Below are 71,584 nucleotides of genomic sequence, written 5' to 3'. Positions count from 1 at the left end.
CCCTCGGACTTCCATTCCCTTATCATGTGAAATCGCCTTATGACATGTTTGACTTTCTGATGCTCCCTTGGCTCCTTGGCCTGACCAATAGCCCCACTATTATCACAGTAGAGGTCTATTGGTCCCTTTATTGAGGGGACAACACAAAGTTCACCAACGAACTTACGAATCCAAACTACCTCTTTAGCTAATTCCGAAGCTGCCCAGTATTCAGCTTAAGTTGTAGAGTTTGCAGTTGTGCTTTACTTAACACTCTTCCAACTAAACGCTCCTCCATTAAGACATAACACATATCCTGATTGTGACTTGAAGTCGTCTCTGTCAGTTTGGAAGCTTGCGTTGGTATAACTTTCAACAACCAAATCATTATTCCCACCATAAACTAGAAATTTATCCTTGTTCCTTTTCAGGTACTTTAGGATATTCTTGGCCGTAGTCCAATGCACCTCTCCTGGGTCTGATTGGTATCGACTAGTAGCACTCAAGGCATACATATGATACATCCGGCCTAATACATATCATGGCATACATGATTGATCCAATAAGCGAAGCATATGGAATCAAACTCATCCTCTCTCGCTCATCAGGTGTCTTCGGACACTGTTTCTTGCTGAGAGTTATGCCATGTGACATAGGTAGGTGGCCTCACTTGGCTTCCTCCATGTTGAATTGTGCCAGTACCTTATCAATATAAGTACTTTGGCTCAATCCAATCATCCTTTTAGATCTATCCCGATAGATCTTGATGCCCAATATGTATTGTGCCTCTCCCAAGTCCTTCATTGAAAAACACTTTCTAAGCCAAGTCTTTATAGACTCCAACATTGGAATGTTGTTTCCAATGAGCAATATGTCATCGACATATAAGACAAGGAATGCGATGTCACTCCCACTGACTTTCTTGTAAACACAAGACTCATTTAGATTCTTGATAAAACCAAACTTACTAATGGCTTCATCGAATCACAGATTCCAACATTTGCTTTCCTGCTTTAATCCATAAATGGAATTCTTAAGCTTTCATACCTTCCCAGCATTGTTTGGATCAATAAAACCTTCCGGTTGTGTTATGTACACAGTTTCTTCCAAAATCCCATTAAGGAAGGCGGTTTTGAAGTCCATTTTCCATATTTCATAATCATAATATGCGACAATTGCTAGGATAATCTGGACGGACTTAAGCATGGAGACTGGCGAAAAGATTTCATCAAAATCAACGCCGTGAATTTGCTTGTAACCTTTTGCCACAAATCTAGCTTTGTATACATATACATTTCCATCTTTGTCGGTTTTCAATTTGAAAATCCATTTGCAACCGATAGGTGTGTAACCTTCGGGCAAATCAACCAAGTCCCAAACTTGATTTTCAAACATGGAGTCCATCTCGGATTGCATGGCTTCTTGCCATTTTGCAGAGTCGGGGCTCGTCATAGCTTGCTTGTACGTCGCTGGCTCATCTCCATCCATAATTAGGATGTCTTGATCTTTGGTTAAGGACAACACCGAGGTATCTGTTTGGTTGAGATGTTGTCCTTTGCGACTTACGCAAGGTAATAGATTGAGCATTTGCATTGTCATTTTGACTTTGCACATTGTTGGTTTAACTCTGACCCATGTCAACAGCTGCTTCTAAAGCACTTTGATTTTCAGTTTTGTCAAATTGACTTTGTTGCTCACCTTCTCAAACTTCATCAAGTTCGATTTTCCTCCCACTTGTCATTTTGGAAAGATACTCCTTTTCCAAGAAGACACCGTCTAGAGCAACAAATATTTTGTTCTCACACTAGTTGTAGAAGTAATACCCACTGTTTTCTTTTGGATAGCCCACAAAGAAACACTTATCAGATTTTGGTGTAAGCTTATCAGATATGAGTCTTTTGACATATGGTTCGCAACCCTAAATCCTAAGAAAAGACAAGCTCAGAGGTTTCTTCATCCATAATTCATGTAAAGTCTTTTCGACAGCTTTTGACGGAGCTCGGTTCAGTGTTAGTGCCGCGGTTAAGAGTGCATTGAGATAATACCATGTTCTTTCAGATGATCGTCGAATTCGTGGCTCAAATAATACTCGCCACCTCGATCCATCGAAGCGCTTTGATTTTCTTGCCAATCTGATTTTCCACTTCACTCTGAAACTCTTTGAACTTCTCGAAAGATTCAGATTTAATTTGTGCAACATAAGGTAGACATAGCCATATCTACTAAAGTCGTCCGTGAAGGTGATAAAATAGCTATAACCATTTCTTGTGGTTATGCTCATTGGTCCACATACATCCGTGTGTATAAGACCTAATAAGTCACTAGCCCTTTCTCCCAACTTGGAGAATGGTTGCTTTATCACCTTGCTTAGTAAGCATCTTTCACAGTTTTCAAACAACTCTAAGTCAAATGAACCAAGAATCCCTTCATGAAGAAGTTTCTTGATGCGTTTGAAATTAATGTGGCCAAGACAACAATGCCATAAGTAGGTATGATTTGACTCAATGGTCTTAGCTCTTTTGGTGGTATAATTAAAATTTGTGTAATCACATATAAAATGTGTGATCTTATAAAACATATAAACAAGACATTCAAAAACAACCATTGTTATAATCTTGTGATCAAACAACCCGGCGTCCAACGCCCTAGATCAAAATATGCTCAACATAATAAAACAAGAATTAGTTCTACTACAAGCCACAAACAAATAATGTGCCTACAAGCACGACGGTAGGACCATCACTAGTAGAAATTTTGAAATAGGCACCCCCCCCCTTTAGCACCGGTTCTTGAAAACCGGTGCCAAAGGAAATGGGCGGGATTGGAAAATTTAGAGTTGGCACCGGTTCCAACCAAAACCGGTGCCAAATAATCTAATTAGCGCCGGTTCAAACCGATGCCAACCAAAAAAAAATAAAAAAACTCGAAGAAAGCAATAGAGTTGGCACCGGTTCGTCTTAAACCGGTGCCAACTATAGTAGTTAGCACCGGTTTGAACCGGTGCCATTAAAAAAAAAACCAAGCTTCTCGTATTTCTTCTTCTTCTTTCCTCCTGATTTTTCTACTTGTTTTTCCCTCGTTCTCACCTTCTCTTCCAAGCCACCACCTCCGAATTCCCACCTTTTCCATTGAAGCCGTTTTTGAGCTCTCTCACTCCATTGAAGCAACTGCATGCACCTCCTTCTCTGACCATATCTCTCCTCCATTGAACTCGTGCTCTCTATTCTCCATTGAAGCACTATCTGAGTTTTCTCACCTCCATTGAAGTAGCTTCGAGGTAAGATTTGGGCCATTGTGGTCTTCTTAATCTACCGAATTTCTTCGCAACCTAGGGTTTGTCGTGATTTGGTTTTCAATTTTGTAATTTTAGGGTTCTGGTTTTTCCTTTTTTTTCGTTTTAAAAAAAACATTGCTAACCCTAACCCTTAATTCCAAGGTGTGTTTTGGGGATGAAACTATAGTATTCCATAGAAGTTCATTATAACATCACATCTCGGTCAAAAAAAGTTTGTTATTTGGTTGTTATTTTGATTCCCTGTATTAGCTGTTGCTTGAGTTTGTTAGGCTTAATTGCCGTATTAAATAGTGCTAATGGGATAGGGGGAGAGTATCCAGAATTTTTTGTTGAAGTGAGTTGTGGAGAGAACCTTCCTCTCGAAAGAAGGCCCCTGTATTGTGATTACTCTGGTTGCAATACACTTATCCCTTAGCTGCTATCTTCAATTTCTTTGTTTTTGCTTGCATATCCTGTTTTCATATCCAAATCTAGCATATTGCATGCTGTATGCTTGTTTTGATGCCCTTTGACGTTAAAGTGTTGAATAATCCTGCCGCTTTTGAGTGAAAAGGTTGTAGGGTGTAATGGATTAGATTTTCTGGGTTTCTAATTCTGATTTAGTAATGCAAGTAAATAAAGATTACAGCTCGAATTTTGATCGATAACAGCTAAAAGGTTACAAAAGGATAGGTTAATAGCTTTAGGCTATCACTCTCAAAATAGTGGCCTAGGCCATGACTCTCTAAGGTTTCCCTTCAACAATCCTCTCATGAGGGATTGAGGATGATGTAATGATTCAAACTCGGATACTGATTTGTTAAGGTGGGGGTTTTAGATGACTGAAAAACTTAATATTATTGATGAATTTAGGCCTTTAAATAGGTTACAACTTTGTGAGAAAAACGTATAAAACAAAGCTAAGAAATTGCATAAAACTTCAAGGAAAACAGCCCTTGCTAGCAGAACATGCTTATCAGATTTTCCAGCTGTACCACTTGACAAAAATTGACTTAAAACCCTGTAAATTATTTTTAGTCAATTTTTCTGATATTTTTCCTTAACACTAGATATCCTATTCTAACTACTACAACTAGAATCGCCTCAAAATTCGTATTCAATTGGTGCAGTTTATTCTTGCAATCTGACCCACCCTTGAACTCAAAAACTGACTTTTACATATATCCTTGTATATGAAGCCCTTGGAATTTACGGCTTATATTTTGTTGTCTGGTATAATTTTATAGAACTCCTAAAAAGTGAACCTTATAGGGACCTAAGCAATATAATCTACTTCTAAGCTACACAATCTTACTAACTTCACTTATATATCTCATATGCAGCTACATTTTTTTATGTATGTAGTTTCCTGTGGTCTGAAATTTTGTTCTCTGATTTGGTAAAACATATTGATTTGTAGCAATCTAGCATAGTTTTGTTCTTAGTATCCCTGCTAATGATTTTTGATATGTGAGTTGTAATATTACACCCTAATAAGCGTAGGCGGTTTGTTTAGGTTGTTTGAAAATAATGTGAAGATAAAGTATGGATTTTGATCTAAAATAAGGCTAGTCATAATGGCCTACAGCATAATACAAGTATTAAAGCAAGACAACAAGGGGTAGGAAGCTTTGATTCTCGCTCATTGATCATCACTCACTAAAGAGCTTTATTTTGAAATTATAACACTCTTCTAGCAAACACAAGCCTAGAAAACACAAGCCTCATTCTAGCTTATTACAAACTCTTTCCCTTGTCAAATTATTGCCTATAAGCTCATCAAAAACTCTCTTCCCTACCCTAACCCTTTCCTTTTTGCCTTTTTCGCCTAGTAGACCAACCTTAACAGTGGCTGAAAGTACAGGACGAGCAATAGTCGATGTGCAAGACCCAAATGCCAACTGAGTGTACCCGTTTTCCAGGGCAACCTGCACAACAGCCATCAGATAGCCATCAAAGTGGAAAGTTCAACTAGAGCAATGTACTTTCTGTACATATACACTCTCTCATCAAATATCTGTCAAACCTGTTTCTGAAGGGATATTGGATTGTAGACACCTGTAGATCATTAAAGTTGTCATCAACTAAGCTCTAGCTCCATTTTTACATATTCACTGTCCTAATGCTGTTGGAATATGTATAATTTCTGTAGAAGGGTTTGCACCTGTTGATTTATTATTCACTGTCCTAATATTTAGGTTTGCACCTTTTAACCTGTCTTAAGAAGGGTTTGCACCTGTCCTAATGCTCCATTTTTTCTTTTTTTTTTGTCTTTGTTTCCTTTCACTTTCGATTTTACTTCGCGCTTCTTTCATGTTATTTATTAGTTTAATGATCAAATTTAGGGTGCATCAAAAACCACCTCTAATAGAACCTCTTAACATATTATGTTTATGAAATTTTGTCTACCGTTTACCCAATTGTAGATAGTAGATATAGTCTCATAAGAGGAATCGCGGTGATGTTGTATTATGATATTATATGCATATATGGCTTTCTGTTGAGGTTGAGCATATGATATTAGGATCACTGTTCTAATGCTTTAGGTGATTCTAGTTGCTATGTTAATCATGCAGAAAAGTATACGCAACTTGTTGCTAAGCATTTTTAAGTTTATGTTATGTTGTTATTGATTGACTGCTGTCTTATTTATGCGCCCTCTGCCATTGCTTGAGGCTCTTGGGAGAATAAGTTAAGTGGCCTAATAATGTAATGTCAGGTTCTTGCTGAAAAAGCTTATCTTGTGGGTGTGGAGCGAAAAGGTATTAAAGTGGATTCTTTTGGAATAGAAGAATCTCTGAAAGAATTGGCTCAACTAGCTGACACAGCAGGTCTTCAGGTTGTTGGCTCTACTTATCAAAAGTGAGTATGTCATGGGGTTTTTCTATTGCATAATGTGGTTACGCTATAAGTTGCAATGTGCATATACTTAAGACAGTACAATTAGCTAATTGGAGATTTATATTATCTGTGCATGCCCTAAATCTTCTAGTTAACATGTTATATATCTCTGTCACTCTGTGTGTGACGGTGAAAGTTGGGGAAGGGTTGGAGAATTGAATGGGAGAGTGTCGCTTAAAACGATAATGTAACTCTTTTAATTAGAGCTTAAGGGGTTTCAGTGAGTTGATTTTGTATCTGTTGTAATTCTTTGCAAGTGAAAAGCACTTGTAACTTAAGGCATGTTATGTGTCATCTGGGAACATGGCCTCCAAAGCAGCTACAATTCAATTAAAAGCTTTAGTACCTCTGTTTTAACTTGTTAAGATAGAGATTGTTAAACAAAACTCAGATTACTTTACCAAGTGTGTATTGACTTATGAGTTTTTGTCATATAGTTTACATATGTCTTCTATCAAATACATTTCTCCTTTATTTTTGCTTTGTGAGAACTGCTGGTCTGCATGGTAAATAACTTCAACACCTGCTGTATGAATTAGGCTTGCTGCTCCAAATCCAAGAACATATATTGGCTCAGGCAAGGTTTCTGAGATCAAGAGTGCAATTCATGCATTTGATGTTGAAACAGTGATATTTGATGATGACCTCTCACCAGGGTAAGAATGAAACACTTTTTTTATTCAGAAACTGACAGTTGGTGTACATGCATTGTCTAGCTATCAACATTTCACTAGTAGAAAAATTGAAATAGCCCCCCCCCCCCCCTTTAGCACCGGTTCGTATCTGGTTATGAATCTAAATGTCGTATGATATACACATTGAGACTCATAAGTAAAGTTCATTGAAAAAACATATTATTTAGTTACATGAATATACAAAAAAATATGGGAGACCATGTATGAATTCTATATCCTTTGAAAATGGGGTTGGGCAGAGTATCCACCAGTCTGAGATGGCATAGAAGATTGAAATTGCTTATAACCTGGCAACAAGGAACATTATGTGATATAACAATTGGCATTGCTAATTTTAACTATTGATTGAATTAGCTCTGTAGGGTAAGTTGTTTATGTTAGTTTAGAATTTCTCTTGATATTAAACATATGTCTTGCCTGCATCAATCATTTATTTCAGGTCCAAGCGGTTCTGACAGCGAGTCACTAGTAAATAACCGCTTACAGTCTTGGGATTGCTCCAGCCCTTCGTGTATAGCACACACTCTTTTTGGAATGGATATATTTGAACAAATAAATTGCTATAGTTGTCATTTGGAGTCTAGGCATATGAAGTACACTTCTTTTTTTCATCACATTAATGCCAGTGCCCTGCGAACAATGAAGGTATGACTTTTAGAGTGATATATTAGACACTATCAATCATCTTCTCGTCTTATGCTTCATAAGTTCAATAGGGCTTAAACAAATTTTATCGTCCTTAGGCATATCTTTGGCTTACTACTTGACTCCCTGTTATTTTCAGATAATCTTTTTTTAATTCACCTTCATTAAACAATGTCTTGACTTTTGAGGTTAATATACATGGCTTGATATTAATTAAACATCTGACTTTGAAATAGGTCTTTCTGCTACAATGGAAGTCCGCATAGTCTACTTTGATATCATGAGACCAGCAGAACAGCAGTAGCAGTGCAGAACCAGGACAACAGTACCAGTGCAGACAGAAGACACACAGCAGCCAGAAACCTTGGACACTTTAAATTATTTTTTGGACGAAAATTGTAATATTTTAGCCTTTTTAATGAAATAATGTAACTTTATATATATGTTAATGTTTCTATATCAATTAAGTGAAAAAAATGCAAAAAAAAAAAAAAAAAAAAATTATTTTTTTGGGGTATTTTTGGCACCGGTTTTGACCAGAACCGGTGCCAAAAGTTCTTGATTTGAACCGGTGCCAATAGTATTGAAAATAAAAAAAAACGCGCCATATTAGTTGGCACCGGTTAATCGGTGCCAAAGCATGTAGTTGGCACCGGTTTTGAACCGGTGCCAAAGGGGGGTTTGAACCGGTGCCTTTTTATCTTTTTCGTCTAGTGCATCTTCATTGTCCGCTCGTAGTTGCACATCCACTTGTGAATCCCTTCTCACTTGGTCCCTGAAAGTGGAAGCATAAAGTGAGTCATACATGGTATCCAATACCTATGAATAGCTTATACACAAGTGTTAATAAGGATACCTGAGGTAGATGAAACACTCCTCTTCTCCTCATCCCTTTGGAAGATCTTTCATTCCCTCTTGTAGTGGCCTTTCCCATCACAATAGAAGCATCACATCTTCGCTTTGTTCTTGAACTCCTTCTTCTTTGCTCTCAAGGGCATTTTGGTTGCTCTATAGGAGTTGGCTTTGCGAAGTAGTTGCACCACATCTTTTAAAGAGTGTGACCCCTTTCCAGCAACTATATGCATCCTAAGTGCACCATAGCCCGAGTATAGTGAGGCAAGCAAGATATGACCCACCATCTCATCCTCCAATGAGATTCCGAGAAGCTCCATGTGCTTGAAGAGCCTAGTCATTCTAAGCACATGAGGTTGGAGGGGCATACCGGGTCTCAATTTGGTATTGTAGACCCTTGACCAAAGCCGGTACCTTTCCTTAGCAAGGCAACCCTCTTTCGATGACTTTATCTTCATGTTTGAGAGTGACCTAGTCACATCAAACACAAGTCCATCATAGTTTCCATTGAGACTCTTGGTGACTCTCACATTGACAATGTCCTCAAGTGCTTTGAGGAACATGTCCCGGAAATAGGAGGAGAACTTTTCCTTCCATTCTTCAGGGATGGAATTAGCCATTAATCGTGAGACTTTCTTGCAATCGGAAGACCATGCATCATGAGCTTCATCACTCATGACTCCCTTAGAAAAGAAGCTTGGAATGGGAGTATCAAGAATGTACTCCATGGAACAATTCCAAAGAGTTTTCCGAAGTTCCTCTTCCCATTCCTTGAAGTTTACCAAGTTTCGACTAAAAGCCAACTTGTCGGGGAGTTCCCGGCACAATAAGTTGTTGTTGTTATTAGTTGCAGACATGATTCTACAATTGAAAGAATTTGCAATGAAAAACCATTCATAAACCAATAAGTTTGAAATTTAAAGCATTCATGCAAATTTTCAATCTTATTGAGCGTCTTATCCACGCATTAAAATTGTCTCATTTAGGCGAGAATAAAACGATTCCAAGATCCCAAAAATCAAAAAATGGTTAAGCATGATTTGGCTTGTCTTAACACTTAATATTTTAAGGTAAGCAATCCAATTACTAATAGCTCTAAGCTACTCTTGGTTCGATAAAACGTCTCATCTAATGCTTTCTTGACATTTTATCTCCATTGCCACGACATCCAAGGACTCCTTACTAATATCGTTGAGTCTAACCAAAACTAACGTGTATGTGATGCCTTGCTTTGGCAAGCCCACCAACATACCTTACTTCCCTAGGAAAGTAGTAATGATGTACTTTGGCACAACCCATTATTATTCTCATTAGTTCCGTAAGTGTCATTTTGGAATGGAAAATTTAACTTAATTTTCTTTGGGACTTAGCGTTTCTATGTTGGTTGATTTAAGTGAACTAAACTAATCATCACAACATTCGAAATCCTAAACATCGCAATTATATAGGCAAAATGTAAAGCATAATTCAAGATGCATTTGGTAACTAGCATGACCCCTTGAGTCTTCAAGTCTTCAAGGTCTTCATCACATCATCTTGGCCTCGTCTTCTAAGAATCGCCATCTTCGAGACATCGCCATTTATAATGCAACTACTAGTAATTATGACTAGGACTGATCTAAATATTAAGGAACAAGAATACGCAATGGTACGCAGACCGTATTTAGATTTACAAAATTACATAACGGAACGCAGTCCGTATTTACTATCCTAATCGGGCCCCACTAGTTGCCATTTTCACAAAACCTGTGATATAATATACATTCCATTCATCCATTCACTATGTGTGAATGAACCATGCATTTTACAACGTAAAACAAGTAACAATGCATACTAGTAACTAACTTAGGTGGTTAATCCAATTAACGCGCCTAATTAAAACTAGTCAAAGTTGTTAACCGATTATGTGATTAAACGCAATAATATCAGCTCAAGTAATTAATGAAGATCCTACTAAATTCCGCATCCAACTTAATTAAAATTAATACAAGTAATTTAATTAAGCCAGTTTACCCAAATCTTGCCAAATTATTTTGCAAGTGCCGGAAAAACCGAGGCCTAGCCTCGTTTTAATTAAAATAATTAAATAAATAATTAAAACCGCAAAGTCGCAAAATTGTATAGCCAAGGCGCCTAGCACCAAGGCCGAGCCAAGGGGCTGCTAGCATCGTCGCATGGCCCTAGCAGCGCACCAAGGCAGGTGCAGGGCTTGGGGTCGCCTTGCCTTAGACGCGCGCTAGGTGTTGGCACCAAGGCGCTGCTACGTAGCCCTTGGTCCAGGTGCTTGCACCCACAACCAGCACACCATCGCCGCACCAAGCAGTGCACAAATGCTCTCGCACACATGCACTAGCAACGCATCAACGATGCACCACCCCGCATCCTCGGCAGCCACATGTGGGCTGCGCAAGCAGCCCGGCTGGCCGAGAGAGATGCTTGGGGTTTCATGCCTCGTTTTGTGCGCTTGTGCCTCGGGACTTTGTCCCGATTTTTTGTGTGACATAAATAATTAATTCTAAATTAATTTTAGAACCAATATTGAGAAAACATGAAAATAAAATAAGTCTAACTTAAATAAATTTAATCTTTAGTGCACAAAACAAAATTAATTCAAGAACCATTCTTTAAATTATTTTTGGCTCAACTTGATGCTACAAAAATTGAGGGCTATACTCACAATTAATTTAACCAAACATAAATTAATAATGAGATTTGACAAAATTAAAGGGGTTGGAAAAATAAACACAATCATCCGATGAAAAATTTCAAACACTAACTTGTGTAAACTTGAAAATTCACATCTTCCAATATGAAGATTAATTAAATTTCAATCACAAGTTTTGAACTTTTAAGACTTTAATCAACTCAAAATGATTAAATCAAAATTAGTTCAACATGGAATCTAAAAAGTTAAGTTCCAACTAAATAAACAATTAAAGATTGGATCTTTAACATTTTTAGGGACTTCAAATTACAAATTCACCATAAACATTCACACTTGAAGCAATTAATTTGCAAAAATGTGAAATTGCAAGTTTATGTGAAAAATGAACTCACCAAATTAAGCACCAAATATGACTTCATAAACATGCTTACTAAGGGTTATTATTGCAGCAGATTAATGGTGTAACCATACACATAATCTAACATTAACATGCCATAATTAATCAAGGTTTAAAGATTTAAAATTTTTCGTCAAAAAAGAAAAATCCCTCGAAAAATATGTTCCTAAGTGGATTTTGGCTTCTGGACAGTCCTTAAAAAGAGATAAAACTGATTTAGAACATCAATTATATTCCATCCAAAATTCACTACTTTTGGGTCGAAATTTGGGTTCTTGAGCCAAAATTAGCTTAAATACGATATTAAAACTAATTAAAACGAGTTTATAATCAAATTAGAAAGCAAAACAAGAAATTTAAATCCATTTAAATCACCTTAATTAATTAATAGTTACAATAATTAAATGAGCGCTACTCCGATACCGTTGTTTGGTTTCGTAGTGTCCAACACTACGCGGAATGAAACCCTCCCAAAATCCGCACACAAATTAAAGTAGCTAAACATGCATATTACTTAACAATCACATAATTAATTACCAAAGAGAGAGAAAAAGACTATCATACCCTTGATGCGTGCTTCGCTCCTTTTAGAGCTCGAACTTGAAAGCGTAAAGCTCCGCAAATGCGCAAGCCTCCAACGGCTCTCACCCTCGAGACCCGACCTGAACGGCCCCTATCCCGAAGCTTAGTCGGGGTTAGACCAAAAGAACTTAGAGTATTAGAGCTAAGGTTTTCTCTTCTTGGAGATCCCATAAAGTTCACAACTCAAGTGTCCCTTCCCAATGCCAAATGATTGGTATTTATAAGGAAGGGAACCCTTGAATTCCAATCTCCCATCAATGTGGGAAAGTTGGTAAAATGCATTTTATTCAATTTAATTTAATTCAAAAATCAAATTGAAATGCAAATGAATCAACAAACGACAAGTGTCAAGTGGTGAGGAAGGGGTTAGGTCAGGACCACAGGGGGGGACCACCCTCTCCTTTCTCCCCAAGCAAACCCACACACACAAGCTCCCACACGCACAAGCTCCTACACGCAAGTGCTGTGGCTGGGCATTGGCGGAAGGCTTGGTTGGCTGCCAGCCTTGTTGTGCGGTACAGCCAGCACACGCACAAGCTAGCTTGCGTGTTAGGCCTTGTGTTGTGCAGCACTGCCAGCAAACGCACAGGCCAGCTTGCGTGTTGGGCCTCGTGATGTGCGGCATTGTTGTTCGCATGGTCTGGCATGCTTGCTAGGCCCTCGCTGCCCCACAAGGAACCTGCTGCCAGGCCCCTTGCTAGCCCGGCGATGCGTGTTGGTGCTAGCTTGTGTGCGACTAGGCGCACCAACCCCGCAAGCATGCTCGGCCTGCAAGCCTAGCATGCGCATGCATGCTTGACTTGTGGCAAACCCATGCTTTGCGGTTGGTGCCCTATGCTAGCCTAGCCTTCGCATGGCTAGGCTAATGTGAAGCTACGACTTAGCTTAAACTTGTTGTTTGCTTGATTTTTCGTCTCGCCGAATCCTAAACTCGACTCGACTTACGACGCTCGGTTTCGACGCTCTAAGCTCGATATCCGACGTCTTTGTTCATAATACTCTAATGACTCATTAATCCTTTGGATTAATTCGTCGTTTCGGTTCGATTATTCGATTGGGTGTGACTCGAAGGGTTCAGTCAAGATTAAGCTGTATTAATTTTGCATTAATATTACTAATCGAAAGCGACCTCCAGCTAGGCATTCTGATCACTTGACCTTACTGAATAATTAGCTTTCTAATAATTCTGAACCTTCTATCAGAATAATACACTTGTTCGAAGGACACCATTCCTTTCATTAGTAAGATCCTAGGCATGATACTAAACGGATTAATAACAAACCCTAGCATGTCACTAAATAATAAAGATTAGAGCTTTATCCTAAACATGATACTAGGAAAGCATAATCAACATCCTAATATGATACTAGGAATCATAATGAACATACTAACATGATTTCTATATTAAAAGCAAGGAATAAAGATAATAGATCTACTCACTTGATGTCTCGTATCTCTTTCTATCAAAACAATACACACATTAGTATCTTCAAGAAAGATTAAATCAAATAAATAAATCAAATAGGAATAATTGAAATATAGATTAGGGACCAAACCCTCAGAATTATCGACCTTTCACGTCGAGGGCGAAGGCAACTTCGAGCTTGGCTAGGTGTATTAGAGTCTCGTAAAGGACGTATGGTGTGTGTTTGTGGTGTATTTAGGCTAAGGTTAAGAAAATCAAGAGAGATAGAGTAAGAATAAGCTTTAGCTTAGAGAAAGAGAAGGATGATGATTGTTTGTGAATGAAAACGGTGGATATCGTCCCATATTTATAGAGAAAAACGACCGAAAAGATCATAAAACGATCTGAATTCCATCCAGAATAAAACAAGTTTCATCGTGGCGATGGATTCCTCGCGTCGCGATGAGGATATCGCTGCATGATACTTTCATCGATGCGCGATGCTTTATAGAAGATAAGACTCGTATGGAATCCAACTTCCAATTAAATTGGGTTAGTCGAATATCCGTACTTATCCTTTTTATCAAAATTAAATCTATTAAAAACACTCGTTTTATTCGAAATAAAATTCCTAATCATTATCTTTTCAAAACAGGATAATTAAAATCTAAAACAGGATAATTAAAATCTAAAACAACCTTCTAGATAATGGACCCTCCACATGATCATTGGGTCCGCATATAAAGCTCGATTTGGGCCCAGTTTAGTATTTTGGCCATAACTTCCTCATTATAACTGGGTTTTGGGCTTATAATATATCGTTGGAAAACTCTTTTCAAACCCCATCCAACTACACTATTATTGGACCTAGACTATGGACCAAACTAAACTGGATTGGAATTTTTCATAAAAAGGACACGAAAAGAATGATTTTAGAAATACGAAATGAATTAAAACATTTTAGAAAAGAGATTAGAAAAGGAGAAATTCACGAGACTCTTCAACATTTCACCTTACTCGATAATCAAAGACGCGAAAGATACTCGTCACTGAGTTTGTTTTTTGGGGAGATACAATCAAGTGTCTACAGATACCCAAGTAACCTCCATATAATGAACAAGAACAACAAAAACTATAATAGGGAAAAGTACTTCATATATGCATATATGTAACTTACTCCTCTTCAACATTGACGACTTCAACAACTTCTTCTTTAGGATTGGATGCTCTTATTCTTCTCACAACAGGTTCCACATCAACTTCTTGAACACCTTGAGATGCTAAAGGTTTAAATTTTTTTGACTTTCTAACAGTTGGTTTTACATCATCATCTTTTTAAACAACGTCCCTACGTCGCTTCTTAACTATAGGCTTTACTTCTATATCGTCATTTCTCTTCTTTTCTATCAACTGTAGATCTTTCAAAAGTAAGGCTTGTTGCTTAGACACAGGACCAAAGAAAGAAGTGAAAATTCATCATCATTTTGTCTAGATACATTATTATTATCACCCTAATTAGCCTCCTCAGTAGGATTAACTTCCTTAAAATCCTTAATATTATCACCCTGATTAGCCTCCTCAGAAGGATGAACAATTATAGCTCTACATTCATTAATTGCAGAAGCAGACTCATTTAAGGCAGAACCTGTAGCACCACATACATCTTCATTATCTACAAAACCAGAAGAACCAGCAGCAACACAACCAAGAAGACCAGAATCAACTTCTGCAGTACCATCACGAAGACCAGAACAAACTTCTTCTTTATCTACATCTTTAACATCTGTTTAAAACAAAATAAAACATAAGAAATATAAATAAAATAAGTATAATGCCTATATCTAATATGATGCCATAGTATACCTGAAAACACATATTAAAGACTAATGGAAAACTAGGACAACTAGTAACCCATGAAACCATGTTAAAGACAAATAGTAACCCTTAAAACATATATAACACATAGTAAGGACAACTAGTAACCCATGAATACTATATTATAAGCATATACATCTAGGTAACTCATAGAATGAAATAAAGTAACCCCTGTATCATATATATCTGACAAACTAGTAACCCTGGAATGACCTAGTAACATATATGATTATAATAAAATACATCTAACAAATTAGTAACCCTGGAATCTCCTAATAACATATATAATTAATGTTGTAGACATTGTAACAAGTAGTAAAAACATATGTACACAACTAGTAACCCCTAAATAATTTTATGAGGAACTAAAATACAAAGAGAATGATCAACAACGAGAATAAAAATTTAAAAAAGCAGAATCCAAAACTTAAAATACAAATTAAATCAAATAAGGAAAGAACAAAACAGAAGCGCTAGAAACATATGAAACTGAAAATAACGAAAACCTAGGGTTCCAAAATTAAAATTCAAAACAAGTAAAATTTGTAAAAAAATGTCAAAAAATTACAAAATTAGAATCACAAGCCTAGAAGTACAAAAAACTCAAAAAGAAATAAAAAAAAAGCATAAAAACTGGAAAAATAAGGTTATGAAATTACCTGAATCGTCGCCATTTTTGTTTGATGATAAGCTTTGGTTACCCTTGCCATAAACTATTTTAAGTTTCGTCATTGTAGAATTTCAAAGAAGAATTCCAGGAAAAAAAACAATCAAGAAAGAGAAATTCAAAGAAGAAAGAGAAGTAAACAAAGAAATTGCATGAAGAAAGAGAAATTGAAATAATAGAAAGGAAGAAAGAGAGTTTGCAAAGAGTTGAAGTGACAGGAAGATGAAATGGTTGTTGGGTTTCATAGAGTCCGACTCTACGCGGAAGAAGAAACCCAATTAAAGCTACTAAGCATGCAATCACAAATTAAACAACAATTAAGAGAGAGAAGGAAAAGACATTCATACCCTTGGCGCGTGCTTCGCTCGAACCTGAGCTCTTACTTCAAAACTTGAACCCCGCAAATGCGAAGGTCTCCGACGGCTTGTACCCACGAACCCGACCCTAACGGTTCAAGTCCCGAAGGTTAGTTGGGACCCGACCAATAAAAACTAGAGTTTTATGAACTTAAGGTTTTCTCGCTTTTCTCAGGAAATGCCTTTTTAGTTCCACTCAAGTGTTCTTCCCAAATCCCAAAACCTTGGTATTTATAGGGAAATGAACCTTGAATTCCCATTCACAATCAATGTGGGAGATTTGCAATTTCCCATTTTATTTTAATCAAAACAAAATAAAATTGCAATTCAATCAATAAGTTACAAGTAGCACAAGGAGGATGAGAGATTTGGTGAGGACCATTTCCAAGGGGGGGGGGGGGACCATAGTCTTGCTCCCCAAGGCAAAGTTCCAACCCTTGATCCCCACAAACAAAACCGGCCCTCCCTTCCAAGTGGCTGGCTGGCAGCCTGCCTTGGCTGCCAAGGCTACCAGCTAGCGCCTAGCACCAAGGCTAGGCAGCCTGGCTAGCCAGTTATCACACACGCACACAGCCAGCATGCATGCGCAGCTAGCCAGCACGCAATGCTTCGCTGCTGCTTGGTGCGTGGTGCTGGGCGTCGCTATGCGAGGCACACGCACAGCCCAGCATGCCTAGCATGCTACTGGCTGGTGCGTGGTGCTGTGCGATGCTGCTGCTAGCAATGCGCCAGCGCCTACCATGCCAGCAAGGCCCAGCCTTACGATGCGATGCTTGGCTAACTGTGCGCCAGCGCCTAGCATGCTAGCAAGGCCTAGCCTTGCGATGGCTGGGCGTATGGCATGCTAGCACACACGCAAGGCTGCGATGCTTACGGTGGCTAGCTAACATGCATGGGCCTAGCACGCCTAGCATGCTAGGCTTGTGACTAGCATTGCGATGCACATGCTAGCTCAAGATAGCCTAGCCCTCACATGGCTAGGCCAATGCGAGGCTACGGCCTAACTCAAACTTGTAACTTGATTGATTTCACGTCTTGTCGAATTCTAAATTCGACTCGACTTGCGACGCTCGGTATCGATGCTCTAAGCTCGATATCCGACGTCTTTGTTCGTAAAACTCTGACGACTCATCACATCCTTCGGATTGATTCGTCGTCTCGGATCGGTTGTTCAATTGGGTTCGACCCGAAGGGTTCAGTCAAGATTAAGCTATAATATTAATTGTACATTGATATTATTGATCGGAAGCGGCCTTCACCTAGGCATTCCGATCACTTGACCTTACTGAAGACTTAGCTTTCTAATAATTCTAAACCCTCTATCGGAATAATACACTTGTTGGAAGGACACCATTCCTTTCAATGGAGGTTAAAAGATTAATGACAACTAGAAAACAAAATAAAATTTGAAAAATGTTTTTTTTTTAAAAAAAAAAAAAAGAATAACGAAGTCTGTTATAACAGAACTCCGTTGTACAAACTGGGCCGCCCAAAAACGCAAATGGGCCTTATATTGTGGTTGGCCGCATGGTATGGCCAACCACATATGAAACTTTGTGAAAAATAAAAGCACGGCATACTTTGTACAGTAGTCAACACCAATTTGAAGGAATAAGATCTAGGCTTTGTTGTAATTTTATTTTTGTTGGACAAAAAAATACTGCTTGATTTTCTATTAGAATAGAGGAAAATATATTGGTTAGCTAATTTTTGCTTAACTCAATTCACTTTGGCTGTGCCTAAAAAAAAAAAAAAAAAAAAAACTTTGGCTAAACTTATTAATGCAAAACAATACTCATTTATTTTTATGGGTAGCTGAATTATTATGCAGTACTATAATGTATAATCTCCTAAACCAATCATGCTTGTTTTAATGATATTAAAATTAGTGTTCCTAAAAAAAAAATAGAGCTAGTGAGTAGCCTGGACATTGTCCTAGGTTGCTACTTTTGCAGTTGTGCAACTACTAATTTTTAAAGAATTTTAATAACTTGTATGTGTTTTTAATACTTTTGTGTGCGCGATTAGAGCATATTGATAATTAGCCAAAATGGTAAAACAATAATCTTTCTTTGAAAAGGTTGAGTGCTCAAACCTCCTCATTCCCATATGCATGGTATGATGAGGGGGTCTATGTCGCACTTAGACATTATAAGAACACTTTTTAATAGATTATTACTTATTAGCTTATGGAAATAAACAATGAAAGGTTGCACCAATTTGAAATTTATCAATCTCATTTAAGTTCTAGCAATGCAATTTCTACTAAAATTATGGTTAAATATTTTTATAATATTGAAGATTTTTGTAAAGGTTTTACCATTTTTTGTTAAAGTTATGTAGCAATTTATGCTAAATTAAAGTTATAATTGTTAAGTTTAAAGTTATGAAAAAATTAAAATCTCCTCTCAATTAAATAAAGTTATCATAAAAATTATAAAAGTTACTCCTATATAACATAAAAGTTGTCCTTTTCTAGGCAGTTTTCTCTTGTTTTCATTTTACATTAATTCAGTGTAAGCATGTTATATGCGAGACAAATTGCTAAGTTATTTATAAGTGTGAACTTGGCCTTAATCTACATGCGTAATCCTAAAGACACTTTTAATTTGTTTCACATAGGAATAAATTTTTCTTTTATATATCAAGGTAATATTTCAAATCTAAGGGTAACTCTTACTTAATGTAGCTTGAGTTTTAAAGCTACATACAAAATTATTATAAGTCAAACTCATATAAAATTCTCTTGCTGTAAATTTATTCTCTATGCAAAGATAGGAGAAATTACTTATTAAGCCGAAATAATAAGGTTTGCTGATATGATTTCTTTAGGGTGTTTTCAAACGTCGCCCTAATTTTACATACTAACGCCCCATTTTATAACTTAAAGTCTTAAATGGACCACTTTGCCCCCCCCTTATCTCCTTCTCACTCTCTTTCGGCCATCCTTCTAAATTCTCCATTAAAGGTGGCTTATGAGCTTTCAATCTTTCATCCATTGAGCACATTATCATTCTAATTAATACAGTAATACACTATACATAATTCCCAAAGTATCACAACGATCAATATGACAAAATTAACACATAACATAGGAGTATTCTCGCATTATATGATTGAAATTTGGACCTCTAGAAAGTAGAAATCCTTAATTAACAAAAAAAAAATTAGGAGTTTAAAGTTTGTTCCAAATGTTGCAGCTGGAAATTCTTGTTCCCATTGAACCATTTGTAAGAATTGGCGGCAGAGAAGCTAGGTGGGGTGCGAACTGCAAAAGAATTTTTTATGGTGGCCGAAAAACGCCCAAAATTTTCGATACCCTAAGGTGGAAACGCCTAGATATTTCGTAACTTGCAGATGGGAACGAAAAACAGGTGTTTTCACCCGCGAGTTACGATATATTTAGACGTTTCTTAATTTTTTTTTTAATATAAAACAACTTCCGAAGCCTCTGATGGTGGTGGTGGTCCCGGTGGTTGTTGGTTTTAGTGGTGGTGGTTGATGAGGAGATAGTGATGGGGATGGGGTTAGTGGTTGGTGGGGAGATGGTAGTGCTTCAATGGTGGAGTCCATGGAGAAAGTCAGAATCTGCTTCATCGAAGGAAAAAGCTCATAAGTCCACTTTAATGGAGGATGCTTCAATGGATGAGAAAGCTCATAAGTTGCTTCAATGGAGGAGAAAGCTCATAAGCCACTTTCAAGTTTCAATGGAGAATTAAGAGTTGCAATGAAAATGAGAGTGAAAACGAGAGGGGCAAAATGGTCTGATCAAATTAAAATGCAGGCGTTAGTATGTAAAAAGAAGGTGACGTTTAGCATTTCACTTTCTTTAATAGGATGCAGGGGGCCATGTTAGATTGAAAAATTTGTAAACTATATTGAAGTGCATCACACATCATTAAGTCCCAAAAATAGTAATTTAACATATGAGATTGTATAATTCCACTATCTTTAATTATATGACTATGAAATATCTTCAATTGCACTAGCTTTGCAGCTTTGTTGGCTCGCTTGGAAAGAGAAGTGTTTTAAAAATTACTAGTTTTAAAGTTTTAAGAAAAGAATATAGAGGGATTAGGGTTAAACTACTTGGTTCAATCAAGCAAACAAACTACATAAATACATAAAGAAATAACTTTAATTATATCGATTAGTGGTTGAGATGACTCGTCCAAATAATAAGATGTTTAAATGAAACTATTAATTAATGGAATATTAAAGGTGAATATGTAAATAATTGTGTAACCGTTTCTACTTTTATTATAAATTGGAGCGTCAATGTGTTAATTATTCAAGTTGAACAACCAATATTCATTCATCTACGTCAATAATAACATATCAAAAATGAAGAGCTAAAATAATAAGAATAGAATTATCTCGATCTATAAACTATCGTTGTTTCATATTATGTGTAACATTTACCAAAAAATTGTTTTTATACATTATGTGCAACAAATTCTTTTCTTTCCTTTTTAAGTTGTCATTTCTCTTTTATCTTTCTTTTCATCACATGCATCATTATCTCTCGCTCTCTCCATTCAACACTTACAAATAAATTTTGCCTAAAAATCCATGCAAACTCATTTGTTGCATATAATATGAAACAGAAATAGTATGACAATTCCTATTTTGTAGCCCACATGTCCATGTTGCAAACCTAACCATGTAATTCCCCTATTTTACTCATCGTGTAAATCTAACCATTAAAATATAATTCAATAAATTCAACTACTTTTAGATGAAATAGGAGACGATTCATATCCATTAAGATAATGTATGCTCTACAATTGAGAGTCTCTCTCACTAGAAGTGAGTTTTCGTTTAGTTGCACTAGGGTTTGCCTGTTCATCTTCTTCTCAATCCGCATGCAAATTCTGCTGCTTTCCTTTTTAGGCTGCCTATGTGGGAGGTTTATCTCCAAGTTTCTTGTGTGTGTGGATTAATTATCTTTCTTTTTCAACATCCAAGAGGATCATCCCCTTGGGCTTAACTCTTTGCCTCATTTCCCAGAAAAGTTATCAACCTTTTTTTTAACTTTTGGCTATTCCAATAACGCTGTTCTAGATCCTCTCGTTTTCCCAGCAAATCATCTTAGAGTAGTAAATGCTCATCCTCTAATGGTGCAGTTCATTTATTTCTAGAGTCGGCTACCCTTTTAAGAGCCTATTTCTCTTCAGTTCCTTGCTTCCCATGCGTGGAACTTTCCACATTCCAAGAACTCAAGTTGGCTTATAAAAGAGACGATTTGCTATCCCAGTTTTTCAACTTCTCCCCTATCTTTTTTCTTCGTTATTCCTGTCTTTTCAAAGTTATTCTCTAAGTCCTTTTCTTTCCCATATTCCTTTCTTCTTCAGTCAGTTTTCTTAACTCTGATTCGTTATATCATGAGCACTAACAGAAACTCACCAAACCCTCATAATGATCACCAATTTAGGAATATGCGAGGGGGACCTCTTATTCCTCCTCCTGAGAATTTCGATCTCAGGAATGTCACTATAAATTTCAATTCCTGTGTTATTGGTTTGTTCATTGGTCCTCACCCTCCTTCCGAACACTTTGTTCAACACATTGTAACTTCTCGGTGGAAAAGAAGGGGAGAAATAAGGGTTCATAGGTCGGGTCCGTACTTTTTATTCGAGTGCTTGAACAACCAGGATCTAGAGAATTTGGTTCTTGCAAATACAACTATTATTGATGGTAGGATAATTAACTTCAAGAGGTATCAAATAGACTTTGTACCTCAACATATGAACTTTAAGCTCACACGAGTGTGGGTAAGGGTTTATGGTTTACCCCTAGCCTATCTTACTTCCAGTTGGGCTAGACAAATTTTAAGGCACGTGGGTTACATTGAGGAATTGGAGCACGAAGGAGAGGAGCTTCCAATTCATGCTGAGCTGAGAGCTCGGGTTCTGATTGATCTTTCCATTCCCCTAATACCGGGGTGTTTTATTTCTTTGGAAGGAAATAAAGTAATTTGGGTGTACCTTAGGTATGAAGGTATCTTCAAGTTCTGTAAATCATGTGGTTGTGCAGGGCATGCCACATCTCGATACTCACTCCATGCAGTGGTCGCAAGGAGGAGGGTAAGACGTAGGCTGAATGAGGTTGAAGCAAATGGTTTGCGAGTGCTTTATGGACCGTAGTAGTATCCATTCTACTCGAATCTTATCTGTGGGCTTCCGGACTGGTACAGGTTTCGCAATACGGGGCTTGATCTCCGGCCAAACGAAAACCCAAAGGAGCCTGCTCCGTATAGGAGAGGTCAAAGGGTGGAGAGAGGCTTTGAAGAAGGTCATCCCTATGAAGACTCATTTTCAACTCAAGATAGTGATGAGAGTGAGCAATTTCACTCTGGAATGGATGATTGGTCAAATGAAGACTCGGAGCTAATTGAACGAGAAATGGAACCTGTTGGGCCGGATCTTGCTTTGTCTTTGGGTCGTTTTTTGGGTCTTAGTGGTGATCCATACGCAGAATTTACTCAACAGAGAGTTTCTCATCTATCTCCGATGGTGAATCAAGAGGAGCACAAAAGTGTAGGTGGGGAGGTGTACAGGAAAAATGTTGATCAGTTAGGGGTTTCACGAAGGGAAGGCGTTGTAACTTCAAGCATGGCTGTTGGTGTTAGGGTTTCGGAACTCTAGAGGAGGAGCAGCTAGGGCCTCTCCCGACGAGGCTATTCTTTGGGGGTTCAACGTTTGAAGTGGGCGAGCCATCATCAGCAAGACAGGAGCATAGACAAAGGGGGGGGCCTGGAACGTTGTTCCACACACTGGGGATTTCAGAATGGGCTTCGTCCCCCATAAGTTTTGAAAGAAATCAGGAGGTGTGTTATGGACAAGGGGGAGTTTGGGCTTCGACAATGTTTTCTTCTTGGGCTAGTCATGCTCATGGTTGGCTTGAGAGTCCCTCGATAATGGTTACGAGAAGAGTAGAGGAAGTTGAGCAACAAGTTGATGATGAGTATGAGAAAATCATCGAAGCAAGCACAATCTTGTCTTTGGGAATCCAGAATGCTAGGAGACTGGAGATCCAAGAATTGCGTGGCAATGCAAGAGCTTCATCGGCGCCTTTTCTACGGTTGTCAACGGCGGACTTAGCAAGGCTGCCGAATCTTCCCCTCACGGAGTTTGATCCCCCTAATACGTCGGTATCTCACTTTAGCTCTTTTAATTTTACAGAGTTGTTTAACTATAATGATAGTGCAAACACCAAGAAAAGAAATCGAGAGGCAGTTGGTCACAAGCCGCATTCATGTGATGGAGATTCGGTTAGGTACAGTGAATAGGATTATGAGTGGGTGGAAAGAAAGAGGCTCAAAAGGTTGCATAGGTGGTGCGAAAAGGGAGGATTTTCGATCTGGCTAAGAGATGAGAAAGGAGGGTGTAGGTTCGCTTCGAAGGCAATTTCGGATCCTGACATGGCAAGAGAGTTCGGGGTAGACATAGATGGAGATCTGCGTATGAGGGGTAGAAACAAAAGGCCCCAAGAACTTTCTTCTTCTTCTTCTAAGGCTTCTAAAAGGCAGAAAAGCGAAGAAGTGACTTCGACTTTGAGGGATGTCAGGGATGATATGGATATTGATCTGCAATTATCTATTTTTGACTCGATTAAGCTTAAAACGGAGGGTGAGGAGGCTGCTCTTATCCAGCCCCCAAAGGTTTATGAATGTAGTGGCTTGGAATTGCAGGGGCCTTAATGACCCACACACCCTTGCAATTCCTTATCTTGTGTGGCTTTATCGTACAAAATTGCCTAATTTTTTATTTGTATCGGAAACAAAAATGGATGTTGATTCGGCTTCTACTAGGTTAGGTATCTTAGGCCCTACTACCACTTTTGGGTGGAATTCGGATGGTAGTAGTGGTGGTCTATTAGTTTTAGTATGGTCTAATGAAGTTGTTGATTGCTTGTTCTCTTCTAAAAACTTTATCTTGTGTAAGATGAATGAATATAATGGTATTTTGAAGTATATCTTGTTTGTTTATGGTGAACCTCAAGTTGAAAATAGAAGGATAGTATGGGAACAATTGCAATGGTTTTTAGAGGAGTTTAAAAATGTTCTTGTAATAGGAGATTTTAACCAAGTTGAAAGTGGAAGCAACAATCTGGGGGGTTCAACTAGAATTAGAGGCATGGAGGCCTTCCTGGATTGGAGGTTTAGTAGCAATGTGACAGAAGTTCCTTTCTCGGGTCTGAGGTTTACCTGGAGCAATAAAAGGGAGGGTGACGAGTTGATTCTAGAAAGGCTGGATCGGGCCTATGTAACAGAGGAATGGTTTGATCACTCTCCGGATGGGAAAATTATTCATGAACCAATAGTGTGTTCCGATCACGCGGCTATCACTTATCTTGGTCAACCTACAGAAATGGTCTCTAATAGACCTTATCAGATCGAGAATTGGTGTCTTCTGTTCCCTGAAATCAAGGAACTAGTGGGGCAAACGTGGAAGGAGGAGTTTCCAGGGTCTCCAATGTTCCAGCTCTCAAGGAAGTTAGAAAGGCTAAGGTCTAAGCTCCAATACTGGTGTTTGGAACATAAGCAAGTTTGGGGGATAAACTGGAGGAAGCTTACAAAGGATCTTAGAAACTCTGGGATGAAAATCACCTCAATTCAGGAAGGAGAAGGGAATATTCGGCAGATAAACCACCTTATCCCGGAAAGTCAACTGAGTTTTAGTTTTTGGAATCAAAGAATGAAAACAAACTGGATCAAAGGTGGGGATTGTCCGACGCCAACTATGTACAGGAGAGTAAAGCAAAGGCAGTCACATAATGTAATCCTAACTTTAAGAAATGAGGAGGAAGCATGGGTGGAGGGTCAGGGTGAGGTGGAAGAGGTAATTTTATCTTCAATCAAGAATATCTATAATCCAGTATTGCCTGAGAATCATGGGGAATACATTGATCTTCTTCTTTGACAGCTTGATATTCCCATTCTCTCGGAAGAGGATAGAACTTGGCTTGATAGGGATTTCTCGGAGGGTGAGATTAAAAAAATCGATGTTTGATATGCATGGCTCGAAGTCGCCTGGGCCGGATGGGTTTACGCTTGATTTTTTTAAAACTTACTGGAATGAGGTAGGGCGCCTGGTAGTAGATAGCGTAATGCAATTTCTGAAGACAGGAAATATGCTCAAATAATGGAATCAATCTCTTCTGGTGTTTATTCCTAAGGTTAAGGTTCCGAAACTTGCGAGCCATTTCAGACCCATTAGCCTATGCAATACTGTGTATAAATGCATTTCCAAGTGTTTGGCAAACAGGTTAAAGATAGTTCTGCCAGGGCTTATTACGGAAAACCAGCATGCCTTCATCCCTGGTAGGTATATGGAAGACAATATCCTTTTAAGTCATGAGCTGATGCATCTAATAAACTCGAAGAAAAGGTCTAATTTTACAGCGGTAAAGATCGATATGTCTAAGGCATATGATAGAGTGGATTGGCTTTTTCTCCTGAAGGTATTACAAAGTCAGGGCTTCTCTAGCCACTAGATAAGGATGATCTCACAGTGCATATCGACGGTTAGTTTCAAGGCAATTATAAACAGGAAAACGACTGAACATTTTGCCCCTAAGTGTGGGCTGAGACAAGGGGACCCGCTATCACCGTATCTTTTCATTCAGTGCATGGATATCCTGTCAAGAATGTTGAGCTTGGCTGAGGATATCAAGCAAATCCAAGGTCTAAAGGTACCCCGAAGGTCCCCTTCCATCTCTCATCTGTTATTTGCAGATGATGTCATGCTTTTCTTCAAGGAAAATAAGGAGTCATGTATGGGTATCTCAGATATACTTTATAGGTTTGGTAAAGCCTCTGGCCAGCAGCTTAACCTTCAAAAATCAGTCATTAAGTTATCGCCGGAGGTTGATACGGAGATAAAAATGAGTATGAAACATATTCTTTCGATGCCGGAAACAGCTAACATGGGGATTCATCTGGGGGCTCCGATTGACATCCAAGGGAAAAAGAGTTCATACTTCCAATTCTTGGTGGATAATGTTTCGGAGAAAATTATGGCATGGGCTTCTTTAAGGCTTTCTTAACCGACAAAAATGATTCTTATCAATACGGTGTTGGTAAGTATGTCGGCACATGTTATAAAATGCCTGAAACTCCCTCAGAGTGTTGCAAGCAAGATTGATGCTTTGACTACTCGTTTCTTGTGGGCGGGAAAATGGGCTAAAGGGATACATTGGGTGAGTAGAAGTATCATCCAACTTCCTAAGAGTATGGGAGGCTTGGGAATTAGAGGTAGTTAAATGACCAATGATGCTCTACTTTTCAAGCAAGCAACAAGGATGCACCTTAATCCTCAGTTTTTACTCTCAAGAGTGCACAAGAGTTTCCATCCATGTGGCATTGGTGGAATCACTGGTCAGTTGTTTAGAAGAAGGAACTCGTCTCTAGGAAGAGTAAGTCTTCAGAAGGCCATCCAAGCTTTTAGGAAAGGTTTTGCTTGGAAGGTGGGAAATGGTAATAATATCAAGGCTATCAGTATGCCATGGGTTGATGGTAACATTCCAATAGTGAATTCAAGCCAAACCCTTAGAGTTGCGGCAAATTGGGAAGTGAAGGATTTCATCAACAGGGAGAATAACACCTGGAATGGAGGCAGAATAAGGGAGTGTTTCGACTGGGAAAGTGCAAAAAGAATTCTGTCAATGGAGCTCCCTCGGTCTTTGGAGGAGGATGACTTCCTTTACTGGAAATATCATCCATTAGGGAGGTATACAATTAAAACTGGTTACTATTATCTTTCAAAGGAAGAGGAGGTAGAGAGATCAGAATTCTTGGAAAGGGATCAAGAATTTGTGAAGCTAGCATGGAGAATGATCATTCAACCTAAATGGAAGGTTTTCCTTTGGAAGCTTTTTCATGATGGTATTGCGGTTAAGCTTAACCTGGTTAGAAGGGGAATAAGAGTAGAGGTTGTCTGTGCCCATTGTGGGGTAGAACTGGAAGATAGCCAACACCTCTTCAGATTCTGTATTCTGGCAAATGAAGTTTGGGAGAACAGCCCCCTAACTATTTTCCCTGACTCTACTGGATTCAACTCTTTGAAAGGATGGAACCAGCACTATATCCTGCTTTTTAACAGCGAGGATGGCAAGAACAACAAACGATGCGCTTTCTTCATTGCAACATTATGGGGGCTATGGAAAACTAGAAACGCAAGATGCTTCAAAGATACAACGGGATCGATAAGTGTAGTAAAGGAATTCACTGATCTGGCCATGGAAGATCATGACGCGTATACACATAAGACAAGACCAATACATGAGTTGGGGGCCACTGAAACGGATGATCCGGTCATTCCCCCAGGGTTTAACTATGTACATCTGGGAAAGGAACACAACGGTTTCGATAAGTTCATTGTGGAAGTCGATGGCTCCTGGGATAAAAACACGAGGAGAGCAGGGATAGGATGGGCTGTTAAAGAGAATCTCAACCGTTTTGACCTCGATAGAGGAGGAAAACATGGAGCAACAACGTCTGTTCTACAATGTGAAGCCTGAGCTTGCCTGGAAGCTATGATGGGGGCTCGTGAGAAAGGGATACAAGGCATTCTTATTCTATCTGACTCCATGGGTCTCCTGGACAACTTGCAGGATAAATCTGGTAAGGATATCTCGATTGTATGGTTATTAAAGGAGATTAGGAAAATAGGGGCCTCGTTTCAAAGGTGCACAATCTTAAAAGGCCAGCGAGATCAGGTAGGAAAGGCTAATGACATAGCTAGGAGCTGCCGGTTTAACCTTGTTAACTTGTTGTAGGTTTCGTTTTATGGTTTTCATCATTTGCTATTGTCAAAAAAAAAAAAAAAAAAAAAAGATAATGTATGCAACAATTCTAGATTGACAAAGTAAATTATTATGTCAAGTAGTTAATAATAACTTCCTTCATTATCTTTTAATTGCAGCATGACGTAACATGTTTTATTTTACATTTTTTATTGTTACAACTCATATAATAGAAGAATTCTTCAAGACACCATAATTTATAAATACTTGTTAAACATCATCACATAGTAACTTAATATTAAGCATTATTCAAAATTAACAAATTAATCAATCATATTGATATTCAAGATTATAATAAATAATGATAATCTATGAAACCCAATCAATCCAATATGAGAAGAAGAGAAGATCACCGAAGCTTCTAGGTGAAGTGAAAAAGAAATGTGAAAGCAAATAATTAAAATTAAATGATGAGAAGAATCCAAGAAGCTATGAAGTGGCAATGTGGCATGCTTTACACCATCAACCGCACGTGAAGATTAAAAAGAAAGGATGAATCATGTTCTTGGCTTAACAGTCACAAAAAACATTTGATCATCTTAGATTATCCTATATACTTATTTTTTCTTTATTATAGCTAATAAATACAAAATTGAAAAAAAAATAAAATAAAAATTAAAAAGTCAACTTATTAAATTATAATTCAACCCATGCTACATAATGCATACCTCTTGAGTGCTTATAAGAGGTAGGTCAAAAATTGGTACACCTATTTGTCTTGAGCCCTTGCCTTACACTATTGTCTTGTTTATGTAGTACAGTAGTTGATTTTTGGTTCAATAGCAAAGATCAATTTTGTGACATTTAATTATGCTTTTTAATATGATGTAATTAAGAAATTGTGATAATTGTATCTCAGTTGTTGCGTTGATGAGAATGAATCATTAATTAAAATTTCTTGCTTTGTCCAATAGCTACAATGGATGGAGTAGCAACTAGCAAAGAATTAATGGACAAAATTTGAATATCCATTATGGATATGAATCACATCCACTAGGAAAGAAATTAATTCATTTCATAATACCAATGAGGCTTTCTTATAATCATAAAATTATTATATATAATAATAAATAAATAAATAAAAAATAACCTTTTATCCTTGTAAATGAAAAATTATTCTTTTTCTATATCTATGTGAGACACTCTCATATACCATATATCACGGAACACCAGATTGAAGAATGTCAACATTGACCGAAGATAAAACTTGAACTAATAATTTTTTTTGGTTAATAGGAAGACTACAATACATATTAGACTAGACCCCAAGTTTTTATTATCCATATGCCACTCGACCCACCGTACCCGTACAATATTACCATTAATTGGCATTTACATATCTTTGTATGTAACTTCGAATAGTTATTCACTTATTCTACATACTCATTTTGTCACAATCACATGCAAAATAGTTTGTACACTCTTTTATGAGTTTATCTATCTCAAATTAGTTTATACAGTTCTATATCAAAAAATACCTCATTATTATGAACCGATAATACATTATTTTTTTCTCACTGTAGAAACTCTCTCATATTATGATTTTTCAAAAATTATGTACAAACTCTCTCAATTATGTTTTTTTCAAGAGCCATTTACTTTTTCAATAGAATAAACAATTGGTTTTAAAACAACTTTTTACCAAAATCTATATCAACTACGAAGTATATGTTATACTCGCAAATATACTTATATACAGATATACTTCGTATACAAGAATTTAAGACTATAGTGAGATGGAGGGAATAACATTTATAACCCTGAACCTACTCATTTGCACTTATCAAGGTCTACAACTCTCCTTGGGTAGATGGTAATAAGATTAAGAAATATAAAGTCTACGGTGCATACACTAATACTAGGACAGCAACGTACCAACTAATCCATTTACAACTTAGCAACTTTTTATTTATTTATCATAATTTGTAGGAGGCATCTATTGTACTGTGTCATACAACACATTTTTTTTTTTTTCCAAGTCGACCATTTATCTTTTGATTAGTCGAATAGTTAAAAGTCCTCCCTTCAATTTCACATAGTAATTAAAAGCAAATTGAATAAGGCTAAATCTACTTGCATACCACATATACCTGAAATTTCATACTAGTAAATGACGGTTTCTAAAGTCATACTTTCTTCGGTTTTTTTTTAATTGATATGTTTTTTACTTTGTGCACTATTCACGTTACTTTGACTTATTTCTGTGATTTATTGCTAGGAAATACATGATCTTGTAATGTCTAACTTGTTTCCATTTTCAAAAATCAATTGTTAAGAAAAACATAGTTATGTAGAGTCTATGACATTGAGCTGAGCAAAACTATTTGAACATTTGATCCAATAATTTAGGGTTTTTGATCAAAAATTTTAAACATACATGGATTTCAATTCGAAAATAATTTGTGTTTTGATATAATAGATAAAGAAGTACATAGAAAGTAGATTATTTAATTTAACTCAAGGTCTCCATTATTCAACATAAAATAGTACAATTGTTATATGCACTATTTGATTGAAAATTTTATTTTAACTTTTCATAAATCACGTATCATTTCAATTATTGAAAAAGTAATTGAGAAATAAATATAGGTTAAGTTATCCATTATATATATTATAGATTTAATGTAATTTGATTGATGAAGTTTTATCTACTTGTCTTTAATAAAAATCAAGTATTTATTACGATATTATTCGACCAAGCTTTTGTCTTCCATTAACTTGAAGATAATAAAAATTAAAAAAAAAATTAAAAAAAAATACAAAAAAACCATTTATATGGAATGATTTGTCAAATTGGTGTTAAAAAATAAATAAATTACTAAAATAGTGTTCACTTAAAAATATTTCTCAAAGTAGTGTCCATGTAGGTTCGGAAATTACAAAGCTATGAGTTAATAGTATTGCTTCGTTTAAAAAGTATAAATTAAAAATTAGAGTCTCAAAACTAGTTCTATTTTGTTCTTTTTTTTTTTTTTACGGGCAAAACTAGTTCTCTTAGGTTTTACTTCACTATTGTTATAGACGTTGATGGTAGATGCAAGATCTGCAAGGAAGCATAGTCAATCTCTGGCATCACTATAATCAGGTATGTTTTTCTTCTTTTCTAATTAAAATTCGACTGAAATTTCTATGGGCTTACATAACAAGTAGATTAAACTTTAACGGAACAATGTAAATTGGTAAAATTTAACCTAATTATGAAAAATTATTCGTGAGTATCGTCTGATTATACTCATATAAGGTAGGTGAATTAGACTTTGCAATTGAATATGTCAGACATGCACCACTTACAAGTGCTCAGAGTCACAATACTTAATATACAATTGTATGAATATCTTTACTACTTAATCCAAGGGTTATTGCTTATTATGATGTAATTAATTTAGCTTTGATTAAATAATGCCTACAATATTAACGACTAATTGTACTATGAAAAGGAGTAGATGACATAAGATTTATTGAGTTTTGGGAGTAGCTAGTTTGATTTGATATTTTTTTTTTATATATATGTATGATTATATAGTAATATTTTTTACTCTAATTTGTAGGAAAATGTCATTTGAAAATCCATCAAATAGTACATATACTAGGTTGTTCACAAATGACCAATATTTTTTTGATCAAGTTATTACTAATGCTCATACATTAGAGGATGGTCATGATTCTCAATATACATCTCTCACTTGTAATGATGTTGACGTCGAGGAAGGTGATAGAGAAGGTGATGAAGCTAAGGAGGAATTAAATATGGTGAATAAGGGTGACATAACTGCTGAAAGTAACGAAGATAAGCAGAGTGATGTAGTATCTTCTAGTGCTCCAGTCCTTGAGTTTACACAAATTAACGAAATTGATGAAGATGAAGTTAATAAGTGGGTGTTATGGGTTTCTATGGCTTCTTACAAGTTAGGGGTTGAATTATGCATTGGTCATGAATTTGCAAACAAAGATGCAATGATTGAGGCAGTGACAAGTTACTCTGTACAAAGAAATCAAAGTTTTAAGGTGAGTGAATCAAGACCAACCACAATAACCTTTATTTGTGGTAGGAAATCTGTGAATTGTTCTTGGAAGTTAAGAGCTACACGCAAGAATTTAGTCTCCGATAAATTTACAATTGTCACATACAAGGGTCCTCATACTTTCACTTGTGTTAGTGACATTCTTCCAAAGGATCACTCTAACTTGAAATCTAAGTTTATTTCTCATCATATACGCAACATTGTAGAGGTTGATACATTCTTCAAGGTTCGTGTTTTGATTGAGGTGATGAAATATCTATTCAATTACACTATCTTGTACAAAAAAGCTTGGAGTGCAAAACAAATAGCTATAGCTGAAATCTTTGGTGATTGGGAGGAGTCATATATGAAGTTCTTCCACAATTCATGCAAGCTATGGTGGAGGCAAATCCCGGTACCATTGTTCACTTTGCCAATCGTGAAACTGCGGATCCTAACCTTCATATTTTCAAGAGAGTTTTTTGGGCTTTTGGTCCTTCTATAGAGGGATTTTAGCATTGTCGCCCTCTAATCACCATAGATGAGACTCATTTATATGGAAAATATAAAGGGACTCTCTTAATTGCAATGAGCGTTGATGCTAATAACCAGCTTTTTCCACTTGCTTTTGCCATTGTTGAATGTGAATATGGCAACACTTGGCCATGGTTTATGGCATGTATAAGGAGATTTGTTACACAACGATCTGGCTTGTGTGTTATTTCAGATAGGTGGCATTATGAAAGCAATGAAGGAAGAAAACACCGGATGGAGATAGCCATATGCGTATCATAGATTTTGTATTCGTCACTTGGCCTCAAATGTTCATACTCAATTTAAGAACAAAGAACTGAAGAAAATATTTGGTTGGACAACTTTCCAACATCAAAAGAAAAATTTTGACCATGGATTGCAAAAAATAGGTGAGATGAATGTAGAAGCTCGTCGATTTAGGTAATATTGATGCTAGTATGTGGTCTCTTTGCCATGATGGTGGTTTTAGATATGGGCTAAAAACATCCAACGTAGCTGAGGTCTTCAATAATGTGCTTAAGGGAGCTCGTTTTTTACCTATTACAGCACTAGTCAAATTGACATTCTTTCGAGTGAATACATATTTTGTACAAAGACGTGAATCATCGAAAAAAAGGTTTCTTGATGGACATTTGTATAGCGATAAAACAACGAAGGACATAGAAGCTAATGATGCTAAAGCAGTTCATCACAAGGTTGAGATGTATCACCGAGACGATGGCATCTACCAAGTGACAACTAGACGTGGCAATAGAGAACAAAAAAAGAGTTTTCATACCCATACAATCAACCTTAGTCATAAAACTTGCACATGTAACAAGCTTCATACATACAAAATTCCTTGTTCCCATGTTCTTGCTGTATGTAGGTCATATAGTTTGTCACCAGCTCAATTTGTTGACCCATTTTATTCAAGTGGTGAATATATGGGAACATATAGAGCTACATTTCATCCTATCCTTGTCAAAGACTATTGGACACATTATAATGGACCAAAAGTTGTTGCCGATGCTAGTCACAAGCGTAGTCCTGGACGACCACCTTCCCAAAGATTACGAAATGAGATGGATGAAGGTAATCGAGCAAGGGTGACATGTAGTGTTTGTCGACAAAAGGGACACAATAAAAAAACTTGTTCATCAAGGTTAGCTAATTTTTTAAGATAATTTTCTTATATGTATATATAATTGTTCAAACGGAATTACTTTTCTTACTAACAATGTTGCATGTCTACTCTTTAACAGATCAAATGGAGCTTCCAACTCTACTTCTTGGCCAACATGACTCTTCAAATTTTCATTTGAAGCATGAGCACACATCTGTACCTTGAAGGTTGTCCGATCATCATCTCCAAATTCATAAAAACTGGTGCTAAATTGAGTTTTTTACTTAGCTAGTATGACATGTTTTGAGTTATTTTGTAATAAAGTAATATCATATTCAAATTGATATTGCATTGTAGAACTAGCATTTGGTTTCAAGAATGGTGATTGAGTGCCCTTTGATAATTTAGATTCGACTAAATAATGCATTTTGTATCATGTTACATATACGTTTTTTTTACAAGGTTATATCCATAACAAAAATGCTAGAAAATTTTTAAACATTTATATTACTTCGTATTCACTCTGGTCAAGATACTGTAAGCGTTAAAGATAAAGAATTTGATGGTATACATATATACTTGGATTGTATTAGCCATTAATTTTTAACTCCTAGCTTTGTAATTTCCGAACCTACATGGACACTACTTTGAGAAATATTTTTAAGTGAACACTATTTTAGTAATTTATTTATTTTTTAACACCAATTTGGAAAATTGTTCATTAATATGAGTTAGAAATTAATTCAAATACAACTGCATGAAAAAAAAATTATTATTAACAAACCTCAAATGGTTATTTTGAAAATAGTTTAAGGACATTCAAATAACTAATGTCTTAGAACTAAAAAGATTATAGACCGTAATAGAAAAGAATGAAAGGAGAACAACAAACAAGATTTTAAATTTTATGGCTATCCACGACTTTGATTACATATTACAATTTTATGAATTATAGCTAATTCTATTTATAGTACTCCAAATTTTTTTCTTTTTTTCTTTTCTTTTCAGTGTGACACTTTCACCAAAAACAATAAAAACGTGTGACACCAATATTTTATATATTATATATAGTATTATAATAAAAATTAAAGGTCAATATATATATATATATATATATATATAGGATCATGTAAAAACAAGTGTTAAAATAAAAACTGAAAACTTTTAATCTGAGCCTTTCATCAAATTGTATGGCTGAGATTTCTTTCCTTTTATTTTCAGACATTACTGAAGTTCTTTCCTCTTAGCTTGTTTTCAGACAATACTGAATTTCTCTCTCCTCCTTAATTTTCACGTTATTTTCTCTCTCCTCTCTATTCTCTCCTCTTTCGTACTTTCTCTCTCTTCAACCAGCTTCTCTATTACTCTCTCTACTGTGTTAAGAGCAAATTTTGGCGAAAAAACTCTAGATATCACAATTCAGGTATGATTATATTCGACAATTTGTTTGTTTTTTCACGAATTTTCAGCGATTTTTGTGATTTGATATTTGCGTTTTTTCTGTTCGATTTTCATGAATTTTGCATGAGTTCGATTTTTCTGATTTGATTTTAAGAGTTTCGCATGGAGTTTGATTTTTTTTTTAAGTTCGATTTTTGCAAATTTAGGCTTCGATTTTTGCTTATTTTTGTGGATCTATAGTTCGATTTTAGATTTCGAATTTCAGAGATTTAGTGTTCGAATTGAGGGTTTGATTTTAGCTGATTTTTGCGGATTTTGATTTTGAATTAATGGCTAGCTGTTTGGGGTACAAATAGCTAAAATGCGATTTGTGTGTCTGTGTATGTAAAACCCTATGTGATCTCTGTTCATGCTGCATGCTGGTTTGTTTGGGTTTGACAAGGGTTAGATGTACTTTGTGCTGCTTGTTGTGTTTGCCTAGGAGCTGACTTGCTTCTGTTTGCTGCTCCTGAGTTCGATTTTTTTGATTTGATTTTAAGAATTTTGCATGGAGTTTGATTTTTTTTTTTTTTAGTTCGATTATTGCAAATGTAGGGTTCGATTTTTGCTTATTTTTTCGGATATATAGTTCGATTTTAGATTTCGAATTTCAGAGATTTAGTGTTCGAATTAGGGTTTGATTTTTGCTGATTTTTGCGGATTTCGATTTCAAATTAATGGCTGTTTGGGGTGCGAATAGCTAAAATGCGATTTGTGTGTGTGTGTCTGTGTATGTATAGCCCTATGTGATCTAATCTGCTGGGTGCTGGTTTGTTTGGGTTTGACAGGGGTTTGTTGTGTTATGCTGTGCTACTTTGTGTTGCTTGCTGTGTTTGCCTAGGAGCTGACTTGCTTCTGTTTGCTGCTCTCTGCTGCAAGGCTGTTTGTGTTGTTCTGTGAAGCTTTGTTTCTTCTGTCTGCTGCTGGCTGCTTGTTTTTCAGTTGTGCTGTTGTTGTGGGCTGCTGTTATGCTTGACTGTTCTCTAGTCCTGCGTTGGTGTTCCTTGATGTTGTTGTGTTCCTCTCTTACAACCTGTCTTTGCTTATTTGTGTTGCTTTGTTTGTTGCTGTGGTGTTTTGTTTTCTTGTTGTTTGCCTTTGTTTGTTTTGGCTTTGGTTGTTTCCTAGCTTGTACGTTGCTAGCTTAGTTGTACAAGATGGTGATTGTGTTTCATGTGTCCGGTTTTGGAGGGGTGTTGGACTATGTTTTTTTTTGAAGTTTTGTTTAAAAAAAAAGTCACTATGCTATAAAAAGAGGCAACTACTTTGGTTTCTTTTGTTTATCTTTTCGTATGTCTTGTCACAGGATGCAACAAGGATTTTCATTCAATTTGGATTAGATTATATTTCTATGGTGAGAACTAGAGGTGGTGCGACTTTTAAAAAAAGGAGAGGCCTTCGTAGCTCAACAAGAGGAGTTAAATTGAAAGATACAGGAGGTATGATGAATGTTTGATTTTTGGATTATTAACCTTAATATTCAATTTTTTGAATTATATGATGTTAATTTTTGAGCAATACTAACTAGTAACACCTGTTAATATACTAGTTGCTTCTATTATGATAGTCTCCTAATACTATAGAATGTAGGTCCCTATATTAATATAAAAGTTACTATATTATTAGTTCCCTATGTAACTGAAAAAGGTCACTATATCAATGACAATGATTATTATTTTTAAGTTATTAGTTTGCTATATTATAATTGTTTGCTATATGAAAATGAAGATAATTGTATATATAACTATATGCTTGCGTGTTTTTGGTATGCTTATTCTTATTTAGGTATGCTGAATGTTTGATTTTTGGATTATTATACCTTAATATTCAATTTTTTGAATTATATGATGTTAATTTTTGAGCAATACTAACTAGTAACACCTGTTAATATACTAGTTGCTTCTATTTATATGATAGTCTCCTAATACTATAGGATGTAGGTCCCTATATTAATATAAAAGTTACTATATTATTAGTTCCCTATGTAACTGAAAAAGGTCACTATATCAATGACAATGATTATTATTTTTTAGTTATTAGTTTGCTATATTATAATTGTTTGCTAGATGAAAATGAAGATAATTGTATATATAAATATATGCTTGTGTGTTTTTGGTATGCTTATTCTTATTTAGCTGATTTGTTTAGCATGTATCAATCTCGATGATGAAGATGAAGAGCATATTGATGGTGGAAGCAAAATGATTGATGATGATACTAACAGAGATAAAGATGCTTGTATTGAAAAAGGATTGAAAAAGAAAGCTATCACTAAGAAAAAGAAACCTTCTACTAATGAGAATGCTACATCTTTGTCAACTGTGATGGAAGGAAAGAAGGGGAATGAGTCTTCTTCTTCACATGCTATTGTTTTGTCAGATAAGAAGAGAAAGTTGGACAAAAATGAAGGTCTTAAAGTGAAGAAAGTGAAGGCAAATAAGGATAAGAACATTGTGATTCATAGGCAAGAATCTGCAATCATAGATGGTGATGTACATATGCAAGTGAATATTTGTTTCTTTTTTTTGAAGTTTTGTTTAAAAAAAAGGTCACTATGCCATAAAAAGAGGCAACTATTTTGGTTTCTTTTGTTCATTTTTTCGTATGTCTTGTTACAGGGTGCAACGAGGATTTAAAACACGTTGCAAGCCATTTCATTTAGTAGAGATGATTAAATTTTTTTCAGATGATCAAATCAAGGCTGTTATAGAAATTGGCTTTGGAGGTTTGTTATCTTTGAAGGTGAAACGAACTGCAACTGATATGCTATCATGGTTGGTAGATTGTTTTGATCATGGTAGTTGCATGTTTACTATTGATAGTAAAAAAAAGATTTTGTTGTGACTGAATTTGATGTGTATGATGTTTTTTGCCTTCCTTGCAAAACATCTAAGAAAGTTGAAGAAAGTTCTCGTTGTGCTAATGTCATCAACCCTGATTATGATTTCTAGGTTAAATGGAGGTCTCATTTTGGTCTTATGGGTGAGAATGATTAGATTCCTTTGGGTTTTTTGGAATCTAAGATCCCTTTACTAGTAGATGGCGGGGAAGAATTCAGACAACTTTTTATCATGCATGCTTTTTCTAGTTTTTTAGCACCTACGTCCAACAGAATTGTGGATTTGAGAATTGTAAAATGTTTGGTTGAATCAAATAAGAACTTATGATTGGTTAAAATATGTCTTAGATAGACTTTGTGAAGCTGTGAAGAGCTACAAAGAAGGAAATATAGAATGGTTTTGTGGTTGTGTTTTTATGTTAGAGATTATCTATTTTCATCGATTGAGGTTTAGGAATGTTGTGTTAAATTCTACAATACCTTTAATTCAACATTGGACTAATGTGGATACAAGAGATAAAATTACAAAAGAAAAGTTGTCCAATGGTTTTGGGTGTGGCATTCTTGAGTTTGATACATATCCAGTGAGTGAGAAGTTGCAATTTGAGGATGGACAAGTTGTTTATAATCAATTCAAGGAAGCTCTTGTGAATCAAACTTCTGAAAAAGAATCTATTGTTTATGAAGGTGTTCGTAGCAATGTTAAGAGTGTTATTCAGCTTGAGCTACCTGCTAGTTCAATGTCTAATGAGGAAATCCGTTCAATCGCTATTGATGTAAGTATTTTACCCTTTAATTATGTCTGTGTGGTTTTTTTTTTTTTTTGTCACAAATTATTTTACTAAATCTAAGTACTACATTTTTTTTTTCACAGGAAGTTTATGAGAAGTTTTTGCTCATGAAAAGAGATTTAGAAGTGGTATCAAACTTCTACATGAATGAGTTGAAAGTCTTATTTCAGACTCGCAAACCTAATGATGCTTCAACTTCGACACCTCCAATGTCCCAAATTGATTTATTCTTTATGGATCCTCGTGTTCATGAAATTGTTGATGAGATTGTGTCTCTTGTAAATTGGGTAAGCAAAGTGCCTAATGGTTTGGATGATGATGATATTGATATTGATATTGATGATAATGGTGCACGTGCAAAAGAGATTAATGTTGTAGTTGGTGAAGTTTCAAGGATAGGTTTTGAGAAATAGAAAATCTAAATGCTCCCTTGCTATGGATGTTAGTCTCTTTGGTGATAAAGTTACATATGTAACTCAATATATGAAGTCAAGTAATAAGGATATGAAGGTTTTGGATGCAGTTGTCCAGGAACTTGTTGACTACTGCATTAGTGATTATCATGGTTTCGATCTCAAGTAAGTCATGTCATGGTTCTTTTTGTTATTTATTTTTTCAAACTTTAATAATAAGTGACTATGCAAATATACACATGTCTTTTTATTTCCTTGTACAGTGAGTTGTTGGTATCTTTTGGCAAACCATTTGAGATTACAAGGAATGAATTCCTTTCATTAGGTGAACCGACTATTGCTATATCTTCTGTTATTATTGATTGTTGGGCTTTGTTGCTTAATGAAAACCAGAAGAGTAGTGCACATGGACCTCAAAAACTATATTTTGGTGTTTCTCAAAGTGTAAGTATCTTTCGGCTATTCAGTTACTATATCATTATAATGGTAGTTGTTCATTATAAAAAATTCATAAATTGATTTCACTATGTATTGAAAACAGTCACTATGATTCATAAATTAATTTCACTATGCAATGAAAATAGTCACTATGTAATTCAAGTAATTACATGTAAGAAAAATAACTCTACCTTCTAACTTTTTTGATATTTATTAATGTTTGATCTTTTTTAGGCTTTTTTACTGGAAGTTGCAAACAAAGATAGTAACACACAAGACATTGACAAGCTATTTGACATTTGGTCAAGATGGTTGTTCATTCCTTGTAATGATTTCGATATTGCAAATGTTGAGTTGGTAATACATTGCAAATGTTGACAATCATTTTTCAACTAAGTACTTTTATATTAAGTTTTTCAAGCTTAATAGTTTTTTATTTATTTATTGCAGATAATTGTTCCTATACTCTTGAATGAACACTTTTTCCTAATTGTTGTGAATTTGAAAGAGAAAAGCTTCAGTTCATTTATAATATGAGTTATGATACAAAGTACATGAGTGAGGTTGAGAAGTTCTCTGATGTTCGGGTAAAAATATGATGTTTTGGATTTTATTTGTATTTTTCTAGTTAAGATATGCTGCATGAAACCTAAAGTATTATTTTATTTTTCCTAGAGTGATATGCTAAGTACTTTTCTTGATCAACGCCTTCCTCAAAGTAATGACTCAGTGAAGAACATGATTGAGTATACTTTGGAGTCACCTTCTCTAAATTGGAAGTCTGGAAAACAGAAGAATAATGATAGTGGCATTTATACTATGGTCAACATGCTTTACTTTGATGGAGCTGATGTGTTCAACTGCGATATTTTGAAAACGGTTATCTCGTCTCATTTTTTTTATTTGGCTTTCAATTTTTATTATATTAACTATTTCCTCCATGGAATTTAACTAGCTTTTTTAATTCTAATTTTTGCTTAAATTAATATATTAGGTTTCAACTAGACGGGCATTGAGAGCTCAGATTGCTGCTACTCTGGTATTGTCTGATATGAACATTGTCAGAGATGAAGTTCTTGAAAAGCTATCTGAATTCAGATTAATAAGGAGTCAAGTTGCGAAGGATGTTTTTGATGGGATGAAGAAGAAATCAAAGCAAGGTAAAAAGGAAAAAAAAGTATAAGCAGACTAACGAATATGTGGATAAAGGTTTTTGCTCGGAAGTATTTGTATTTTGCACAGAAGTAGGAAATCTAATGTAATGATCTAGTTTGCATCAACAAATGGATAATCTAACAAATTTGTATAAGTGTTAATATAGAACAATATGATATGATTCCAGTTCATACAAAGCTTTTGAATTGGTGGTATTAGTAGTTCTTAGTGAAATATATATTAGTTATAAATTTGGCGCCTATGTTATAAAAAATGGTATCTATATTATTTAAAAAGGTATCTATGTTATTTAAAAGGTTTCTATATTATAAGGTCACTATGTATTTAAAAAAGGTACCTTTGTTATTTAAAAGGTTTCTATATTATAAATTCACTATGTATTTAAAATGTTATTAGTTCAATGTGTTATATATAATTAAGTTATAATGCAAAATTGTCACCATATTCATTATTCTATTTTGTATACATATGTGACAAGTTTTCAAGTACCTATGATAAATATTTACCTAAAAATGCCTAACTTTTTTTTTCTCTTAAAAAAGAAAATAAAAACTTGAAAAAGATATTATATGCCTTTTTATAGTCACTATGTAAGTAAAATGACATTATATGAGATAAAAATTTCCAATTTCTATGTGATGCAAAAGGATCACTATGATATGCAAGAACGTTACTATGTGATTAAAAAGATTTCTATAATAATCTGTCTCTATTTAAATAAAAAGTCGAAAAATGTAAGGTAAAAGTATCGTATTTATATTAATCTATTCTTAAGCTATTCAATTAGTATATCAATTAAAAGAACGAGCCCCTCCTTCCCTAACTTTTTATTGGCTTAATCGATGTGGGTTAGAAGAATTGTTAAAATGTGAGTATTTTTTATAACGGTTGCTATATCATAATAAAGGTCATCAATCACTAAAAAGGTTACCACGGAATAAGGTTCCAATACGATGAAAAAAAATCACTATGACATTATAAACACGTGCTATAATATAAATTGAAGTTATTATATGCCAATATGTCACTACATCAAAATAACAATATAAAGGTCAATAAAAAGTTTAACAATAAAAGGTCACCCTATCAATAAAATTTTAACAATAAAAGGTCCCTTTTTAATATATGTGAAACAATAACAGTCACTGTATCAATAAAAAGGGCACTATAGCAATATGTTCTTTCTCTCCTCTATTTCAGCACTAGGCCGTCAGTAACTGATGTTGCTTCTTGTAAATATGAAGTCGTTTTGCAGTCTTTCTACTCTTCTTTGAAATCCTGAAATCATGTACATGAACATATATAAAGTGAAAATCCAGTGGGAAGTAAACATAGTAAAAAATTTATTTATTTTTTTCTACAAAAATACCTCATTCAAGTTTGATTTTTTTTTTGCGGACAATTTGACTATCATGGTTTGTTCTCTGACCACAAGTTCTACAAAGTCTACCTTTCCTTTGGATTTCCTCAATAGCTATCTCTTTGTCAGATTTTTTTTCTTTTCCCACTACCACTACCTTTGTTGGAAGACTTGTTTGGAGGAAGAATATCAACAACTATGTCATTAGATCCAACAAATAATTCGATGTGTTTCTTTTTTGCCTCACGTTTATCAACTGGACTTATAGAATCCAAGGCTTTCATCTCATTTTCAAAAGATATTAGCTTAGACAACAATGACTCAAGGCATTCAACTTTCTCCTCACAAATACTTACACATGAATAAAACCTGTACCATAAATCATCAACTAGCTTTTGCTTCTTATCCTTCTCTGCCCCATCAAGCAAGTTGTTTAAGCCAAAAATTGGTTCCTTCATAGCTTCTTTAGTCCAACGATGCAAAACATATTGCCTTGGAATCACAATCAAGAACTTTCCTTTCATGACAAAGAGAATGTGATGACATAATATTCCAACAGATTCAAACATTTTACAAGAGCATTAAGCATCATTAGAACACAAAACATATGTGACATGATAGCTTTTTTTCCTTGTGTTGTCAAAAATTCTATATTGCTCAATCCCTTCTTCTTCTTTGATGGTAACACTACTTATACCACAATTGTACAAAGCTTGCTTGAATTCCTTTTGCAATATGTAAAATACATTATGAGCGTAAGCAAATGCAGCATGCTTTTCCAAGTGCAGGAGGGTGACAAGTTGGGGATGTGTAGTTTTCGAAGTAGCATTCAACTTGTCTTGTGTGTGCCTTTGAGCATCTATTGCAAATTCATAACGAAACATCAACTCAACCAATAACAAATGCTGATTGGTGAAATTAGTGAAAAAGCTATTTTCACTCTCTGATCTTTGAGTTGACATTAAAATCCCACCCATAAAAAGGTCACGAAAGTAGGAAGGAATCCACATATTCCTTATATTATACATATTTTTAAACCAATCTTCATTCACTAAATCAAATTCAGACATCACATACTGCCAACCAATTTCAAATTCTTCTGGTTCAAGGTCTCTATTCCAAACAACAGAGTTCAGTTTATGAAGAAAGTCAGTTTCTAAGCATAATTTGGGCCCTACCTTTTGTGGCACTTTTTTCATAATGTGCCACATACAAAACCTATGTTTTTCCTTATTAAGAACTTTTTCAATTGCCACTTTCATCGCAGGGTCTTGATCTGTCATGATACAGGTAGGCTGACAATTATTCATTGCCTTTAAGAAAGTTTCAAATAACCATTCAAAGGATTCAATATCCTCCTTTTCAAGTAAGCCTATCCCAAAAGTCACACACTTACCATGGTGATCAACACCCGTAAATGGGGCAAAAACCATAGAGTATTTGTTGGTGTCAAATGTTGTATCAAATGTAATCATATTACCGAACAACGAATAATTTTTTCTACTAATTGCATCTGCCCAAAATACTCTTGTCAAGCATTGATGTTCATCCATACAATGCTCAAAGAAAAAGGCACCTTCACTGTTTTTAGCTTTTTCTTTCAAATTGTTTATAAACATCGAAGCATCTTTCTCTTGTATGTAAGCTTTCAAATCTCGATTAAAGTTTTTGAAAGCATTCAATGTTGCACCTATATTATCATATCTACCAAAGATGTTCTTCCATCAACTTATAAGACTTGTTTGGACCAATGTTCAATCTAGAGTTGTCAAAAATGAATTTTTTCTGGCCAAGTTTAAGGTTTCCAACATTTGCCAAAAAATTCATAGTGTTGGGAGAAGCAAGATTGTGGCTATGAGATTCATGAAAGACATAAACCATCCATTTTCCATCTGAACATTCTCTAAACCCAATCATTGCATTACATCCAACACGATTTATGGTTCTTTTTCTAGCTTTAGGATTTTCATCTTTCTTAGAAACTTTTGCTTTAGTTTCACCATCCTTTGTAAACCCTTGTTTATTACAATATAAATATTTCAAGTAGACTTTATCACTATATTTAATTCTCTTTTCAGTACCTAGTCTTACCACAAACCCACCAAATCTAGCATATTGCTTATAAAAATCAACACCTTTAAGTAAGGAATCAAAAAGCATACCAAGTGTAGGCTTTAGTTCAGGGGGACAACATGGTATAAACTCTTTTGTTCCTCTAGGAGTGTAACACACACTTGGGCCCTTTAGTGTTGGTAAGTTTTCAGCAACATTGGTAGTTGTAGATGTATTTGAGCAACTACCTTCTTCTGACTCCTCTTGCATTGTCTGCATATAATATCAAATATATGGTTTAAAATGGGTACTATAATAAAATAAATATGATCCATTCCATGGTGCAACTAACTGGGCACCAACAAAAACAGTCTAAAATATATGGTTATGGTATCATAAAAAAGAGTTACTATATGGTATTAAGCAAGGTGTTAGTCATTTAAGCAAATACACAAACACCTTATGTGCAACAATGTCTCCTAGTGTCTAATATCATATATCCACGAAAAAAAACTTTAATATAAAAAAAAAAATATATATTTATATATATATATTGCAAATATTTATACAAAAACAAAAAAAGAGCATATTGTTGATGAGGATTGAAACTACGAAGGCTACATTGTTGATGAGATTGAAACTAAATTTGAAACTAAAAAACAGAGCACTATTATAAAAACAGTCTACAATATATGGTTATGGTATCATAAAAACATTCGCAATATACAAAAACATTCATGATTTATTATCTATTAATTTATATAAATAATTAAAAGCAATCAGATATGCCACGGAAGACAAGGAAATAACCTACCATGCGCAATCAACTAGAAATTCAAGAAATTTAGCTTACATACAAGGAAATAATCACAGTTATATCGGTATTGTAAGCCGCAATCAACTAGAAATTCAGCTAAAAACAGAAATTAAAGAATGAAGAACACTTACTAAGATTATTGAGGAAGCCCCAAATTATTGAAGAATCACGAGCCCTTAATTTTGGGAGTAAATAATCAAAGTAGCCCTAAAATTTGACGAATTGAGGAATTGACGATTTTGCGTTTTTCAGCAAAATTAACAGAGGATTTGTTCCTTGTATTTCAACCGTTAGATTATATCATTAATAATCAATGGCTGAGATTTGCTGTTTTTAGTTTTCACCATAAGCCCTGTTTTCAGCAAAACCCTCCCGTATATATATATATATATATATATATATATATATATATATATATATATATATATATTACACAAGCTTTGAAATATGTTTTTTTTTTGCCATGCATAGTTTAGAGATGAAAAAAAAACTTCCGAGAAAATTACGCTAAGAAAGTAAGAATCAACATGTATCATGACTATATTTGTTTAAGGGTTTGTTCTGTTCACCTTATTTTCACTTGCTTCCTGTGTAACAAGTTCAGATAAATTTAGTTAAGTTCAGGGAAAATAAGTTTTGATAAGGCCGGGTTACCTACCTTAGTACAAATTACAACTAAAATAAGTTTTCATAAAGTCTAATAAGTTCATGTAAGTTCAGATAAAATAAGATACGTTCAAATAAGTGAAAATCAGGTGAATAGAACACACCCAAACATATAACTTTTTTAAAAAAAAAAATTATTATAACTTATATAAGAGATATGTATATATACTATAGCTAAGATGATATAAAATTTGAAAATTCTTTCCTTATTTAAAAAAGGTCAAAAGCGTTGACTTAATGTATATTGAAAACTGTAAAATGTTCGTTTTAATTTTTACCGGATTAAATTTACCAAAATCAATTTTGATTTGGTTAATATATTGTGAATTTGTATAATCAATGTTTATATGGTACGTAATTGGCAAGTAAAATAAAAAGAAAAAAGAAATCAAAATAGTAGTTTTGGTGGGGAAAAAACAGCACCGAGAGGTGACATGTGTCACTGCCGATGTCTGTTTTAGTGTTAAGTTGATGATTGATGATAAAAATTTGCTATTTAGGAATTTTAAAACTCTGTCAATTAATTTTTAATTAAGTACAACACTTCCCTAAAACTGTTGTCTTTATTTAAGTGCAACACTTTCTTCTCTATTTTTCCTTATCTCTCTTTTCTAATGGTTTTCACTCTTACCTTTTTATTTTATTTTTTTTACAGTATTATTATCTAAATCCTCTTAAATTCTATACTTTTTTTATTTTTAAATACAACAATCAGCTATTATATATTCCATATATTTTTATAATTTTTAACTTCTTACGTTTGCGTATTATTTAACAAATTCAATTCAACTTTCTAAAACTCATTATTGAACTACTCTAAAAAAGGGTAATACGTAGTATAATCGTTAAATGTACTTCGTAAAATATTACGAGTACTATGTATTAATCTAAGAATCTAAGACGATTCCACTTATATATTATTTAACATGTTCTAACCCAACTTTTTACGAGTAAAATTTTGTATCACCTACACTACATTTAAAGAGGTAATACAATCATTAAAAGCATTTTTCCTAAATTAACACTCAGTACTCCGTATTAGTTTAAGAAATTAAGGCAAAAACACGGTCGATTTTGGAAATCCTTATCTTTTTTAAGCTTCTTACATACAACCCTTACCACGACATATTTCATTTTCCAAAAATTAAAAAAAAGACACAACGGAGTGAGTATAAAAAAGAGAGAGGATTTGTTCATTACTCCGTAATTTGAAAAAAAGGAGTAGGTAAGTAAAATACAAACTCCGTATCAAATTGAGCCTTGTTTTTATGATTAATCCTTTGAATTGGATTTAATAAGGTTTGGAATCCGGTTTTCAGATACACTTTTTCTAGAGAGAGAGTGTCTCTTCTTGTGTCTCTTTTGTGTCTGTCTTTGTTAGGGAGAGAAAGTAATAGAAACCGTGTTTCAAACCCAAGGATCTCAAATCTCAACCCAGAAACTCAACAATTTTTCAAGGTAATACTCTTTTTTTTTTTTCTTTTTTGATTTTATCAATTACCCTTTTCCTGATTTTCATTTTTTGCAACATTTTTTCATTAGATCTGTTTGATTTTCAACAGTCATTTTCTGGGTCTAATTTAAAGTTCCGATTTTTAGCGGATTTTTTGAGAAATGGAGCTTATTTGATGTTCAAATTTTGTCATTGTTTTCTCAGTTGATTTTGTTGACTTTTTGCAAATATTTGCTTTTTTATGTTTATTTTTTGATTTTTATTGATTTATTTCTTGGCATAGGATAGAATTCAGTAAAGTTTGCATCTTGGAGGAAGTGGTTGGTGGGTGGTTCATCTACTGGTGAGTAAATTTTATTTTTTTTTGGAATTTGTTTGGGATTTTAATGTGTCATTGGAATCGTGTATTTTAGATTGTTGCTAGGGTTTTAAATTTTGAATCTTGTTATGAATTTATGATCAAAGAAAGATGGGTTTGACTCCTGAATTATTGAGATTTGGGGGTTTGTTTGAAATGTTATGCTTATTTATATGCTCTAATTAGTGCTCATTTCTGGAAAATTAGCCATTTTTTTTTCTGGGTTTCTTGCTTGAACTCATTAATTTGATATATAAGTAAAATTAAGTTTTTGTTGTTTGATTGATGTAAATTGTGAGTTTTAATTTGAAAAAGCTATCTAAAGTTGTATTCTTTGATTGTATAAAAGCATAGAAAGTTGTTTCCATCTGAAGTGCGGTATGTTGTGCTTGTTCTCCATTAAAGTCCATATGAGAAGCTTTTCTTTACTACAGAATCTGCTTTTCTTGCTTTGCTCTTTTACCTTATCTTCCTTTATTGTTTTACCTCCTTGCTAAGGTTTCAAGTTGAAAATTTAATGTTTGTGTGTATTTTCAGCTGTATGTGTGGCTACTGATCTGCAAGTGAAGGATTAATTTATGCAACCTTATCAAAGGAGAAATTAAGATATAGCTATTTAAGGACATGTCTTTCCGAAGCATAGTCCGTGATGTGAGGGATAGTTTCGGAAGCTTGTCTAGGCGAAGTTTTGAAGTGAGGCTCTCCGGTCATATCAGGGGAAAATCGCATGGTTCAGTTCATGAATTACATGACCCTCCCGTTGTTATCCAGAACAGCAAATGGGCTAGCCTTCCTCCTGAGTTGCTTCGCGATGTTATTAAGAGATTAGAGGCTAGTGAAAGTACATGGCCTGCTCGGAAGCATGTTGTTGCGTGTGCTGCTGTTTGCAGATCCTGGAGGGATATGTGCAAAGAAATTGTTAGGTGCCCAGAGCTGTCTGGAAAGCTTACCTTCCCCGTCTCATTAAAGCAGGTAGGTTCAGTTTCCATGCTTGTGGAGTCTTCATTTGGCTTTTGTTTTGGGACTCGAATGCCGTTAGATGCAGTCCATTACTAGATATCCTTGTTTGCTAGTTGTCTAGAACTAATGTGTTTGTTTTGAGTGCATCCCAATAATAAATGTGACGCCTTGTTTGTCTTCTGCAGCCTGGTCCACGAGATGGAACAATTCAATGCTTCATTAAGCGAGATAAATCCAACTTAACTTACCACCTTTTCCTTTGTCTTAGCCCTGGTAAGCTGATTACTATCAATATCAATTTCTTTGCTCTTTGGATTCTTGTTTTATCTTATTTTTAAAGGATAGTTTATTCACATTATTTGGGTGTATTGTAGTATTTGTATCCCCTTGCCGGGGGAGAGAGAGAGAGAGAGAGAGAAGGGGGGGGGGTGTTCAGTCCTTTGTTAATTCATCTGTTACTTCATAGTGCTGGTTTTAATGACATGTTCTTCGCTGTGGTGTTCATTCAACAACTGTATATCCACTTCTTCACCTTAGCTCAGCTTTTGATTGCTTGATATGCTGTCAATTTTGCCTAGTTTATTTTTCATTTTAGCTGAAGATGATGCAATGCATTATATTTTTACAGGGAATGTATTAACATTCATTGATGATGCAATGCATTATGTTTTTATAGGGAATGTATTTAACTTTCATTGATGTTAAAGCTGTGGTTATGCTCATTCAGTTCTTTCTTGCTGTCTAATTTTTGCAGCTTTGTTGGTCGAGAATGGAAAATTTCTTCTTTCTGCAAAGCGGACCAGGAGAACCACCTGTACAGAGTACGTCATCAGTATGGATGCAGATAACATATCGAGGTCCAGTAGCACTTACATAGGAAAGTTAAGGTAATGGTCTATAAGTTACTATGGTTTCTTTTTAAAGCTATGGTTTTCTAAAGCATTTACTTGATAAATTGCCAAAAGAATCTTCCCTGGTGAAAACTAAATGCTTCACCACATATAGAAATTGGTGGAAGCTTATTTGGCTTTGTAGATTAGTGTGTAAAAGCGATTGTTTCCGAGGGGCATGCTCACACTAATAGTTTAGTGTATGATCATTATTTGTCAATTAGCCTTTTCTGCCTTTTGTGGATTTTTCACTTGAGGGTGCTTAAAAGCTTAGTTTCTTTGATGCTTTGATTCTGTAGGACATATGCTAAATTCTATCTAGCTTAAAGTTGGTGTAAAATTACTCAATTCTTTCTGAAAAAAATCTAATTTAGAACCTGCCTTTCTATTGGTTTCGTGTATGATAACTTTTAAAAATATCATCCCTGTGACGATTAGTAGGTGCTTTGCCTTAAATTAATGGCCATTTCTTGGTTAGTGGTTTACCCTCGTGGCCACAAACCTGATTCCAATTTGAATTCGCACTTGATATCTCCTTGTATTTGGTTTTTGGAGAATCAGACAAGGTGGAAAGGTGCTAGAGTATATGTCACTATATTGCTTATTTTGAGTGTCTGCCACTTAATGTGTTAGGTATAAAGAATATGGCCAAATATTATGAGAACTACTATACTTCATTTTCTTATTCTTTGCTGCTACTGGACTCAATGTATACAAATGATTTTGATGGAATCATTTAATCTAACTTGACGGTCAATCCTTGTTTCAGGTCAAATTTCTTGGGAACGAAATTCATCATTTATGATACACAGCCACCCTACAACAGCTCACAATCATCACCTCCAGGCCGTAGCAAGAGGTTCTACTCCAAAAAGGTCTCCCCAAAAGTTCCTACAGGCAGCTATAATATTGCCCAAGTCACGTATGAGCTGAATGTTCTTGGTACACGGGGACCACGCAGGATGCACTGTGTTATGCAATCGATTCCGAATGCCTCTCTAGAGCCAGGTGGAAGTGTACCAGGGCAGCCTGAGCTCCTCCCCCGATCTCTTGAAGACTCTTTCCGCAGCATGTCATTCTCAAAATCAATTGATACTAGCACCGAGTTCAGTAGTTCCCGGTTCTCTGACATCATGGGCCCTCGTGACGACGATGAAGAGGGCAAAGAGAAGCCCTTGGTACTCAGGAATAAGGCCCCGAGATGGCACGAACAATTGCAATGCTGGTGTCTAAATTTCCGGGGAAGAGTGACCGTTGCTTCAGTGAAGAACTTCCAACTTATAGCTGCAACACAACCTCCTCCTGCTGGGGCACCAACACCTTCTCAGCCCGCGCCGTCATCAGACCATGATAAAATCATTCTACAATTCGGAAAAGTTGGCAAGGATATGTTCACCATGGATTACCGGTACCCTCTCTCTGCATTTCAGGCCTTTGCAATCTGTTTGAGCAGCTTTGACACTAAATTGGCATGTGAATAGTAGGAAATCAATCGATGGCAATTAAAGCTGAAAAAACTAGCAAAAAAACTTTAAAAAAAGTGTTGAGAACATTTAGCAGGTCATAATCACAAGGGTTTTTCGTCGTAGAGTTGATTAGCGTTTGTCTATGAAAAAAGTCATTTGTATAACCTTCGATCAATGAAAAGTGCATTGAAGGATAACAGAATCGTTGATAATGCATCTGTTTTCAGTCTCTTCTATTGTAATTCTATGCACTTTCACTTGTAGATCGTTGTTCTGTGTTGAATGTTGTCTTATGATCTGTTGTAACAAATAGTGCCAGAAAAGGATTCGAAACTTTCTAGTCGCCTCTAGCTCCATCGTACAATGTAGTTTCTGTTGATTCCCTAGCCAGATTATTGTTGTTTCTGGCTCATAAAAGATGAAAATTGCTTGGCTGATATCTTGTTGTGATTATTGTTGTGCTTATCGTTGTACTACAATATGCAAGTTTTGATCTAATGTTCTTTGAAGTTAAAATGTCAATGAATGTACCATTAAAGTTAGAATTGACTTAGATTTTAACCTAATCATATGACTTATGATTATGAAAAGGACCAATGTTAATTAATGTGCATGCCTAATGAAGTAACGATTTTACCATTTCTTTTTCTTGGAACCACTTGATAATATTTGTGGTTAACTTTTTATTTTTGGAGAGAAAAATCTAAGTAGTTTGCAATTTAGTCAACAAAATTTATAGGTGAATATTAGGTGAGAGATGTTGATTTGGTCCATTTTTATCCCGTGTATAGAGTGACATCTTTATGCAATTTGGTAGTTTTAATTACTTTTAAATAGGTTGGGTATACTTGTCATAAAGAAAAACTTAAAAAATAGAAGAAAGAATGAATTTGGTGGAAAGGTCTCTTAGTTTAGCATCAAAAAAGCAATTTTGTGATTGAGATTAGTTTTGTTAATTACAAGTAGATTTGTCTAGATGAGTAAGATGACCTGATTTACAACAATTAAATAAAGCAAGTAGCAAGCCACTGGTGGCACGTTTGATGGAAGTGTGCACCTTTGACCTCGTGTATCGTACCCTTTGAGCGTATGAAATGTTTTTCAATAGTATATAACTCATAAGTTAGCGTAGGTGCTGCTCTTGCTCAAGAAAGTATGTGATGAGTATTAAACCAATCCTGAAACTTCAAACTATTAATATGGTGTCAAGAGCAATCGTAACAAGAAGGTTTTAACCTCAAGGAACTCTCATATAAGGCGCATGATAAAGTATAAAACTAATCTAGAGACTTTAACCATCAGCTTAAAAGTGTTGGTATATAAAATGTTTCCACGGTATATTTTCAACATATCAACATTTTATTTATCTGTAATAAATAATTATTAGACTACTAATTGTCTTAGCTATATTGACAAGTGTAATAGTTTAATTTTTGCATTTTGCCTTAAAATGCAGATAGCGGGAAGCATGTTGGCATATAAGGATTGAAATTCAAGGGAAGAAACTTTTCTAAACACCAAAATTTGCAAGAAGTTTGACGAAACAAGAATAGACCATCAAGTTAGATTAAACGATTCAAAATGCTTAACTAAATGTTTCTAAATACACTTGTTTCGAATCAGCTTAGCTTGTTATTACTTATCTTTATATACTAATTCCAGATTCCTAATTAAGATCGTTTTGTCCAAATACTTATATTATATGACTTTACGTGATCATTTAATTCAAATTAGATCCTTCAACATACTATGTAAGCAAAACGAATTAATACAAGTATTAAAAACAGAGAAGATTCAATTCCTACCGAAATTATTTTAATCTACTATACGATTTCGAGTCGAGTACTAACCCGTTACCCGTGATTGCAAGCAAGAATAATCTTTCCACGCACGTAGGCACACGTAATTGTTTTATTTGTTGCACAATTGAAATTATTTGCTATGCTCCAAACATGGTGTGTATTGCATATATATATAAGTCATGTGCCAATAATTTTTCAAACTTTTCTGCACGTTAGACGTTACTCCTAAATCTGCAAGATTCAATCTTTTTCAGTGACTGATTGAATACGGAGTTATTAGGATTTCATGCCCTTATGGTTTGAGCAAATAGTCAGGGTCCATTAAAGTTGCAGGCCATAAACTTTGGGCCTTTTTTTTGGCCCATTTTGTAAAATGGTGAGTTTCTAGTCCATTCATTTAACATCCACAAATTAATGCAGTTCAATATAATTAGAGTAGCGTATAAGACAGTGGAATTCAATTGTTTTAGAGTGTTCAAATCTGAAAAATGAATACGCTAAGGTGAATGTGTTTTGTTATGTTTTTTCGTGTCTAAAACTAGTACTCCGTAACTTTTAGCTTCCAATAAGCCAATTTTTGGTCGTACTTACAGGAGGCTGATAATAAACGAGCTGAGAGCTGTGTTCGCGATTAGTATAGCATACTTATGTACATTGTACTACGTATGTTTTTCTAACAATTTTAATGTCTTGGCATCATCATTGTTTTTCAAGCAGTTGTATTCATTTATCTCAGAGTTTCATCATCAATTTGTTCTCACTGAATCAAATTTCTTTGTTTTCAATTTTTAAGCCAAGTAATAAAGCTGTATTAAGGCCTTTTCAGCATATCTAAACCCAGTCATCTGCCAAAGTCGCACATACATGATACATACCACTGGCCACATTTTATTATTGCATGTCCTTTGCAGTTTACATGACACATGATCGATGAGCTAATAAGCTACTCTCTACATCTGAATTAATAGTTACGTTCATATCGTCAATCATAATTTAAACGAGTAATGAGACAACTAAACTCTATACTACCTTTGTTAATTTTTAGTTGCAACAAAGGAGTATTTTATGTCACTATAAGAAAATTATCTTTTCATAGCGATTATTCAGGACCGGCTGAAGGCCTGTGCAAACAGACCCTCAGCACAGGGCCTCCAAGTGTTAAGGGCCCAGTAATTTTGAACTCCAATTGATATTTTTTTTTTTGAAAACAGCAGGGAATTATACTAAGATAGATCAAAATTCGCCAAAGTTAAGAGACTTTGCGAAAACAGACCGAGACAAACAAACTCATCATAGTTTCTAGTATCCTATCTCGCCACTAAGTGGGCTAAAGTGTTCCCCGTCCTTTTAACATGAGAAATAGCAAAACTATCGAATAACAAGGAAAGGGCTAAAACATCATCAATCATAAGGAAGAAAGGCGAGCAGCCTGCAATCTTCTGTTTGATTCCCGTTACAACATTCAACGCATCACTCTCCACTTGCACCTTCTCGTAGCCAAGTCTTCTAGCCACCTTTAGCCCAAACACCACAGCAGCAGCCTCTGCCACATCCACAACAACTCCTCCTTTCTTAACAGCAGCCGCAAGAACACTACCACTGTCATCTTTAGCCACCACACCCAGCTGAACCACATCACTCACAAAAGCATCACAATTTATTTTTATAATTCCCTGTGGGTGGTTTGCGCCAAGAATTAGCACCAGACGGGGCACTACGAGCTACATGTGGGTGGACTTTTCCAGCATAGCTATTGTATTCACAAACCATTTTTGACATACCTGTTGCAATGGCAATTGGATCAAAAGACTCATTGTCAAAAATTGACTTGTTTCTACAAGTCAAGTCCACGAAGCCCAGAAAAGAGATGCTATACTCGTCAGGTCCTCTTTTGAGACATTGTCACTTAGCCATAGCATTCTCGTGGTGAAACTATCATCAGGTGCTTGCGTGAGGACATCTTTGAAGTTGCTTGCAGCCCATATTTCACTTGCAGCAGAGCACTCAAAGATCGTATGGATTATGGACTCATCCCCTCTCCCACAAATTGCACAGGTTTTGTTTTCAAGAATATGGCGGTAGGCTAACTTCTCACGCACAGCAAGGAACCCCTTACATGCCCTCCACATAAAGTGACGAAGTTTTGGTGGGGCTCTCATGTTCCAGATTAGCTTCCGCACCACATCCTAAGTACTGTCGATATCCAGTAAGCCACCAGTTTTGCTTAGCCAATAACCCAATCGAACACTATAATCGCCGTTCTTATTCGGCCAGGTACATGGTATTTCTAGGACATCTAGTTGAGAGAGGAATAGACGGAACCAATGCCCGTTTAGCAGTAATAAAAAGGTGTTGTTCACAGCCACTATATCCCAAGAATTGCATTCATGGTCAATTAAATAATTGACTCTCAAATTCATATCACTATCCATCGAAGGTGTAGGGATTAGAGTGGATGTGTTTCCGGGCAGCCATGCATCACACCATACATTAATTGCACTCCCATTACCCACTCTCCACTTCAACCCTTCAGGAAGCAAAGATTTTGCCCCCTACATACTCCTCCAAGCGTAGCTAGGATCAAAGCCCACATTTGCCTCCAATACATCACAATTTTTGAAACACTTAGCCTTTAGGATCTTGTGCAAAAGTGTTCTCGTGTTGTGGTGAAGGCGCCAAATTAAAACTGTTTTGCGAGCAAGGCTTGGTTGAAGCGACGGAGATCACAGAACCCCATCCTTCCCTTACCCTTCGATTGACATAGTAAGTCCCACATTTGCCAATGCATTTTCCTTCCCATATCCGTAGAACCCCACCAAAACCTAGCCAAAAGAGAGTGAAATTCATCAATTAAAGTATCTGGAATCTTGAAAATACTCATCATGTATGTGGGGATAGCTTGAGCCACAGCTTTAATGAATATTTCCTTTCTCGGTCTTGAGAGAAGTTTCTCCTTCCACCCTTGGAGCTTCTTCCACATTCTCTCTTTAAGCCCTGCAAAAATCACTTTCTTCGATCTGCCAATAATAGTAGGGAGACCCAAATATTTTTTCATGTTTTTCCACCTCCTGAACTCCAAGAATCTCAATAATTTTCTCCCTCCAAGCAGTACTAACATTCTTGCTAAAAGTTACCTCAGTTTTGCTATGATTGACTTTCTGATCCGATGTCCTCTCATATTTGCAGATAATGTCAGCTATAACGGAGCATTCTTGCACATTGTCTCTAGCAAAAAGAATATTGCCATTGGCAAAAAATAGATGAGAAACTCTAGGGACCACATGAATGAGATTATTTGTTACCGCTTTATTTAACAAGGTCGAAAAAGCATCAGCACAAAGCAGAAACAAATATGGAGAAATATGATCACCCTGTCTCAAACCCCTAGTCGGAGTAACAGAACCTGAAATTTTCCCGTTAATTTTGAAAGAAAATTAACACTCTCAAGACAAGCCATAATCCGACCGATCCGCTCACCCGAATATCCCATTTTTTCCATCACCATCTCCAAAAAAAACTATTCCACACGATCATAGGCCTTACTCATATCAAGCTTCAAGGCTATATATACTTCCCTTTTTTCCCTCTCATCCTCTCTTCATGGTATGAAAAATCTCAAAAGCAACAATTACATTATCTATGATAAGACGTTTAGGAACAAGCGCACTCTGATTCTGAGACACCACCTCCCCTAAAAACCCTTTTAATTTATTGGCCAAAGTTTTCGAAATATTTTTATAAATTACATTGCAACAACTAATTAGCCTAAACTCATAAATTAATTTTGGGTCTTTGCAATTCGGAATAAGCACCACACAAGTATTATTGATCTTTAATAAATCTGCCTCCCCATTCCACCATTTTTTTCACAAAAGTAATAATATCATTCCTAATAATATGCCAAAACTTCTGAAAAAATAAAGCATGCACGCATACTGTCGAGTCCAGGTGCTTTATTAGGGTGCATTTGAAAGAGAGCATCTCTAATCTCTTCACCCGTGGGCTCACTATTCAGCATTTCATTCATCTAATCCGACACCATCTCCTCGATTCCTTCTAGTGCACTCTAAAAACCAGTAGGGGAGCTCGTAGCAAAAAGATCTCTCAAGTAAGCTTCAATAAGGCGCTCCAAATCAACCTGCTGTTGTAGCCAAACCCCATTCGGATCAAGAAGCCCATTAATTCGGTTGTTTGCCTTACATTGATTAGCTTTGTGATGGAAATATTTTGTGTTTTTATCCCCATCTCTAAGCACATTCGCTCAGGCCCTAGCAAACAAAAAATATTCTTCTTGCATATGAAGTGTATCAAGCTGTACGGACATATTTTTGCATAGCTCAAGTGTTGAGCCATCCATGACCGCCTCTTTCAGTTCACGAAGCTTCTTCTTAATGTCTTTGATTTTTTTAATGGACCCACAGGACTTCCTAGCCCACAAACTCAGGTCTTCACCACGTCGAGCAATCTTTCGATCAATATTCAGCTCCAAACTTGCGTTCCAGCTTTCGTCAACAATCTCACCACAATCCTCTCTAGAAAGCCATAATGGTTCGAACCTAAAGCTCTTACCCCTCATCCCTGGATCGTTTCTTTTCTTCAGTGACACCATTATAGGGGCATGGTCCGAACTATAATTTGGAAAATTTTGAACCTCATAATCGGGAAACAAAGCCATCCACCCATCATCCGCAAGAAACCGATCAAGCCAATCACGAACATAGATGGTCATAGAATTACCTATCTCCCATGTGAAAATGCTCCCTTTGAAACCCAAATCTCGAAGGCGACATTGATCAATGTCTTCCCTAAATGCATCCATCAACCTTTCGCTTCTCGGAACACCCCCTCCTTCTCAGTCAAACTCGTGATTTCATTGAAGTCACCAAACATAATACACGGTAGTGTGCTACATGATTTAAGGGAAGTCATCAAAGACCAAGCATTATGTTCTTAAGCTTGTTTAGGCTAACCATAAATGCCAATTGCTCTCCACCTCGGGGTATTATTATCATCTAACAAATTCACCTCAAAATGATGATCAGAATAAGAAACAACATTTGCATTAATATCTTTCCACCAAAAACCCATCCCTCCTGAATTTCCAACACTACTAAGGCATAAGCCATTTGAAAAGCCACATCTATTTTTTATTTGATTCAAAACAGAACTATCAATCATCGACTAACATAACAAAGACAAAATTCGGCCTCTCCCTCCAACATTTATCTAGGAGGGAATGAACTCGCCCCGGGTTGCCAAGCCCGTGGCAGTTCCAACTTAATATTTTCATGGCTTTTCGAGTGCTTGGTAATTTCCAAATCCCTCTACTTGAAAAGTGTCAGTAAAAGACAGATCTTGTGATGAAATTTCACCCCTTTTTTCCCGCATCAAATCGTCAGTAGGCTCATCATCATAAAAATGATCACTGACCCTTCTTTTTTTGCTCTTCGGTATGATCACAATGTTGTCAGAGGTGTCCATTTCTTCAATAACAAAATTTTCATCCATAGTAGTCTTACTGTCCTTCTGCACAACCTCACTGTCCACCTTATCTCCCCCCATTAGATTTTGATTTAAGTCACTCAACCCACTCACCTCCTTATTCGCCACCTCAGCATCACTAAGACCCATCTGCGCCTCTTTTTGTACATCAGAATCAGCTAAGGGTGAGCATGGGATGGGTACCCATACTGTTAGTACTAACGGTTTGGGTAACCGATAACCAATACCACTAAAAGTGATATCCATAAACCGAACTGATAAGTTTGGGTACCCGAAATTCGGGTACCCGGATTTTCGGCTTGGTTATTGAATACCCAATAAGATATCCAATAATAATAATTAAACTTAATAATAATGTATTTATTATGATATTATTTAACACTAATTAACAACAATACCACATGATCTTGACCAAATAATATTACTAATCATTGATATTATAAAGTGATTAGGAAGTAAAGTAAGAGTTTAGATTTTAAAAAAATAGATTTAAGTAGGAAAAAAAACAAAAAATTGCTTATCGGATCGGAACGGGTAACCGTTAATTTTAAAATAATACCCAATAACCGTACCCGATAACAAATTATCGGAACATGTACCCGAACCGTTATGGTTATTGGATCGGGTACCCTAATTTTCAGAACGGTTCCGGATCGAATTTTCGGTTTTTTGGGTAGTTTTGCTCAGCCAGGAATCAGCAGGAATAGTGCGTAGCACCATATTCATACTCCCCTCTTTAGTCATCATTTCAATGAGTCTCACTTCCCTCGCCTTCGGTTTCTCAGTGGCACCAACTTTTGGAGGTGTAAAGAATAATTTTCTAGCAGCACTAGGGGGGCCAAGTTTGATGGCATTAGGATTATTATAAGTCATTCTCTTGACATGCCTCTTGTTAGACAAATTCTCAACCCATTTTCTCTTTCTCCTTATCCACCAAAGAAATACGGGGGTGTTGATTAGACCTGGCAATCCTGATCCGATCCGTGACGCAAAAGTTGACCTGAAATCATTGACCCGAACCCGAACTAACCCGATCCGAAATGGAGTTGACCAAGTGACTCGATGCCCAAAATGACCCGACTCGAATGACTGGACCCAAATTGACCCGAAACTCGAACTTTACCCGACCCGAAGTGATCCTAAACCCGAAGTGACCGACCCGATCTAAACCTGAATTGATTGACCCGAATCGACCCGACCCAAAGTGGCCCGACCCGAATTGACCCGAACTGAAGTGACCCGATTCCTGAAGTGAATAAGGTGAAATGGTAAATTGCTTATTTTAGGGCTTCTTTCTTTCCTAAGTAATAGGTACTCACAATTTTTTTATTTTCTTAACGATTTTAATTTATTTTTCCAACTATTTTTTTTAATTGAATTTATTTTGGTGACCAACATAAACTTGACCCGACCCGAATTGACCCGAACTGAATTGACCCGATCCGATTAAATTGACCCGACCCAAAATTGACCCGATCTGAATTAACTCAACCCGACCCGAAATTGGCCCGACCCGAACTGAACTTAACCCAAAGTGCTCACTCGAATCTAACCCGAAACCCGAATTGACCCGATCCGACTCGAACCTGACCCAAATATTTGTTAACCCGAACGACCCGTTTGCCAGGTCTAGCGTTGATGCGGAGATGGCACCATGAAAGGGCTAACTGAAAAACCAGAGAGTGCTCCTCCTCAACATTTTCTTGCTCTAGACAATCTTTATCAAGATGCCCCAATCTTCCGCAGAAATAACAGAAATCCCCCAACCTTTCATATTTAAACCCCACCCACTTCGCCGTCGAGGGGCCAATAGCAACTTTAATTCCTCTTCGCAGTGGTTTTGTTATGTCCAACATCACCTTAATTCTCATAAACTCATCCCAGCCGAGTGGATCATCATCATCAAACTCCATAAAGCCCCCCAAAGCATCACCAACCTCACAAGAAAACACTGCATTGCGGCAACCAAACGGTACATCAAGAATTCTGACCCAAAAGGGGCATTTTTCAAATACAACCTCAGATGGTTGTTCCTCACCGCCAATAGACTTCAACAGCTAAATTTGTTTATCAATGGTCCAGGGTCTACCATCAAGAACTCTCTGTTTATCCTCATCATTGAAGAATTGGAAAATAAACAGGTTTGTATCAATCACCTGTATAGCAACATCATCGGTCAATCTCCAGAGGCTTTTCATTGTATCCACATTATAAGGCTTCCTTGTTAATATCTTACCCACCAGGGAAAGCTCCAATTTCACATTCAAATTATCATCAGTTTCATCATTCGACATAACACCTAGCCCGGTATTCTCTTCCTCCGTAAGTTTGAGTTTTTCCAATCCCTAACCAATTCTTCTGCCATCATGTTTCAGGATCTAAGAATACCCAATCCCAACTATGGATTACACAAAACGAGAGAGTGAAAACGCGATTGAAATCACCGAAAACGAACAACACTCAACCCTAGCAGAGGTTGACTTTTATTTTTATTTTTTATTTCTTCTCAAAAAGCGATGATTCCTTTTCTTCATTAACCAGCTTTCAGTAAACACTCATCCCTCAAAACTTCCGCTAGCGAATCTCTCCGTCAATCTTGCAATTCCCATAAGTAATAAATATTTCATAAAATTCCATATTCAAACTAGTAATTTCTCATTAATTTTCATTTTCAAGCTTTTCAGTTTTCGTTTTTTATTTGGGGAAAATAATCAAATTCAAACCTTTCATATAATCATTCAATGATTACCTAAAAAAAATTCATTTGTTGTAAACGGGAACTGCAGGAACAAAAATAATAAGAACAATGTTATCGAGAATGAGACTGAGTCGCGGATTATGTCGCTCTCTTTAGAACATTCACGGTACTGCCTCTAATTTGTGCAAGCAGGTCGAACCACAATTGGATGTCCCCCAGGATAAAACAGTCTCTCGAAATAAAAATATACTGATGGATTTGCACAGAACCACCGGGCAACTAAACACCAACACTAATTAGAAACTGCTCGAATTCTGTATTTTAGGAGGTAGAAGATTAGATTAATTTTTCTGTCTATGAAAATGGTGAGCAAAGTGTTCTTTTTATAGCCAAAGCAGTAGCATAACGGTCGCAATTAAAACCGTTCTTAAACCAGCGAAATTAATGTAAAAAACGACCAATTAAAAAACGATAATGTGGAATTAAAAATGAAATAAAAACGGTTATGAATAATGGTAAGGAATCAGTTAAAACAGTTACCAAAAATCAAGGAATTAATTCGGTAATTAGTTTAAACAAATTACATAACTAAACCTTGTTCAAAAATTTAAAATCTGTTTTGATCACCCGACCCGACCCAGCCCAGCCCGACTCGGCTTGGTTCAGCGCGCGGGTGTGTTAGGTTGGCTCGATAGGTAAGTCTTCCCTCTCCACAAAATGTGGGTAGCTCTTGGGCCACACCCAAGTATACCACACTCTACATAATAAAGGAGGTAAAACTTTCATTTTCCACCAACGTGGGACTTTGTGATTTTCACAAAATTCACACCCAAACACACTTTGTTCCAACAATCCCCCTCTTGAATTTTTGAAAACATTTTCGAGCAGAATCCTTACACATATAGGTAGTGCATAACAAAAGTGTTTTTCTACTTGAACTTCAGCGTAGTGAATACGATTCAGATTTAACAAGGGTAACTCGAAGTTTAGAACCCTGTCTCCGACAACATACCACAAACGACCTACTCTTGGTGTTGTTATAGACCCGTGCTATTACGGCCATGCATGTCTATCCCAGTATAGTGAACGCTCTAGAAATGCTGCCACACATTTCATTGGAGCGACCTAACTTCCACATTCACATAGGTGAATCTATCAAGAGTACTCTTGTAGCTAGGTACTCCACTCCAAAATGGAGTATATATTTCATTAAGAGTTTCTATTAACTCATCCTTGATCGCTTCAGGAATTTATGTCTTTTGAACATAATCAACTCATATCACTCCATAACTTGTTATTACCTATTGAACCTATTTCTTGGGATCTCTAGTCCATAGGTTAGGTTACCATTATGTGTGACTCATTTCAATGGCAATAGTCCCATTTTCTTAGAAAAATTATGGACTTTCTCTCTAGCCAATCCTTTCGTGAAAGGATCAGCCAAATTATTCTCAGTGCGTACATGATCCACTCTAACAGCTCCGATTGAGAGATATTCTTTTACAATGGTGTGCTTACGACGTATTTTTCGTCTCTTACCGTTGTAGTAACGGTTCTGAACTTTTGCAATAGCCGCGGTACTATCGCAATGGATCAAGACAGTCGGTAATGGTTTTTCCCATAAGGGAATCTCACTTAGCAGGCCTCTTTACCAAGCTGCTTCTTCACTAGTTGTAGCTAGTGCTATCATTTATGACTCCATGGTGGACTGAGCTAAAATAGTCTGTTTCTTAGACTTCCAAGATACAGCTCCACCGGCTATAGGGAAAATATATCCACTAGTAGCCTTAGAGTCATCTGATAAGGTGTTCCAGTTAGCATACTTTAGCCTTCTAAAACAGCTGGAAACCTTTCATAATGTAACCCTAGGTTCATGGTCCTCTTAAGGTATCTCATGACCCTTTCAATAGCATACTAATGCTCATTACCAGGACAACTAGTAAACCTGCCTAATAATCCCACGACATAGGCAATGTCGGGTCTAGTACAATCAGTGGCATACCGAAGGCTGCCAATGGCACTCGCATAATCAGATTGCCTAACGGAATCACCAGTGTTCTTAAATAATTTTACACTGGGATTATAAGGTGTGCTTGCAGGTTTATAGTCAAAGTAACCATATTTCTTTAGGATTTTCTCAATGTAATGAGATTGATCTAAAGAAACTCCATTTTCTGTCCTAGTAATCTTAATCCCAAGGATTACATTTGCCTCCCCTAGATCATTCATGTCAAACTCAACATTCAACAATAGCTTTACATTATTCACAACGTGAATATTTGAGCCAAAAATTGAATATTTGAGCCAAAAGTTAACAAGTCATCCACATACAAACAAATTATAGTGCAAATGTCATTCTCAAATTTTACATATATGCATTTGTCACTACCATTTGTCTTAAACCATGTGAAATGACAAAGTTATCAAATTTTTCATGCCATTGTTTAGGTGCTTGTTTGAGACCATAAAGAGATTTATCTAGCTTACATACCAGTTGCTCTTTTCCTGGGATGACAAAGCCCTCCGGTTGGTCCATGTAGATTTCTTCTTCCAATTCACCGTTCAAGAATGCAGTCTTTACATCCATCTGATGCACTACAAGATTATAAACAGAAGCAAGAGACGACGTTAGCACTCTAGTAGAAGTTACTCTGATTACAGGTGAATAGGTATAAAAGAAATCAACATTCTCCCTTTGTCTGTAGCCTTTAGCTACCAAACGTGCTTTATACTTATCAACGGTGCCATCAACTTTCAGCTTTCGTTTTAGGACCCATTTGCAACCTATTGTCTTGCAACCTGGTGGCAACTCAGTTAGGTGCCAAGTTCGATTAGACTCAAGTGAGTCCATCTCGTCATTTACGGCTTCTTGCCATAAGTCTGCATCAACTAAGGCTAGGGCTTCTTGGAGGGTAGATTGATCCTCCTCTACATTGAGAACTTCAAAGTCCAGGCCAAAGTCGTTTGCTACTCTAGCCCGTTTGCTCCTTCTTAGTTCGGGTTCAGCATCCAAATCTTGTGAGTTAGACCTAATTTCAGGAATAATAGAGGAGGATGAACCCCCACTATTTCTAGATTTAAAAGGAAACCTGTCCTCATAAAAATCAGCATCATTAGATTAAATAATTACACGTGCATTTAGATAAAAAAATCTATATGCTTTACTGTTAACAACATATCCAATGAACACACATTCATAAGCTCTACTAGCTAACTTAACTCTTTTAGGATCAGGAATCCTAACATATGCTAGACAATCCCAAGTTATAAAATAAGAAATATTAGGTTGTTTGTTACAAAGAATTTCATAAGGAGAAACCTTACACTTAATCTTTGGAACACGGTTCAAGACATAACAAACGGTAAGAAGGATTTCACCCCACCAATGATCAGCAGCACCAGAATTTAAGGAAATAGCAACTACTAAATCAGTAAAAGTTCTATTTTTTCTTTCAGCCTTACCATTCATTTCTAGAGAATGAGGGGCAGATCTTTCATGTATGATACCATGTGAATTATAAAATTCTATAAAAGCATTAGTACCATACTCAGTTCTACGATCACTTTGTAACCTTTTTATCTTCTTGTTGAACTGATTCTCAAATTCTGTCACAAACAACTTAAACATTTCAAAAGCACCACTCTTATTTTTCATCAAATAAACACAAGTATAATCTGAACAATCATCAATAAAGTTGATAAAATATCGTTGTCCATTTCTGGTCAACTTTCCGTCAAATTCACAAATTTCCGAATGAATTAAGTCTAATGGTTCTGTATTTCTCAAAACCGACTTATGAGGTGTTTTTTTAATCTTAGTCTGACTACAAAAATCACATTTGTCAAAGTCATTAAGTGAAAACTTAGGAATAAGACCTAGGTTGCTCATATTTTTGATGAGTCTTTTGTTCACATGCCAAAGTCTAGCATGCCAAACATAATAGTGGAACACATATAAGCAGAATTAGAAATTTTATTAATCTCAACATTCAGTTCAAACATACCATCAGTAGTATATCCTTTTCCTACAAACATTCCTTCTTAGTCAAAGTAAACAAAACAGAACTTATGGTTTGTGTAAAACTAGCCTTATTAAGAAGAAAACCAAAGACTAAATTCTTTCTCATTTCCGGAGTGTGCAATACATCCTTCAGAATGAGAGTCCTGCCAGAAGTAAACTTCAACTCAACATTTCCAATACCAGCAACATTAGTGGAATGGGAATCAACCAACAAAACTTTCTTATCATCGATCTTTTCAGTGTATGTTTTAAACATCCGATGATCATAGCTGGTAGGCGTGTCGCGTAGCTATCAAAAATAACCTAACAGACCAATACTAATGTAGACTGGCAAGTAAGGGTCGGATCCCAAGAGACTAGGGTTCAAAAATAATTAAATAGACTCGAATTTCTACTAAGCAAGAATCAATTATAATCAATTATCTACGGAACTAAGTATGAGAAGAATTCGCAAATAAACTAAATAAGATGATTAAATGAAGTACTTAAAACATCCAAGATCTAGTTTCACCACAATCATTATGATGCAATTGTAATTCTACCCTTAACATACGATTTCAATCGAACGGGGAAAAGTAAACCCTAATAAATACCAAGGATCTCTCTCGAGTATCAATGGCTTCCCTAGCATACAATCAATCCTATTCTCATGGTATCATGCATATTAGAGACATTAAACACATTACTCTCACTTCCCAATTATCAAACCCAACTACTCTCGTGTTGAGAATCAAACCCTAAATTGATTTACTCAAATCCGTTTATACCCAACTGTCGCTGTGATAAAAACAATGGAATAATCGCAATACTATAGTTGTGTCTAACCTAGCATTGGCATAATCACAATCAATTTAGCAATTCAATTGTTAAAGTTATTAAAGAAGTTAAAGATATACTATTATTCATGCATCAATAATAATAGGGCTACACTAGATCTTGAATTAAAGAATCTACTCACACATGATTAAAGAAACAAAAACAATAATAAATAAGGAAAACATAATTAAATAACAAAGGATGAAAAATAAATACCTAATCTTGAATAAAATTGAAAGTAGAAAGCTTGAATCTTGAATCTTGAATTACAAAAACTTAGAAAAATAATGGAGAACTAGTTCTTAAGGAGAGAATAAAAAAAATAAAAACAAGGCTTAATGAATGAATCATCCGCCAAGAAGAAAAAACTAAAGAATATATACAAGCCTAAAAAGATAAGAAAAATCGGCTAAGCTTGGCGCACAAGATTCCCAGGAGGCACGGACGTGCCCCTTGCTAGGCACGGACGTGCTTCTATACGTAGCATAATTGTTGCAGATTCTGTCTTCCAGGCACGGACGTGCCTGATGCTGGGCACGGACGTGCCTTGCTGTTCTGATGGGCACGGACGTGCCCTCCTGCTAGGCACGGATGTGCCTAGGGTCGAAACAAAGGGTGCTGCATATGGCTTGGAGGCACGGACCAGAGTAGGCACGGCCGTGCCTAGCTCTAAAATTCCATATGTTGCCTTTTCTTTAATCATCAAGCTTCATGGGCCTTGGCTTAACTTCATGGCTTCGTAATGGATCCAAATTAGCTTCATTATTCCTGAAAAACATCAAAAACAACAAAACTACCCATAAAAGCATCGGATATCAAAACTAAACCAAAATACGCCAAAACGGACTCAAATACTCAACTAAACTAACAAAACTAACTAAAAATAAGCTAAATAACATACACAAAACACGACATATCAATAGCAGACATGGCGTGTAGCACCAGTGTCTACCTACCACCCATCTGATCCACTAATAAGGTTGATCTCAGTAATCATAGCCACAAGGGGATCTTCAATCATGCTTGCCTGCGCAGGTGCAGGGTTAGGCATGTTCCTACACTTTCGTGCCATATGGCTTGGTTTTCCACACCTATAGCATAGAAATTGACTAGAACCATTCTTAGGGGGATGAGACTGTTGCTGTGCATTGTTCTTTTGAACATTTTGTTTGTTTCGGTTGGAGTTACTCTTCCGGTTCTGAGGCTTGAAATTCTTACCAGCAGGCTTGAGTACTGCAGCAGATCGCTTAGTAGCATTGTCGCAGTGACCTATAAGATTTCTTCCTTCTGGTCCTGTTTCCTTGATTCTTCTTCTATACGAAGCCGAGTGATCAAACTCTCCAAGGAGAATTCCTTAGTCTTGTGCCTGAGATTATTTTTGAAATCTTTCCAAGAAGGGGGAAATTTGTCAATAATAACAGCAATTTGAAATTGTTCATCAAGGGCCATAACTTCGGAAATTATCTCATGGACAATGTTCTGAAGTTCGTGGGATTGCACTTCCACGGACTTTTCATTAGTCATCTGAAAGTTCAGGTACCTACTGACATAATACTTTTTGGCACAAGCTTCTTCAGTATCATATTTCATTTGTAGGGCATCCCAAAGATCTTAAACAGAGTTTTCCATATTGTAACAATAATACAAATTATCACACAGGCCATTAAGAATATAATTTTTGCACATGAAATCAGTTTCATTCTAGGTTTCGATTTCAGTATTCAAAAAAACTTTTTCATCTTCATCAGCATTATTAGGAATAATAGGCCTAGGAACAGTCAATACGGAATGAACCTTTTTAACAATCAAGAAAAATTGCATTTTCTGTTTCCATCTTTTAAAGTGAGCACCTTTAAAACAGAAGGGTTTGTTAAGGTCGTTGGACATAGTCATTTCTTCGGTACACATAATATTCACGAAAGGCAGAAAAGAAGTGTTATAAAAATGTTGTAAACGGAACTACAGGAACAAAAATATAAGAACAATGTTACCGGGAATGAGACTGAGTCGCGGATTATGTCGCTCTCTTTAGAACATTCACGGTACTGCCTCTAATTTGTGCAAGTAGATCGAACCACAAATGGATGTCCCCCAGGATAAAACAGTCTCTCGAAATAAAAATATACCGATGGATTTGCACATAACCATCGAGCAACTAAACACCAACACTAATTAGAAACTGCTCGAATTTTGTATTTTAGGAGGAAGAAGATTAGAATAATTTTTCTGTCTATGAAAACGGTGAGCAAAGTGTTCTTTTTATAGCCAAAGCAGTAGAATAAAGGTCGCAATTAAAACCGTTCTTAAACCAGCGAAATTAATGTCAAAAACGGCTAATTAAAAAATGGTAATGTCGAAATAAACTTGGAATAAAAACGGTTATGAATAATGGTAGGGAATCAATCAAAATAGTTACCAAAAATCAAGGAATTAATTCAGTAATCAGTTTAAACAAATTACATAACTAAACCTTGTTCAAAAATTTAAAATCTGTTTTGATCACCCGACCCAGCCTAGCTTAGCCTAGACCAGCTCAGCTCGGTAGGTAAGTCTTCCCTCTCCACAAAATGTGGGTAGCTCTTGGGCCACACCCAAGTACACCACTCTCTACATAATAAAGGAGGTAAAACTTTCATTTCCCACCAATATGGGACTTTGTGATTTTCCCCAAAATTCACACCCAAACACACTTTGTTCCAACATCATTCAATGATTTCTGCCGTTCTCCAATTTTGATAATTTCAACTACCACTTCATTTTGGGAATTTTGTGTGCTTTGGGAGTAAGGAGATTGTGAACAAATATGTCGCGACAAAGCTTTTGATTTTTTTCATCAATTTTTGTTTATATTTTATAATTTTTTTTATAATGGAAAAATTGATTCTAATAATTTCACCTTTGACCGGTTCGCTGCTAATAATTCCACCTTTTGATTGTCATCTAATAACCCCACCTTTGGGATTATTCTCTTCTAATGGCCCCTTATGACCGGTAACTTGTTGTTTGGGTAAGTATTTTTTATTTTTTTTTAATTCCTTGGCCACCAGGAGGTAAGAAAAATAATTAATTTTTTAATTTTTTTTAACCGATAAGGAAGAAGGAAAGGGAAAAAAAAATTAATTTTTAAATTTTTTTACTAAAAGATATAAAAAAATATTTTGACGAATCTCAAAGTGACACGTGGTATGTTAACCAATTATATCGGTTACCAACAGGTTAGGGACCATCAGAAGCGAATGCCCCTAAAGGTGGGATTATTAAATGATAATCAAAAGGTGGGATTATTAGAAGCAAACCGGCCAAAGGTGAGATTATTAGAATCAATTTTCCCTTTTATAATAGGCTAGTTTTTATTTTTACGAGTATTTTTTTTTAAACCGTAGGAAGATGATGTTCAGTATAAGCTAACAAATTGGATCTAGTACGAAGTAATTTAAATGAATTATTTGAGTTTTTATTTGGTGAGAAACATGAGAGTATGATTATATATAAATGGTATTAAATTGAAACTTTGAATATACAAAGTAATTTAATTAAGTATTTGAATTTTTATTTGGTGCATCATTTTACAAGAATATATGTTTTTTTTTATTTTTTTTATTTTTTTTATTATTATGTAATATGATATTTTTAAATAAGGTATAAATATTAATATTGTATGGCCCATTTTAGAATTAGAACAGGGCCTCTAAAATTGTTGAAACGACCCTGCAATTATTCTAACCTTTAGTATTGGTTTACAAAAAAACTTTCCTAACGAATGGTCATTCGATACAATTAATATCCACTATTACCATAGCCTTTAGTAGTATTTTTTGATATCGCTGGAGTAGGCCTCAATGATCGATATGAAAAATTATGTTATATACAAGATTCAAATATGAAATCTCAAGGTCTATATTTTATGTTTTCTTTGTCAAACAAAATTTATAAATCTAGTGTAGAAAAGGTTTTTCATATTGATTTTTGGGTTTTATTAGCAATTGTAAACAATACAATTTGCTATAATTTTATAAATGTGCAGAAAAGAGGTGAATATATTTCATTATGTTTTCCCGCATCGCTTTTATATGGGTTTACCATGGCGATTGTAAAATGATACGATTTCCTCTACTATTTCCCAAACATATGTGCCTATTGTAGTGAATGTACAATCACTACAAAATAAGAGCTACAAAAACACAATTTTCTTGTAGTGTATCTCACAAATAATACCCTTTTGTTGCAACTAAAAATTAACGAAGGTAGTATATTTTCATGTCCTTTGCAGGGGATCGAATTATTTTTGTTCTAAGATGTCAATTGCATGTTATTTCACACTTCACATTGTTTTTCCAATTGCCCAGCTACAACTAGCAATGTAGGAAGATTCATAATCTTTTGCTTGATTAACAATCCACATTAAAACTGTAGAGGAAAAATGACTAATATATAAGATTGATGGACTATTCCATCGATCACCTATTAACTAGATTTTGTTCCAACGTGAGCTCGTGTATGACCTCGAAAATATATACAAGTAAAATTACTAACATATGTTTGATGAATGAGGTGCAAAATCGAGAGAGGTAGGGTTTTTATTTTTATTTTACACTAAAGGCTAAGGAAATTGAAACTAGAGACACAAAGCAACTATTCAAACCAATTGCATTGATGTGATTCCCAAGTATATACTATGTGTAATAGATAACCTCTTATGATGATTTCTTTTATATTACAAAAAAATTAAAAATATAACTTCCCCTAATATCTTTAAAAAGAATAATTAAAAGAAAAGAAAAAGAAACTAGCAATATACTTCTATATAACTTAATAAAATTACAATGGGATGTGAATGTATAATTAACACAATAGAGGTTGGTTATTGGCAAAAGGCCAAAAAGCATGAGGCCTAACTTCTAAAACACTTTTGGGAGGAAAAATTAAGGATATCAATATCTGTTAAAGCCAAATCTTTTGACTGAGATTTGTTTTAATCTGTCCATAATAAAGTTTAAGATTCAGTGGAAAAAGGTATTGAAAGTACAGTACCAAATCAATTGCCTTCAAAAGCCATATTTCATCATAGAAAAGTTAGCTCACACAAATTTGATATAATGATGATATGTATGATGATTACAAAATTTTTATGTGTATATAAACTATATAAAGGAAATTGAACATTAAGAATGATCATTAATTATGTTACTCCGATCCAATCAATATAACATAATCAAAGTTCAAATGAACAATGTAAACACACTTAATGACGATGAAAGTTTCAAGTGATAACACTTATCTATATATTGGATTAGTTGTCCTATAAAATTGAAACCACTAACTACAAAAAGGTATAAATAATTTAGGAAAATACACTTTAATAATTTCAATTATGGGCGATTTACTTCTAATAATCCCAATTACGGACGATTGACTTCTAATAATCTCAACTATGTTATGTGTTTGTTTCTAATAGTCCCAATGACCGGTAAAATCGCTACGTGTCAACACATGAATGGTCCAAAACTAAAAATTTAAAAAAAAAACATATACAAAAAAATTTCAAAATAATACCAAAAATTCCAGCAACCCTTTCCCACCCCCTAACCTCGCCGGCAACCGGTCGGCAAACCCCCCCACAACCACCGATATTAGCCGGCTGGCCTGCCACCCATTTCTGACCCCCGAAACTAACCACCCAGCCCACCCCGACCCCCCAATACCACCGAAAATGGCAGTGAAGCTCTCACCGAGAACGACGAATGCTCAACATTGCCATTGAGTTCGATTTCGATGCAATTGAATCCACAAAATGCGCCCAAAAATCCGCAACAACGACGATGAAGAACGGAAATCGCAGCAATGGCGGGCGGAAGAGGAAGAGAGAGAAAATGGAGGCTTTGGGG

The 71,584-nt window shown here is 35.7% G+C and overlaps 7 protein-coding genes and 1 long non-coding RNA gene across 10 annotated transcripts; 4 read left to right on the top strand and 4 right to left on the bottom strand.

The window, feature by feature from the left end:
* The first annotated feature begins 5,304 nt into the window (after positions 1 to 5,304).
* On the top strand, positions 5,305 to 7,911 carry LOC110735713. Its single transcript, XR_002514158.1, has 4 exons — positions 5,305 to 6,115; positions 6,694 to 6,810; positions 7,289 to 7,494; positions 7,731 to 7,911. It is a non-coding gene; the product is annotated as an uncharacterized LOC110735713 (long non-coding RNA).
* Positions 7,912 to 24,080: 16,169 nt separating this feature from the next.
* On the top strand, positions 24,081 to 25,217 carry LOC110735810. The gene has a single exon (XM_021915996.1). The coding sequence runs from the start codon at positions 24,081 to 24,083 to the stop codon at positions 25,215 to 25,217; it is 1,137 nt and encodes a 378-aa protein (XP_021771688.1).
* A 12,965-nt stretch (positions 25,218 to 38,182) lies between these two features.
* On the top strand, positions 38,183 to 39,678 carry LOC110735560. The gene is made up of 2 exons (XM_021915752.1): positions 38,183 to 38,796; positions 38,895 to 39,678. Exons 1-2 carry the CDS (start codon positions 38,437 to 38,439, stop codon positions 39,222 to 39,224), a joined length of 690 nt encoding a protein of 229 aa, XP_021771444.1. The 5' UTR covers positions 38,183 to 38,436; the 3' UTR covers positions 39,225 to 39,678.
* Positions 39,679 to 40,928: 1,250 nt separating this feature from the next.
* On the bottom strand, positions 40,929 to 42,767 carry LOC110735809 (protein FAR1-RELATED SEQUENCE 2-like). The gene is made up of 2 exons (XM_021915994.1): positions 42,356 to 42,767; positions 40,929 to 40,954 (listed from the first exon to the last, which is right to left on the bottom strand). The coding sequence occupies exons 1-2, from the start codon at positions 42,765 to 42,767 to the stop codon at positions 40,929 to 40,931; spliced, it is 438 nt and encodes a 145-aa protein (XP_021771686.1).
* A 12-nt stretch (positions 42,768 to 42,779) lies between these two features.
* Positions 42,780 to 43,817, bottom strand: LOC110735808 (protein FAR1-RELATED SEQUENCE 5-like). The gene has a single exon (XM_021915993.1). It carries the CDS (start codon positions 43,815 to 43,817, stop codon positions 42,780 to 42,782), a length of 1,038 nt encoding a protein of 345 aa, XP_021771685.1.
* Positions 43,818 to 46,766: 2,949 nt separating this feature from the next.
* LOC110735712 (tubby-like F-box protein 8) lies at positions 46,767 to 51,297 on the top strand. Of its 3 annotated transcripts, none has more exons than XM_021915898.1 (6): positions 46,768 to 47,191; positions 47,475 to 47,529; positions 48,082 to 48,516; positions 48,690 to 48,777; positions 49,259 to 49,391; positions 50,164 to 51,297. In XM_021915898.1, the coding sequence occupies exons 3-6, from the start codon at positions 48,169 to 48,171 to the stop codon at positions 50,873 to 50,875; spliced, it is 1,281 nt and encodes a 426-aa protein (XP_021771590.1). In that variant the 5' UTR covers positions 46,768 to 47,191; positions 47,475 to 47,529; positions 48,082 to 48,168; the 3' UTR covers positions 50,876 to 51,297. The 3 variants fall into 3 exon arrangements, with proteins under 3 accessions (XP_021771591.1, XP_021771590.1, XP_021771589.1); XM_021915897.1 differs by having other exon boundaries at positions 46,769 to 47,191; positions 47,470 to 47,529; XM_021915899.1 differs by lacking the exon at positions 47,475 to 47,529 and having other exon boundaries at positions 46,767 to 47,191.
* A 2,672-nt stretch (positions 51,298 to 53,969) lies between these two features.
* On the bottom strand, positions 53,970 to 54,821 carry LOC110735807. Its single transcript, XM_021915992.1, has 3 exons — positions 54,539 to 54,821; positions 54,388 to 54,443; positions 53,970 to 54,287 (listed from the first exon to the last, which is right to left on the bottom strand). Exons 1-3 carry the CDS (start codon positions 54,819 to 54,821, stop codon positions 53,970 to 53,972), a joined length of 657 nt encoding a protein of 218 aa, XP_021771684.1.
* A 2,102-nt stretch (positions 54,822 to 56,923) lies between these two features.
* LOC110735805 lies at positions 56,924 to 57,840 on the bottom strand. Its single transcript, XM_021915991.1, has 2 exons — positions 57,633 to 57,840; positions 56,924 to 57,510 (listed from the first exon to the last, which is right to left on the bottom strand). The coding sequence occupies exons 1-2, from the start codon at positions 57,838 to 57,840 to the stop codon at positions 56,924 to 56,926; spliced, it is 795 nt and encodes a 264-aa protein (XP_021771683.1).
* Positions 57,841 to 71,584: the final 13,744 nt, after the last annotated feature.

Source organism: Chenopodium quinoa, unplaced genomic scaffold, assembly GCF_001683475.1.
Source record: "Chenopodium quinoa cultivar QQ74 unplaced genomic scaffold, ASM168347v1, whole genome shotgun sequence".
In the NCBI taxonomy this organism is placed as follows: domain Eukaryota; kingdom Viridiplantae; phylum Streptophyta; class Magnoliopsida; order Caryophyllales; family Amaranthaceae; genus Chenopodium; species Chenopodium quinoa.
This window is presented reverse-complemented; position numbering and strand designations above follow the sequence as displayed.

Excerpts from the sequence above, each read along its gene's own strand:
- LOC110735712 (XM_021915899.1), top strand. The coding sequence starts at position 48,169 with ATGTCTTTCCGAAGCATAGTCCGTGATGTGAGGGATAGTTTCGGAAGC. Across the intron at positions 48,517-48,689 it reads TCCCCGTCTCATTAAAGCAG|CCTGGTCCACGAGATGGAAC; the intron begins GTAGGTTCAGTT and ends TGTCTTCTGCAG. Across the intron at positions 49,392-50,163 it reads ACTTACATAGGAAAGTTAAG|GTCAAATTTCTTGGGAACGA; the intron begins GTAATGGTCTAT and ends TCCTTGTTTCAG.
- LOC110735808 (XM_021915993.1), bottom strand. The coding sequence starts at position 43,817 with ATGTTTATAAACAATTTGAAAGAAAAAGCTAAAAACAGTGAAGGTGCC.
- LOC110735807 (XM_021915992.1), bottom strand. The coding sequence starts at position 54,821 with ATGAGAGCCCCACCAAAACTTCGTCACTTTATGTGGAGGGCATGTAAG. Across the intron at positions 54,444-54,538 it reads CTCAAAAGAGGACCTGACGA|GTATGTCAAAAATGGTTTGT; the intron begins GTATAGCATCTC and ends CCATTGCAACAG. Across the intron at positions 54,288-54,387 it reads CTGGAAAAGTCCACCCACAT|CTGGGTGTGGTGGCTAAAGA; the intron begins GTAGCTCGTAGT and ends GATGTGGTTCAG.
- LOC110735810 (XM_021915996.1), top strand. The coding sequence starts at position 24,081 with ATGGATGTTGATTCGGCTTCTACTAGGTTAGGTATCTTAGGCCCTACT.
- LOC110735560 (XM_021915752.1), top strand. The coding sequence starts at position 38,437 with ATGTTAGAGATTATCTATTTTCATCGATTGAGGTTTAGGAATGTTGTG. Across the intron at positions 38,797-38,894 it reads TCCGTTCAATCGCTATTGAT|GAAGTTTATGAGAAGTTTTT; the intron begins GTAAGTATTTTA and ends TTTTTTTCACAG.
- LOC110735805 (XM_021915991.1), bottom strand. The coding sequence starts at position 57,840 with ATGATTGATAGTTCTGTTTTGAATCAAATAAAAAATAGATGTGGCTTT. Across the intron at positions 57,511-57,632 it reads GAGAGCAATTGGCATTTATG|GAGGGGGTGTTCCGAGAAGC; the intron begins GTTAGCCTAAAC and ends TTGACTGAGAAG.
- LOC110735809 (XM_021915994.1), bottom strand. The coding sequence starts at position 42,767 with ATGTTTGAATCTGTTGGAATATTATGTCATCACATTCTCTTTGTCATG. Across the intron at positions 40,955-42,355 it reads AAACAAGTCTTCCAACAAAG|ATTATCCATTTGTTGATGCA; the intron begins GTAGTGGTAGTG and ends CAAATTTGTTAG.